The sequence below is a fragment of the Chrysoperla carnea genome, chromosome 2, assembly GCF_905475395.1.
Source record: "Chrysoperla carnea chromosome 2, inChrCarn1.1, whole genome shotgun sequence".
Classification (NCBI taxonomy): domain Eukaryota; kingdom Metazoa; phylum Arthropoda; class Insecta; order Neuroptera; family Chrysopidae; genus Chrysoperla; species Chrysoperla carnea.
This window is the reverse complement of record NC_058338.1, coordinates 16,529,010-16,592,040: the sequence shown is the minus strand read 5'-3', so window position 1 is coordinate 16,592,040 and position 63,031 is coordinate 16,529,010. Positions and strand designations below refer to the sequence as shown.

The 63,031-nt window shown below is 29.3% G+C and overlaps 4 protein-coding genes across 4 annotated transcripts in view; 2 read left to right on the top strand and 2 right to left on the bottom strand.

Moving 5' to 3' along the window:
• The first annotated feature begins 4,988 nt into the window (after positions 1-4,988).
• Positions 4,989-12,474, top strand: LOC123292509 (multiple coagulation factor deficiency protein 2 homolog). The gene is made up of 5 exons (XM_044873222.1): positions 4,989-5,012; positions 5,084-5,155; positions 10,464-10,707; positions 11,316-11,551; positions 12,344-12,474. The coding sequence occupies exons 3-5, from the start codon at positions 10,499-10,501 to the stop codon at positions 12,472-12,474; spliced, it is 576 nt and encodes a 191-aa protein (XP_044729157.1). The 5' UTR covers positions 4,989-5,012; positions 5,084-5,155; positions 10,464-10,498.
• A 1,470-nt stretch (positions 12,475-13,944) lies between these two features.
• On the top strand, positions 13,945-15,865 carry LOC123291697. The gene is made up of 4 exons (XM_044872072.1): positions 13,945-13,986; positions 15,047-15,191; positions 15,263-15,443; positions 15,748-15,865. Exons 1-4 carry the CDS (start codon positions 13,945-13,947, stop codon positions 15,863-15,865), a joined length of 486 nt encoding a protein of 161 aa, XP_044728007.1.
• Positions 15,866-18,637: 2,772 nt separating this feature from the next.
• On the bottom strand, positions 18,638-39,659 carry LOC123291695. The gene is made up of 3 exons (XM_044872069.1): positions 39,654-39,659; positions 36,074-38,403; positions 18,638-18,781 (listed from the first exon to the last, which is right to left on the bottom strand). Exons 1-3 carry the CDS (start codon positions 39,657-39,659, stop codon positions 18,673-18,675), a joined length of 2,445 nt encoding a protein of 814 aa, XP_044728004.1. The 3' UTR covers positions 18,638-18,672.
• A 21,534-nt stretch (positions 39,660-61,193) lies between these two features.
• The window catches only part of LOC123291694 (pituitary homeobox 1-like), a 3,373-nt gene continuing 1,535 nt past the window's right edge, over positions 61,194-63,031 (bottom strand). The window contains exon 2 of the mRNA XM_044872068.1: positions 61,194-62,316. Coding sequence (XP_044728003.1) covers positions 61,359-62,316 — 958 coding nt within the window. The 3' untranslated portion in view covers positions 61,194-61,358. The remainder of the gene's footprint in view (positions 62,317-63,031) is intronic.

The following is a 63,031-nucleotide window of genomic DNA, read 5'->3' as shown; positions in this document are numbered from 1 at the left end:
TTTTAACCAAGATTCAATAACCTATCCTATCGTTTAAATATTTCCCATTTATAATCAAAAGTAGAATAATATTTTTAGGCTTACAGTACCTACACTGTAAATGTATAATATATACATAATATTCATATATATTGTAAATTTATGTTAATTTAATAATTTAATGACTCCATTTAAGATATTTATTGTTAATGAATTTTGATATGAGATATTTATGTACCAATTATACACGTACTTATTAATATTATCATTACTGATATTTTTTTGTGTGACAAATTATTTCTGGTTTCCTGTTGGTAGTGGTGCCATATCCTTGGTAAGAGCCTAATTCTTGGTAGGTACCTAATTGGTCCCCTTAAAAATTTTTAAGTATCTTAATAGTGGTACATAGCATTTTTAATATTGATCGTTCACATTTTCAAACTGAAAATTTTTATATTATATAAAAATGTTATTATTCTAATTCCATTTCTTGAAAAACTAACCAAGAAAGTTCCTATAAACATGGAACTTAAAAATAGTTCAGGAGGTTTTCGCGTAAGTCAATACTGTGAGACAATTTAATATTTTTTTTAATTTTTTTTTTAATTTTTTTGATTATCAAGGCAGTCACAACAAGTTTGTCCACTTTGCAGAACACGCAGACGTTTTTTTAGTTTAAAGCAATATTCATAGAAATAGTTTTACTGACGTTCGAAGATAGGAAGAAAAATTTCCCATTGGAAAAATATCAACCGTAAAATGTTTGAGGTCATTGAAAGATGTCAATAGGAACAATGGCACGCTTAATCCACTACGAGTTAGCATTGGTTTTGACAAAGATTTTGACGTCAATTACACTTCAAACGTTGAAGAAGAAAAAATCGATGCTGTTGCGTTATTACCTAGTATTAGCATACGAAGATTAGCAATGCGTTTCGACCTATCTTCACCTGCGAATGGAGAATTTTGTGCGAATTATCCATTTCACGTCAACTCTTTGCAAGTTCTGCTAGCTATATCTGGACTTTCAAAAATATCGTTCTTGCATTTTTTGCAAAATGATTTGCAAGATACGGGCAAAAAACATTACCACTCCTCGACAATCGGATAAAAAGGAACTTTGAACAGTAAATTTAAATGTTGTATTGTTTAAACATTTTTGTTTAATTTGGGATCAAGTACACGTCTCTAAAATAGTATTCTGTTTAATAATTTTGAGATAATGCGTTGTGTTATTAATAAATAAACTGAAAAACTAGAAACTATAGACGAATTATACTTTTCGAATATTAAAACAATTCGTATTATGAATTCTAGGAGAACGCTACTTAAATAAATAAGAATTCAATTCAAAATTGAATTGAAGAATTTTTTGTGTTCAAATAAAAAGTCGAATAATTTGTATATGTTTTTTTTTTCTCTCATGTATTTATTTTTTGTAACAGATAGTAAAATATATTAGTGATAGCTCCGACTGTAGAGCTATATAGCTTGTCGTTCGTTAAAACATGTTTTAATGTTTTTATACACTATATGGAGTTGGAAAGCAACTAAAGTATAGTCCAATCATTTGAGGAATTTGTTTAAATATAAAATACAACCTGAGGATGAATGATGTTTTGTAAACTATGTGAAGGAAAATTATAACTTCACTATCTGACTATGATCCTATTAAGCATATACCCAGGGTTGTGAAATCTTTTTATTTTAGATTTAGTGGTAGGTCATGCTTTTTTAATAACGGAAGTGAGTTGTCCTTTTGCTTAATTAACCATTTGAATGTACTTTCTTCAGAGTGATCACAAGCGGGAAAGTTAAGAATTTTCAAGGCATTTCACTGGCCATGAATTATTATGGAAACAAAAATAATCTAAGGAGTATAAAAAATGACTATTGAACATTTTTTTTAAGTAAAATCTGTCTTCAGCAACTGTCATACTGCAAGTATTTAACATTCTAATGAATTTTTGTATTTTTGAGTTTAATTTCATTAGACAGTGATTTTAGTTTAAATACTTTTTTTGATGTTTGGTTTTTGATATTTTGACGGCACGAAATAAGGATTGAATAATTAAAAATTAAAGGCACTGAGCAATTTATTTATATCTGGTTTTGAAATAAAAAGGGTAAAGACGAACCAAAGTCTCCAAATCCAGTTAATTTAACGACAAGATGAGTAGTCAAAATATTGCAATAATTTTATCGATTCCATCTTGAATTTTGTATCTTTTGGATCTTATTCCAAGCTCTGTGAACTTGAAACTAACCAACTGTTTATGTACCCTTTAAGCAAATATACAAAAATTGTGGAAAATTTATTGTCTTAATTTAATAGGATGTTTGATTGGATGTATAGTTCCTGGAATGTCATCTGGAAGAATATCCCAAGAAACTAGAGCAAGTTATTTAATTACTAGATTTCAAAAGTAGAGAGGTCGACCTAGAAATGAACCCTAGTAAAACAAAATTAATGACTAACTCCACAATGGTAGACATAAAAAAGATAATATTAGTTTTAAATATGTTCAGGAGTATGATTATCTAGGACAAATAATTGCTCCCACTGGCATGATATCCAAGGAAGTAGACAAACGAATAGCAAGTGGCTGGAGAAAGTTCTGGTCACTTAAGGAAATAATGAAGAACAACTACAACACTAAGCCGCAGAATCAAAAGAAAAACATTTGACACGTGTATTCTTCCTTGCCTTACGTATGGGTGTGAGTCTTGAGCACTTACTGAAAACCATCGCCTGAAGCTTGTAAGATGCCAACTAGCTATGGAGAGAACTATGTCTGGAGTAAAGCTCAAAGACAAAATCAGACAATCTGAAATACGAAACAAAACAAAATAAACCGATATACTCTACCGCATTGATAATCAAAAATGAGGTTGGACAGGCCATATGCTACAGTGTAATAAAAATAAGTGGAGCAAACAGGCTACTTTATGGTATCCAAGAGACTGCAAAAGAAGGCAGGGTCGCCCAATAAGAAGATGGGAAGACGAAATACGCCTCACTTTGGGGCCTTATTGGACAAGGGTTGGAGCAGACAGAACACAGTGGAAACAGTTGGAATAGGCTTATGCCAGAAGGCACACCGAATTGAGAGATACTACATAAACTTTTAAGAAATGACCTACAATTCGGAAAAGAAAGGCTATTATTACTATTATTATTATTATGCAGGTTTTTTTAGTTTCAGACCTGTGTAATTGGACTATAGGTTCTCGTATAGATAGATTCTCTGTGTATGTTTTATATACATTTATTATGATCAATAAATACAATACGTATACCTCCTAAACTGAACAACTTTTTGATATATATATATATACACATATATAGCTCGGAGCATTGCTTGTTGTGTATATATGTAGCTTTCCATCATAACCAGAATATACTCTCCTAGTTGTTCGTTGCTATGACTACTCATAACATTTGTAGTATTGTACAAATGGAAAAGTCGTAAATAAAATGTGTATATAAATTTTTTTTTTTCAATTTCATGTTTACTGAAAATTTATCATCTACACATCAATATGTGAAAAATCATAAATCTAAAAATAGAAAAATATTTGGAAAAATTTACAAAACAAATAGAAACGAGGTCAAATTATACGAAACAGTCAAAGCAGCATACTAACAGTAAAAGTACTTTAATCAAATAATCTTCGGTGACCAATAAACATATTATTTTGTTTATTGGTTTACTTAAGGTAGGACTATCGGTAATAGACTTTGCATTCAGAATTTAATGAAACCTGGCATAGTTGTCCATTATTATATCATCATTAACCAGTTAAATTTTTAGGGGCCTTCAGAGAACTGAAAAAATATATTTTAAAGATATTTTAACATTGATCTTTATGGGAAATCACAGATTTTATTTAATTTCACAAAACTGGACGTACAGACTTTTAGTTCTCTGAAGGCCCCTAAAAATTTAACTGGTTAATTATGATATAATAATGGACAACTATGCCAAGTTTCATTTAATTCTGAATGCAGTCTATTACCGATAGTACTAGCTTTAAAAATATGACTGTTATAATTTCATCATTTCACAATCCGTTTGTGTTTACTTCAAGAAACTGAGGATGCCTATGAAATAACTAGTCCTAATATAAAAATTTACCTGTGCCTTCACCATATTTATAGTAGAAGTCATATTTATAGTAGTTTATATTTTATATTATATACGTAAATGCTTCTGAATTATCTTGGGAAAAAGGAACAATTTGCATCGTAAATCCATATGATTAAAAATGAAAATAATAATAGGTAGTTGTTGCCAAACTGTCGTCCTCTATAACCCCGAACGACTTTCTTCAAATTGATGATGTTCCGAAAACTCATTAGAAATTTTTTGAAAAAATAATATTTAAAAAAACTTTTCGAAATTATTATAAAAAACCCATGTTCAACACTGAGAGATAAACTTATGTTCTAACAATTTTTAGCTACCATCAAAATCCGACACTAATAAACCTTGAGTTGAAACCCTAATTCATAAATCAAAATTAATCCGATTATCTTAGTCAAAAAATGTGGTCAACGTCAAAATCTGACGAAATAAGCTACATCTTTCGATACCTGTAGTAATTTGCAAAATAATGAAAATTGAAAATTTTGTTTAATTATTCATTTTTCAATATTTCGAAAACCTTGAAGCTTAAAGTTATAACAAAATTCATCAACAAAGTTAATAATAAGGTACAAATAATTTCAACCCTAAATCTAAATCTATTGCTCTCGTACTAATATAAGTGTAAGCATTTATTTAAACCCTGGTAAAGTTACGGTATCTATAAAATACAACTAGTGACACACCTTGTTGAATACATTCAACTACAGGAAAAGTGATGCTGCATACGTTATCTGTATGATGTGAATAAAAGCTTTTCTCTGTTGTATTATTGATTTTATGTGAAAATAAGAAAATATGTTTACATCATAGTATAGTTTACATTTTAGAATAAAATTTTCTTTAGTAAATGTTTAGACAGCTTTTTCAAACAAATACAAATCAGTGAGTAAAAAAATAATTTTCTTTATTTCTACTTAATTAAAAAGTTTTTCTTTTCAAATGATTTTTTTCAGTTCAATGTTCGAGATTATACTGACAGCTGTTCAAGTGTAAATCAAAATTATTGAAATTGCAGGATGTAACAGGTAAATTTTTTTTTATTTATTTATTGTACTGATACTAAATAAACTCAATAATTTGAATTCCTAATTAACATTTTTTTAATTACGCGATTATTGTTCATGGTTACCTATGTAAGCGTATAAATGCGAAGGAAAATTGTTGATAGGAAAAATTTGATTGAGATGTCATGGAAATTATTTTTAAATCAAATATTTTGATTTGTTAACTTCTGAAATACTTGACTAGAGCCAACTTAGTTACTTATGAACTTTAAGTGGTCTAAAATAATCATTGTATTTCACTTGCACGGTGATCTCGCGATTTCTTGCGTTGAATGCGCGTGTCGAGCTACGTTTAAGTCAGTTATGGAAAGTACTTTTCATCTCTTGGGAAGTTGATGGTGTGGAACATAAGCTTCGCACTCACATGATCAATTCTTTTATATTTATATAAGGTATCATGAAAAAACTAAATTACTTATCATGATTTTTTTAAATCTTTTTTCACCTCGTATATCCAAAAAGTATAAATTTAATCAATATGTTCATTTGAACTTTTTTTGCTTGTTTTAATGCCAGAAATTAATACCTGAGGCTTATCAGTGTATTATTAAATCAGTATCGAATTCAATTTACGATAAATGGAAGCCACAAGTTTAATTATCAGAAAAATGACATCACAGTTTTAAGGTGATCCTTACGTTATTTAACAGGAAAATAGATTTTATGCTTAAATAATGATAAAGATACTTTTTTTTGCAACATGCATTTGACTTCAAAAAGTAAAAATCCCAAATATTGCAAGAAAAATCTGACTTCTATGCACGTCCGATTCCAATAAATAATTTTTATCAATAATATTTGATCTGCAATATAATAAAAATTATTTATATTTTATCAGAAATATTATGTATTAAAGTCAAAAAGATTTTAATCAGTTCAAACAAACAACAAATAAGAAATAATATCAATTATAAACATAATATTTATGTTCGATTCATAAAAATATGTATTTTGTATGTTTAATAAATATACAATATTTGTTCGTTTATAAAGCTTAGTACACACGAATATATTCGATACTCCTTCTGCTGCGACCCGACTTGAAGGCGAATACCAAACAACAACGAAACAGGGCGAATAAAAAATGGGTATAATAACATCGTATAATGGGTGTTTTCCGAAATATATATCAGTATACTGGCCAATGATAATGATGCTATAAATTGACGCTATACTAATGATTCGTTCCGAAATACACTGGCCAGTGCCAAATTTTAACTGTAATGTATTTCAAAAGAATAGAAGTGTTTGTTTTTACGCAAATTATTGTGTTATTATTGATACACAATTTAATAAAATTATTGTTTAATTATTATTCCATGTACTGTAATGCATACACGCTCGGCTAAATATGATGGCATACCAATACCAATATGGCGCCTGATTCATGACGTCATTACTACCGGTAAGTATAGTGATGTTGATTTCGGAAAACACCGGTAGTTTTCGCTTTTTTGATGTTATACATAGTGTCCTTCAAATTACTCGTGCCACCGCTTTTATAAAGATTTTATCTAATAGTCTTCTCATAGCAACTCCCTGTTCTTATCGGAATAGGTAGTTTCAGTTTCTTACTCCATTTTTTTCTAATAAAATGGTGCTTTGAAAATTGCATTTAATAAAGAAATTGCATTTTTATTAAAAATATAGGACTTATGTTGTTTACTGTAAAATAATCCTTATTTTTAGAAATAAATAAAGGATAAAAAGCATGAAATAAAAGAGAAATTTGATCTTAGGAGTAGAGCTTTTTCAATTATCTTACACATGTTTTTTTTTCAATTATCTTACTACAAAATAAATACACGAAAATTCTAAAAAGAGTTCTTACTTTTTTTTTTAATATGATTTCAATGTTAATCGTGTAATAATAGCTTTATAATAAATATATTTTATAGTCCATAATAAACATCCCTTAAATATAAAATATTTTTATATATAAACTCACCCCTTATTATAAATTGTAATACAACTATTAATAGATAATTATGTAAAATGTATACTTCTTTGTATATCAAATAATAATCCCTTTAGGTACCGTCCGAATTGATATTAAAGGACTTGTACATTAAAATAAATATATAGGGGTGAGTTTTATTATAATATAACATTGTCCTTTAAAACAAGGAACAACTATATTTCTATATACATGTATATTGCATGTAGACAGTCTGGGTTCATCACACAAATAGGATATTCGGATTTGCTTTTAGTAATGTGATTCTGTGTAATGACAATTGTTGTACCCTCTAGCGGGTAATTATAGACTTTATACGTTGAAAGTTGTTACCTTATTGTGTATAATACTAACATCATCACTTTGTGACTATATATGTGTACGAGTTTTACCAAAAAACATCCCTTAGATAATATATATGTCTGATATCAACATGACTGGTTCAAACAAAAATAATGTTTACTAGGTATGAAATAAATATTAAAAATTGTTAATTAATGAATATGAGTTTTGAAATCTACAATTTTCAATATGAACAAATTTCTTTTCAATATATAAGAATGGAAGCTGACTGATCGATCAACGCTGAAACCGCTGGGTCAGAGTTTCTGAGATATCGCAATATTTAGGTCGCTTTTCGTCCGTATCTCAAAAACTATTCAACCAGTCATCAAATGTATGGGATTTTTGTATTTTTTGGGTCAAAATTACCTTAAATACTGAGTTTTATCGAAATTGGAGATAACAAAAATTTTCGATTTTTTGCAATTTTTTTAAGGGGTACCCCTTTGAAAAAATCGAGAAAAACGCAAAAAAAATTTTTGTTTTGGAATTTGATGAAACTCGGTAGATGGGGTAATTTTGATCCAAAAAGTATAAAAATCAGGCTAATTTAATGATTGGATGCATAGTTCCTGAGATATCACAATATTTGGATCGATTTTAGTCCATATCTCAAAAACTGTTCTACCAGCCATCAAATGAATGGGATTTTTGTATTTTTTGGGTCAAAATTACCTTATATACTGAGTTTTATCGAAATTGGAGATAACAAAAATTTTTCGATTTTTTGCAATTTTTTTAAGGGGTACCCCTTTGATAAAATCGAGAAAATCGCAAAAAAAAATTTTGTTTTGGAATTTGATGAAACTCGGTGGATGGGGTAATTTTGATCCAAAAAGTACAAAAATCAAGTTAATTTAACGATTGGATGCACAGTTTCTGAGATATCGCAATATTTGGATCGATTTTTGCCCGTATCTCAAAAACTATTCGATCAGTCGTCATATACACCCGATTTTTGTAATTTTTGGGTCAAAATTACCTTAAATACTGAGTTTTATCGAAATTGGAGATAACAAAAATTTTCGATTTTTTGCAATTTTTTTAAGGGGTACCCCTTTGAAAAAATCGAGAAAAACGCAAAAAAAATTTTTGTTTTGGAATTTGATGAAACCCGGTGGATGGGGTAAATTTGACCCAAAAAGTATAAAAATCAGGTTAATTTAATGATTGGATGCAGATTTTCTGAGATATCTCAATATTTCGATCGATTTTAGTTCATATCTCAAAAACTATTCGACCAGTCATCAAATGTATGAGATTTTTGTATTTTTTGGGTCAAAATTACCTTATATACTGAGTTTTATCGAAATTGGAGATAACAAAAATTTTTCGATTTTTTGCAATTTTTTAAGGGGTACCCCTTTGAAAAAATCGAGAAAAACGCCAAAAAAATATTTGTTTTGGAATTTGATGAAACTCGGTGGATGGGGTAATTTTGATCCAAAAAGTATAAAAATCAGGTTAATTTAATGATTGAATGCAGAGTTTCTGAGATATCACAATATTTGGATCGATTTTAGTCCATATCTCAAAAACTATTCGACCAGCCATCAAATGAATGGGATTTTTGTATTTTTTGGGTCAAAATTACCTTATATACTCAGTTTTATCGAAATTGGAGATAACAAAAAATTTTCGATTTTTTGCAATTTTTTTAAGGGGTACCCTTTTGAAAAAATCGAGAAAAACGCAAAAAAAATTTTTTTTTGGACGAGTACTTCTATATCCATATTACAGATAACTTTTGTCTAGCCAACCTAGTTTTATAAAAGTATACTTTGAATATGAATACCAGTAATCCCCTTGGCCACATATGCACTTGTGCTCAACACTTCATATGTCAAATCAAGTGTATTATAATAAATTGTATAATAGAAAGTTGTATATATATATAGGGCATTGCATTTTATTTGAAGGGATGAAATATCTATCAAATCGAATGGGTCGTTACTATCATCTAAAATACTATATGAGCATATAGGTGAAGAAAATCTCTCTTACTGTGATCATTCATTCATACAGACGTGGCGGGTAACTAGAGAACTTGATGAATATGTATGTTTAAAAAAATTATGTCAAAGAATTGAAACCCTTGAATTTAACACATGTACTTTAACCATATGTCCATATGTCATTTTATAGTATTACTTCAAAATTTGTCAAAAGACTAATGACAGCATTGCGCATTGTCTTTTATATTGTAATTTATATATAGAGCAAAACACGCTTTTGTAACTAGTTGAGCTAAAAAGAATATAATAATTTCCAGAAATTAAAAAAAAACAAAAAAATAAAGTGATTAAAAAAAAATCATTTTATCGAGAAAAAAAAGCGTGGAGTGCTAATAAAAAAAGGGAAGTACCTTGTGAGAGTAAAAGCTAAAAAATGCAGTGGGTGGATTCTAGGCAAGGGTCGTTCGTCAAAATATAGACCATAAGCTTATAGGTTGTGGGGTCATACTTACAAAAACTATGTAATTTTGTTTGTACACAGCGTCTTTGTCTCTGTATATCAGTGTTCTTAACCCGTAAGCACTCGCAATCACGCTCGATTTACAATATATATAATTTGTATTTTGCAAAGAATAATTAAAGAATATTTAACGAGCGAAATGTTTGACTTTAATCTCTCACCCCGCGACTTAAGATTATCAAACGGTTGACGTGAGGGCAGACGGGTTAATGTGCCCTGTTCTTTTCATAAGAATGTATTGGTTTTTTCTAATTACTTGGGCAAGTTGATTAATTTTAAAAACAAAAGACAATATCAAATCGTACTATGCAATTTAATTGATTTTAATCTATAGTTTTGCTTACTATACCGATCGCGTCGATAAAAATAAGAAAAAGTCGCGTCGATGCAAATAAATTGAACCATGTAATGGACAAACTACTCTTAGCTTTATGTACCTATATCTATTATTTTATTATACTCATTGAGAAATAATTTTTTTTGTGTTTCTTTCAGAGTTCAACTTTGATAATTAATCAAAAGATTTAATAATGAAAAAATTATTTTTGGTATTGCTATATTTCATATGCTTAAATTTATTGCCGATTGTTAAATGTCGTGGTCCTCATCATCCACGGGGACAAAAAATTGTCCATCAGCATACCCATTATCGACCTAGGCGTGATAGTGGAGATGCTTCAACAGAAAATGAAAATCCACCGAAAATAACTCAAGATGAACAACTTCTACATGATAAAGAGTAAGATAAAAAATGGATTAATTCAAGCATCTAAGTACTCCTCGAAAAAAACGTCTTGCAAATTGTTACGAAAACCAAGTCTCAATATTCTTGAATAATTATTTGTTCAAGACATGTGGCAAAACTAACTATTCTAGCCAGGGAAGTTATTGAATTTTGGATAACACCACAGAGATGGGATATTCATAAATATCTTAAAATTTCGGAACCCATAGCCAGTTAACGAATCATTATAAAAACTGCTCGACTGCATGGTTAAAACTGACTTAAAGTTGAAAAACAAAATTTTTGCGATTTTGTCCAGAGGGTGGGAGCTACCACATACACAGACCCGTTGATAGCATTAGATACAGAACCCACGCTGGCTTAATCCGGCACTGAGTAAGCAATATCTTTAAAATTCCTAAAAATAAGCAAATATAGGGGCATAGGACATAAAATGAAGGTTTCATTGGCTATAATTCGCTCTTTTAAACTAAAATTTGTATTCAACGACTGAAACGATTAACGTCCCGCGACTAATATCGTGCATCGATTGAATCGGTTTCAATGATTTTAAGCAAATCATAAAATATACCCCGAATTTTTTTTCATGAGTTTGTTTTTAGGCACATACGTGAAGATCTAGAAGAAGCCAACAATAATCATATTGACTTAGAATCAATGACAGACGAAGAATTGGAATTCCATTATTTTCAATTGCATGATTTCGACAATAACACAAAATTGGATGGTTTGGAAATATTACAAGCAATACAACATACAGCACATGCACATGACGAAAATACTGAAGATAATACTGATGTTGAAAATTCAAATGAAAATGATTTGAACTATTTTATTGGTAAGGAACATTGGAATTATAAAATTTCTGTAAAAAACTTAAAACATTAATAAAATGTTTTAAAATAGATTGGAGGACATCTGTTGACAATTGTTTCGATATCATTTGATTCGAACTATTAAAATGATTTGTTTTTTATTGCAATAATTACAGATTTTACTGAATAATGCAAAAAAAAAACTACTTGTTCGAGTTGTTGATTTGCTTATTACTAACTTTCACTCATATCATACTAAATCTATTTGAGCTAACAGAGATTGGCTTGTTTATCGGAGGATAAATTTGTCACTTACTTCTAGTCCGAAATCAAAGTCCGAGGGCCACATGTATAGAATTTTATTATGCCCACTAGATACTTCTGTTAATTTTTCCTTTAAATATTAAGAGAGTTTGGCAATATTTTCAGCTTTGAGCCATCTATTTCCGTGAATATTTGTAGACTTGAGTGTTGTATCAAAAATGATTATTACTCATAATAATATTTCTAATCATGGATTATTGCTTTTTATTGCATTATTTTTAATATTTAAATAGTAATAAAGTTCATAAAATGACAGTGAATTTTGGAAAGAATTAGATTTATTTTATGTCAACAACTTTATCCAAAGCTTCTTTTCGAGACCGATTTATAATTTCCTTATAAACCCAAAAGAGCCGTGTTTATCCCTCAACAATATTTTTGTTTATGTTTCAAATAGAATTAATCAGAAAATAAGTTTACAATAATCCGATTCCCCTTATTGGATCTAACCTGAACTTGTGAAAACTTTAAACATGAATAAAACATTTCAGAATTGATTGATCGAGTACTAGCTGAAGATGATATGGATCACGATGGTTACTTAAGTTATCCAGAATATGTGATTGGTCGAATGAAAGATGGTGAAAGTCAAATTAAATATTCAACAAAACCAAATTCGTAGTAAAATTTGTAGAAAAAACTGTTTGTTACGTTTTTGCAATAAAATTTATATGAGTAAAAATTTGTTTTTGAAGTTTTCACTAAACTTCCACATATTTCTTTTATTTGAGTATATTAAGTGTAACAACACTCAACGCATCAACGCATAGGAAAAATCAGAAGTCATAGAAAGAAGATAGTTTCTCTACTTTTCCTCCTGAACACCCGAAATGAATTAGAAATCTATCGGAAGGCTGCTGTAAAGTAAAAACAAATTGAACAAAAAAAATCAATACCATTGATAACAGAAAAACTGCAGGATAAAAACTTAATATAGAAAAATTTTTTACGGATATTTAACTACCCGGCAAATCATCAGGAAATCAATTGGAAATTAGATTGATTTGATTGGAGTCTAAAACAAATTTGAATCATAACAAAAACTTGATTGATAACGGAAATATTGAATCATTACCCTAAAGCGTATAAGCGAAAAGCGATGTTTTTTTTTGATTCTTTACAAGTCCCGTGAATTTGATTTTAACAAATTTTAGGATTATAAACAGAAAAAATTATAAGACAATAAAATTATTCTACCCTAGAAAATTTGAAAAGTTATTCCCTTTTGGAGATTTTTCTGGATAAAATACTTTCTCAACAACTTTCACGTTCAGATAGAATAGAAGTACCTACAAAGAATAAAATGATAAGTGGAATGGTCTCAGCAAGATTTTTGAGTCGATCCACTATTACAGAAGTTATAAAAATGTCAAATTTGTTTGAGCTATAGAATAAGAGAGAGCATTGTTAATATAGCGTTCACAATGAGACACCCAATACAAAGTTTTTATACCAAATTTAAATAAATAGACATCATTTTAGTTAATGTGAAAATGACCTATTGAATTCATTGAAAATTACAAAATTTCTTTAATTAATTTGATTACAAAAATTAGAGAGATTTGTGTATTATGACTTTGAAAATGCCTGGTACGAAAATTAAACAATACTTTTTTCAATTTTATTTCTTTACATTTTTTCTGTAAAATTGTTATATTAATTTGATTCAGTAACTAAATAAGAACAATAGAATTCATCTATTTATAAAAATTATATAAATTTCACAAAAAAAAAAATCATGTTTGAATTACGTTTGTAGATCTATTATTTTAATTATATTATTATTTTGAACAGAAGAAAATGATAAAGTGGGAATAAAAAATTTTATTTGGGGTAAAAAATTCTATAAATATAAATTTTGCAATCAATTTGAGTTCATTTTTTGTGCAATATTATCATAAATACAGTTACAAATTGTTAGTGTTCGAAAAAGAAAATTTACAAAATGTTTTCCGAAAATATTAATTTTTGTTTAGTTTTAACAATATTTATATTGCAATTTTATGTTATTGAATCGAAAATTGAAAATACGGAAAACAAAACAGATCTACCAGAGGATAAATATTCGAATACTAGGTCGTTGTTAGCAAATATGGCACAAGATTTTCTCTCACGTTCCGGAACTAATAGTCAGGTATGTTTATAGAATAAAAATCGGGTATTACTGGCGCTACAAAAGCATTAATTGTGTTATTTTGTGATGAAATTCAAAAAATGCAGAGCGTACTTTGAGTGATGGGGATATCACGAAAGATGAGAGCAAAAACGCGTGACGTAGAAGCTCAGCAAGCAATTTGGACATTCAAATCTGGATTTTCCATTGAAATTCGAAAGAAAAAAGGATAGTAATCTTTACATCTCTGTAGATTTTCAATATATCAAAATTTATTATCTACAAAACTATACTTTATTATCAACCAACCAGGGATAATAATTATTGAAGTGAAAACTTATTTTGGCACGTTGAGCACTTTCTCCTTTAGACTATCACATTATAGTCTTCACTTATCCATCCTTTTGTTCACAATTTTATGGTTTTTAATTTTTTTGGTGGGGAACTCTATAACGTTTTTGAAAATTATGTTTTGCCTATGATACTCGCTGACATTGTAATTTTCAAAGGTCTAATCATTAAATTAACCTAATTTTTACACTTTTTAGACCAAGATTACCCCATCCACTGAGTTTCATCAAATTTCAAAACAAAAATTTTTTTTCCATTTTCTCGATTTTATCAAAGGGGTACCCCTTAAAAAAATTGCAAAAAATCGAGAAATTTTTTTATCTTCAATTTCGATAAAACTCAGTATATAAGGTAATTTTGACCCAAAAAGTACAAAAATCGGGTTCATTTGATAACTGGCCCAATAGTTCTTGAGATACGGACTAAACTCTATCCCAATATTGCGATATCTCAGAAACTCTGCATCCAATCATTAAATTAAATTAACCTGATTTTTATACTTTTTTTACAAGCTGCACTACTGAAGGCTACAGTCAAACCGAAGGCCAGTTATTCCAAAGTTTTAAATTTTCACTAACGTTGACAATCCCAATGACTCACTTTTTTTAAATAGTATTTTTCCCAGAAATTCTCTGTGAAAAACAGCAAAAATAATACGTGTAGAGATAATAGAAATTTTACAAATCGGCACATAAAGAAAATTAAATCAATTTTAATCATCTTTCTTTAGGTTGTGAGTTTAAATTTAACAAATCTATTTATATTAGTATTGCTAAAAGCATTAATATATGCAGCTGGAACTTTAGGAGCAGGTGCCTTCCATGGACATGGTCATGGTCATGGGTATAGTTTTGGTAAAGGACGTAATATGGAGGGTAAGAATTAAGACTTTCCACTTTAATTTTGACTAAGTTATCTGTTATTTTATTTAAATTTTTATTTTTAGAAAATACCATTTTACCTCAAATTTCTGAAACTGAATTATTATTATACATGGGATATTTGACTGGCGAACCAGGACATTATGAATGCTTACATCAAGTTATGTGCAAACAACCTGAATTGGCGAAAAGCTATTATAATGCAGCAAACTTAATGTACAACACAATTACTACATTCGATAAAGAGTACGTTATATATTAATACAGTTATTTCCAAAGTATTGATCGATAAAAATTTACCAACGAGCTTTGGATTAGTTTGCAAAACGGGATTTTTGATATTACTCAGTTTTTAAAATGATTTTATACAAAAAATCGAGCGCGATTAACAGTAGAACACGAAATTAGAGTAGTTATTTTATTATTTTTTATTGGAACAATTTTATACGTATTTATCACTTGAAAAAAAAATCAAACTTATAAAATCGCTTGAATATTTAGGTTAAAATATTACGAAAATTATTATTAAATTTTAAATTTAAATTTTCAGAGCCGTTTCCCAACAATCAAAATATCAGCAATTGTTAAATACAACAAAAGAAGCTGTTGAATTTGGCGAACATGGTGGACCATGCGAAATGCGATATCCTTGTAATAAACCCAAATAGATAATTAAAAATGTAATTTACGTACTCTTTATTGTAAAAAAATATTTAATTTATTGTTGATTAAAAATAAACTTGACTGAAATATTTTTAGTTTTTTTATTAACTCCAAATTTATTACCAGTTTCTTGACTTCGCTATGGACTCGTCCTTGAATGAAAGCTTCCGGAATCACAGATTTATGGAGAAGTAATCACGGTAGTATTTTATCATATTACTCCAATCAAACAGGTACTGATTCTGCAGGAACTTAGGAGCACATAGCCCCAGAAAGACAAAAAAGACCCGGAAAAATAGCAACCAGTTTTGAACGTAAGGGCTAAAACTTCAGAACCCAACCAACTTCTCTATAATCGGCATACTAAACCCAACTAACTCGTAATTTATAACAATACAGTTATACGTCGTTATTTTTTCCATTATTTGAAAAATTTGTTCCTCTAAAAATAGTGGTGTAGGTAGGTGCTGAAATGTTAAAAAAAAAAAATAAAACTCACAAAAATTCGGTTTTATAAACAAAATTTTATTAGAACTTAACAATAAAAAATTATTATGCTATTAAATATATACAACTGCGCTCACATAAATTAATTATAATCAGAAACTGAACTTAAAATATAGTGAACTTCAAAGTATTTCAAAAATACTTCAATTATACTTGGAATTACTTATTTTGTAAAAAAACAATAAACCTTGTTCTTAACAAATTAAAGGTAAATTAAGGTATGATAATAATTGGTAAAATTATATGTTTATATAATTTTATTTCAATTTATAATTTTAATTGATTTCAAATCTAATCCTTTTTGAATTTTCTTATTGACCCAAATTGTGTCAATTTCGTCTAACCAATTTTTTAGGAATGCATTCACATGTTGTGCCCGCTCGATCTAGAATTTTGATACATAATCGTTACCACTCCTTTTAGTTACAACATTTTGTAACTAAAATGAGTGTCAAAATTGTGACATTTCGTCTGAATTATTATTTTGTATATATAAAGACGACACAAACCATCGTGGTTTTTTCAGACGATTTTTTGGATGTCCCCAAACTTTTCACTTAGTGCAAAAAAAATTTCCATCTTGCAACCAGTTATTTAAATAGCATTACAAAAGTTGTAAATTCTAGTTACGAAATTATTTGTATCCTTCTGGCATTAGTACTCTTTTTTCGGTGCGTGCTAAAAGTACATCTTGAAAGTAGATATTGGTTTTATAGAAAGAACTGGTTTACGCAGATTGTGTCAAGCGGATTGTGTCATTTTACGTTCTTCTCAAATAATATCATTGCACTAAATCAATTAATAAATTAACCGTAAAGTATTTTAGCTACCGATTAAAAATTTACTTTAATTTTTATCAATGAGAATTCGAATGGTAATTTCCAAAATTTCGATTCACACAAAAATTTCTTAGCGCTTAGGTACGGTTGCAACAACATTTTTTTGAGAACAATCAAAATTATAAAATTAAAATAAAATATTTTTCTAATTATATAAATATTATATTTGTATAAAAAATTGATTGGAGCTAGAACACACCTTAAACTAAAATTAATTTAATATAAAAATATTTTCCTAAATTAGGTAGTATTATATGGCTTATTAATTAGGAATTCAATTATTTTTCATTTATATTTACATACAATTAACAATACATTCATAATTTTTTTAAATTCATTACATAAATAAAAAATTTGGAAACATTATATAAAAATTATAAAAGTGTATCAAAATTTGGAAAAAAATTAATTGAGCCTGATCTACTCAAGTAAAAAAAGTTGTATATTTTATGACTTCTTATCCATTAATATTTTTGGAACACGAAAGGCAGACAAATCTTTTGGAAATAAGAGCAAATTAGTTTCCGTTTCTATCAATACATAGAAAGAAAACCTATATATTTTGACAGTACTTAAGTTCATTAATATTTTTGAGAATAAAAGATGATTCTATGACATTTTTGTTTGGAAAATAACATCATTCAAAAAGCAGCGGCTCATTTTTCAAGCTAAATAGTTTTTGCCAAAATCAATCCAGTCATATACATTTATAAGTTCAAGCAAAATAGGACTTAAAAACAATATTCAACATGAAATGAAGACCATTGAACTGGTGATGTTAATTTCCTTACATAATTGACAAAAACCATATTTTATTTTCTATAGGCATCATACAATTGACATTTTTTCTCATAAAAAGTATCCATTTTATGTCTAGTTCTAAATCTTCATAACAGATAACCCATTCTTCATAACATTAACGCCTTTTGCCTGGTTCACTAAGTACTAGTTTTCCACACTTTTCGTGTAAACAGGGATACTTTTGGAGTAATGTAAGGTTACAATTTCGCCAATAACATGTCAATTTTCATATAAAACGATATTTTGAAAAAAATTTTGTTCCCACACTTCGATTTTATAAATCCTGTTACATTAATCAAATAACTTTAAGCTACGTTAAAATTATTGTATGCCTACTCAATGTGCGCCATCTAATCAACTTTTGGCTGTGCCTACATGTGACATGTTATCAAGCTTTTATTAACAAAAATTTTTTGTCAGGTTCTAAACATTTGACAATTTTTAAGTTTCCAAATTTTTTATTTTCATATAATTTACGAAAACCTTCTTTCCTTAAATCACGACTCTAAGCATTTTAAAACTAAAAACGGTTCCTTAAACGATAAATGTTAATAAATAAATCTTTTTTTTTAAATTAAAATAAAAATTTGGTAAAAAAACAAACTATGTATTAAAAAATAGTTAGTAAATTTGTTGTTAGTAATTTTTTGTAAAAATTAAATTAGTTAATATGACCGCTCTGTGCATACAAACTGTGAACAATCGTGTCGTTTAACTGCATTCATGACATCGTGTAAATGGTATGACACACTTTCGGCAACAATTGGATGTACCCTGAAACAAACAAAAATATAAAAGAATTATAATATTTTTAATCTCAACCAGGATTAAATACCAGGAATTTGTTTAATTAAACTATAGGCAATGCGATGTTAATTAAGAATTCAATGTAAGAATATTATCGCAGAAATAAAGATTAAAGTTAATATACTCTCGAGATAAATTCTGATCTCGATTCTAGCATCGGTACTCTTTTTTCGATGCGTGCTAAAAGTAAATCTTGCAAAATGAATGGACAATAAGCTACCAGTTTTTATTCGAAAATTCATGCCCAGAGAGAGGACAAAATCGGAATTCTACATAAAGATAGATATAGATTCTATAGAAAGAACTATAGTTTACGCAGGTCATGCGGATTGTGTCATTTACCTTTCTTCTAAAATAATATCATTGCAATATACCAATTAAAAAATCATGCGTAAAGTATTTTAGCTCCCGATTAAAATTTAACTTCAATTTTTATTCATTAGAAATCGAATAGTAATTTCCAAAATTTCGATTCGAACAACAATTTCTTAGCGCTTAAATTCAAATTTTATTAGTTTGAATCGTAATTAGAATACGTTGACTATAAAGTATTGAAATAAAATCTGCAAGTCTAGTTAGTAAAACACGTTTTTTTATGAGTTATTTTTGGGAAGATCATTTATTTTACATAAATATAAAAAATGTATATAGGAAATTCTTTTAATTTTTTTTTTACCGTTGTCCGATTTCAAAAATTTGATATTGGAATTGAAAATTTGATTGAGAATTTTTCTTGCACTAAATTACAGGAGTTATTTTCTCTAAAAATAGATTTATTAACACGTACTGAATATGAATGCACAAAATCCCTACAATTTTTGAGGGCGGAAGTGTCGCCATTTTGAGAAAAGCTGTTACGGCCAATAACTCCGTAACCGTGTATATATGTTCTTTATGCTTTTATAAACCATCCTACTTTGCTAAAATCTTTCAGTTTCGGTGAAGACTGATCCACACATTTACTATTTTCATTTTGATTAATAGAGAATATTTTACACCTCAATGCTCAAAACTATCGACTACCTAAGCTTACATTTCCCTCTACTATAACTATCTGTAATATGTAAGAATGATGATATTGTATTTTCTTTGAATAAAATTTCTTCCTGGTTTGCTGTAATTTTAATTAGATAATTTAAATAATAATAAAATAAAAGTATAGGCTTGGTTTCATCTTCTCTATAAAACATAAATTACATACAATTTATGAGAAAATTATATAAAAATTAAATCTGTGGAAACACTACATTATAATTAAAATACGGAAAAAATGTCATACGTGATAATAGAGTTATTATTGTAAGAAAACAAGTGATGATTATTTATTATTATTTAAATTTGTATTTACACGTTTGTCAGAAGCGTATTTACAGGTGATTTTATGTATGTACATCAACGACCAAGCTATGAGCAGTGATAAATTATAGAAATGATTTAGTCAAATTATACATTAAAAGGGTATGAACCTTGTCAAGTCAGATATTTTCATTTTTTTTTTTTTGTTGTTGTTTACAACGTAAAGTCAATGTTAAATCTAAGTTTTCGACCACGGTAAAACGTCAGGATAATGCCGTAAAATAAGAAAAAACCGCGAAAATTTTGAGTTATTTCAGTTTTTGCCGATTTTGATCCAGGAGAATTGGTTTTTCACAAGATATACAGTTTTCTTAATAAATAGTCATAAGTGAACACTTGCCAAGAAATTGCTTCCGGTTATAAAGGAAGAAATTGTTATAACACAAAAAACCATCCCTAACGTCCTGGAGGAAACGTACTCGGATTGAATATCAAAGAAAATGGAAATCTTAAACTACTTCAGAGGATTGAACGACCATGAGAACAAAACTCAGTAACCATTTAATTTTCTAGCGTAAGAAAATAATTAATTAACTACAATGGCATGCAGTTTTCCAAGTAAATTTTTAAGAAGAGTTGAGAGTAAATAATAAATTATCACGAGCTTTGAAATGCTTCGGCAGAAATGATGAGAAAAGATACAGTTGCCTTAAAATTAAGGAAGGCCAACTGATCAAAGCCTTCAAACTTCCTGTTTTCCACTGGCCCTATGCTATGAGGCTCCCCATGCTACTACCATGAACTCATAAAAAGTCAAGATATTCTATACCAATGTCTTGAGCTGTTGTACTTGAGATATTTTTGGACATTATCTAAAATTTCCAAAGTTGCTTTAATATTTCCAGTTGTGTTTTCGGTTAAATTCATCGTAATACATGTAACTATACTGCCCATAATTTTATACAATAATCGCATGTTAATAAAAAAACATTAAATTTAAGTAAAAGAAAGAAGTATATACTCAAGAAACAATCATTGTTTACCTAAATTACCGCAATTATTAGGTGAGAACATTGAGAAAGCGTGAAATATTATATTTTTGTTATTCTTCATAAATTAAAAACATGAATTAAAAAATAATAATAAATAATATTTATTCATTTTTAAAAGACAATAAATTACTTCTTTATTTTTTTATGAATAAAATAATGGATAATCTTAATTAGCAAATTACGTATATCTATAATTACATTTAATTAAAAGTATCTCATACACAGAAAAAATTTTCTTTGATTAGAAATATTATATAAAAAACAAAATTTTCTTTTGACAATAAATCTGGCTCAAAATCCTGTGTGATCGATTCGTTCCTCGTATATGAAAATCCAAAACAGATTAACGGATTTTGATTTTTTTTTTTAAAGATAATTCGATCGATAGTGTTTTTAGCTATTATTTAAGAAAACCAGCGCAGCCGTTTTAATATCATCACCTCGTTCCTAATTGAAACATATCTAAGAATTCATCGATCAAATTACCTTTCAAAAAACAAACAAGATTGGTTCATCCGTTTAAGAGCTACGATGACACACAACTTTGATGATTTCCAAAACATTTTTGATTTTTTTCATGGTCAGATTATTCTAAACAATAAAACAAGATACTTAGGTATAAAAATATAGAAATTTACTAAAAAATATCGAAGTAATTATTTAGAAGAACTAAATATTTTTTTTGAAAACACGTTACTACACATCAGGTAATAAAACAAAATGAAATGCGACAGTAATAATTTTATCTTCTTAAATTTTAATGAAGACACTAAATACTAAAATTAATTATGAATTACAACTATAAACACTAAATTAATTAAGATATTCTTAACTTAAAAACACAGAAACTTTTTTTAATTTTATAAAATCGCCTACAATCTTTAAGTAATTAAAATTTTTATGTTAAAACTATAATCTTCATAAATTAATAAATTAAGATAATAAAATACGCGTGCATATTGACATTTTATATTAAACTGATTTTTAAAAGATGCTTAAAAAAATTTTAATGTTTTGTTTACAACTTAAATTTGTCAATATGTAGGTTGAACAAATTAGACACTTATAAAAGAAGTGAGAACTCTATACATGGAAATCATCATGTCAATAATTCCAATACCTAATAAAATATATTTTGAAGAGAAAATTTTACGAGTTTTTAAAACTGTCATTCAATTTTTTATTCACAAAACATCAGTGACGGTTTAGTCATATATTAAGATGTAGCAAATACTACAGTCCTCGCGCATTTGAGTATCCCGTGCAAGAGACCTCTCGGTGAGGTACCAGTTAGATTTACGAAAACTAAAGGCAAAATGGATAAATAGAAAAAAAGTGAAAAGAATTGAGCAAAAGGCCTCCGCCTTTTGGGCGGAAATTTTCGGGCAAAAGGCCTCCGCCGGACCTGCGCTGGGTTAATCCGACACTGTAAAAGATTATACGAATGCATACACACCAGAAAACAACTACAGGATAAATGCCTTATTATTCGACTCTGCCATACAGGCGGCTAAAAACTATATTGTTTTTAAAATTAATGAACAAAAATGCGTTTCGCTGTTTTTTTCATGTAAAAAATTCTTTTTTTCGTTTTTTGTTTTTTTTTTAAACAGATTTTGTCACTTTTGAGCTATCTGAACTAATTCTATGATAAAACTTATAATTTGAAGATGGGAAACATGAAGCCTATATGTGGAAAAAAAATTGATATAAGATCCGATTTTCTGACGATGCAGCGCAAATACCTGAGTTTAGAGGCGTGCTCTATCAATTGAAAGTATGAAAGCGGAGATTCACAATATTAGCGTAAATTCTGCAAATAGTCAACTAAGACAATGAAAAACGGAATATAATTTTTTGCTGTGGAGCAGAAACCACGACAATTTGCTTTCATTTTAAGATTACTCTCACATATACTCTACGATTAAAATTTTAAAAGAACGATATTTTTAACAACTCAATAATCTTGAAAAGATTTAGAGAGAAATTAAAGCTCGAAATATCTGATCTCATGGACAACCAAATTTAATTTATAATAATATATCGACATGGTTGCTTCTTTAGATTCACAGTAAAGGAGGGACTGTAATCGTGAAAAACTTAATTTTAAGTTTAAACCGTTGAAGTTTTGGTGAAGACCCTGAACCTTAACTAAAAATAATGTTCTATAAATTTTTTTTTAATGTTATTTAAAGTCTGTGTAGACGTCGTGTGGTGTAAACATCAGCAACATCAAACCATCAGATTTTTTTTTATAATTAAAATAATAAAATAAAACTTTCTCCTTTGTCTTTTTTTATCACTGAAATTTATCGTTTAAGCCATATACACAAAACATAAATACATACTTAACTCATTTTAAATTGGTATCTTAACCAATGGCAATTAGTTATGGAGCTAACTTTAAATATAAATAATGTAATAGTTATACAGTCTGTCTTTGTAGTTATTAAGTTATAAAGTACATATTATTATCTTATAATAATAATGCAGATGACAGTGAAAATCGTGACCAGTGTGCTTTGTGCATCACCGTAGGTACTACCTATTCTAATTTTTTGCCAGCCACTATTAAAAAGTGTTATTAAATGTAATTAATAATGACCGTATTATATCCCTTTTTCTACACGCTACGAAGTATTTTGTGGATATCTTGGTCAGAACCGGTGTCAACGTCATGCCGATTCTACCATTGAGAGAATAGAAATGGCGGTTGAGTCAATGCAGTATGGACGTCAGGCTCATACTGGTTGGCGATACCCACAATACTTCTGGTGGATAGCCTTATCCAATACTGTTATATTACTTATGTTCACATAGATACTTAATAGTATCTGTCTCTATACCATACCAGCATTGTAGTAAACGCCATACATTTCTTTTTGTTTACAATATGTATTTTTTATTTTCAATGTTAATTTATAAATTATTCGATGGAAAGAGTGACCAATATTAAAATGTACTAACACAAAGCATTGCCAACATTATGATATTAAACAAGTTAATTCGCTATTCGTGCATTAAATTTCCAAATTAATATCAGCAAAGGTTATATGCCGATTTATTAAATATATATCTAAATATATTTACACTATCTTTAAGTTTTATGTACTCTGAGACCGAAACATTAGCCCTCAAAGTTTTGTAATTAACAAAAAAAAAATCCTGCCCTATCACCGCAATTTACAGAATTTTACATTTTTAGAATTAGACATGCAAATATACATATAACAACAAATGCAGACGACTGTTGGGAATGGGATGAAGATAAAGTTGCTAGATAACTAGTTTTCCACTCTTTAATAGTAACAAGAAGTGTGTCCCCACTTCTTAATTCTTAATAGTAATCTGAAAATGAAATTTTCGTCTAATACTTGTCAATTAACTCTTAACATAAAAAATTTTTGAAGACAAATAATTTTAAAAACACAATGGTATGATGACATGACTGTAGTGATTTAATATTTAAAAAATAAATTTTGAATTGGAAATTTTTATATCAAATATTGGTTAAGAACCGGAACTTAATGGCTTTATATCATCAGCCACTTAAAAAGTCATTATCATTGAAAAAAGTGATTTTAACTCTTAAGACGTATACGAGGTGCGAGTGAAATACTGAAATAGTTCTCTCTTCTCTCATTTTACTTCAAGTACATGTTTGAAATATTACAATTTAATTAACGACAGGAGATAACATTTTAGTGAGTGGGTCTTTGTTTCGTAAATTGGTTTGGAGTTTCGATATTTATTTTTCAGGGGAAGGAAGGACGTGTTGAATGAAAAATCGCATACATTTAGCACGTCTTCATCAGAGGAAAGACCTATATGGCCACCCCTCCTCTAAAATTTTTAAAAATGATTTAGACTAACTTCATATAAAAAAAAAATCAAGCTTTTTATTTAAAATGGTATTGGCGCTTCTACATCCTTAAATTATTAAAATATCACTATAAAGAGATATTTTTATAAACATCTTTGTAATTTAAGTATAATTCCAATCACTTGATCACCCATTCAGTAATAATTTTGTTCATAAAGTGATGAAGGTCTGACTGACCTAGACACCTGTAAATGTAATCAAACATAAGTATCACATGCCTCGCATAGCATTCATATAACTTATGTTAAGTTATTTTCATTTTGATGTTTTTGAGTTCATTTACAAGAGTCGTCAAAAGTACACTTACGTAAACATATTTATTACTTTATTTATTTAACAGATAAGATATTTTAGTCACCTCTTTTATAAACCTACGCAACAAAGTCTATTTTTCTGAAAATATCTTGAAAGTTTTTAAGGTTTGTGGCCCTTGAGCATTTTTTATGTAGTACATAAACAAATGTTTACCTTTTTTTGAGATTTTGTTAAATTTTTCAAATGGTTAGAGATTTTTGCGATTCTTTTAAATGAGTAAGACAATTATAGAAAATCTTTTTTGTTCATGTTTCGGAAAAAAATTATATTATAGCTTTTTTTGATCCATGGAATTCGGACCCGACTATTAGACCACGTATAAAATTATTAATTACTAACACAAACGCTTACGAAATGTTTATATTACTCCTATAAAAATTTTTCAGCATCCTCGGTTAACTTACGATGAATCGCAAGTACAGGAAACGACTCCAGAGTATAGCAGGATTCTTACTTTTAAAATACATTGCTAGCTAAATATAGATCTTTCAATCTTTTCATACATAAAACTTATTGATTACAAATTGAAGTTATTCTGTTTGACAAATAATCGATCACTAAATTTTTTATTTAATCAATTTTGGTTTGAAATTAAATGTTACCAGATAGTAAGGGAGAGTGTAGTACCTGAAATCTAAATTTTAATTTATATTATATGTGTACATTATTTCGCTACACTAAATATTTTTCATGTCAAAAATTGCATTTATTACTTAAAAGAACAGCATTATAGACTGTGGCTTTATTGAAAAGTTGAAATCATTTCAAGTAAGTAAGTTTCTGTTACGGGCATCCTATCTGAGTTTTCGATTTCAGATTCAGCACTCTATAAGGAGGAAATAATTGTTAAATTTATCGCGTAACTAATAATTATGAAAATTCATCAGTGGTACAGTACGTTTGATTAATTTTTTCAAAATTAGAATCCTTACAACAACTTACGCTATGATTTCAACAGAAATCATACCTACCTAACAGAAAGCTGTGATTTCATATGTGACCTAAAAGACAAAACACAATGGTAAACCTGCGAATAAATGATCAAAAATCATAAAGCAAAATTGTTTATATTTTTTACTAACAAATTTAATAATTTGTAAATCTATTTCATTTGTAAACAAATTCGTATGGACAATAATCGTCTTTTTACTAACAAATTTAATAATTTGTAAATCTATTTCATTTGTAAACAAATTCGTATGGACAATAATCGTCTTTTTACTAACAAATTTAATAATTTGTAAATCTATTTCATTTGTAAACAAATTCGTATGGACAATAATCGTCTTTTTACTAACAAATTTAATAATTTGTAAATCTATTTCATTTGTAAACAAATTCGTATGGACAATAATCGTCTTTGGTTGCTTGTCTTTTGATAAATAAACTTTGTCTTCATTTACTTAGTGGCTATATCGAACATAGCAAGAAACTGAAAATGATTTAAGGTTAAAAACCAAGGTACAAAACTCTACCCTAATATAAATATTACTTTCATATGTATAGATAGCTACACGAACATATTTATAAATTCCATTCACACAATCATGGATATATTTTTGTGGAGAAAGTAAAATATATTTATTATTATTTGTACTTGTTTAAAACTATTTTAAAACGAAATATTTTTTGTTCATATAATATTTTGTTTACTTTCTTATCTCCAAGTTCAATGATTTTTTAAAAATTTCTATTGAATTAATCTATATTTATAATATTTATTAAAGGTACAGCACAAGGCATCATATTATACTTTCTTATTTCAGATACACATTGATTAAAATATAACATGCTATTAATTTTAAAGTTCGATCTGTGGTGTCCAAAATCAATTAAAATTTTCATTAAGTTTTTTATCGATTTCCATAAAAAATTGTTTGGAAGGGTCTAATATCTCTTCTATATTTCTTACTACGATTTCTTAAAATAACCAAAGGCTGTTATCCGTCCGCTCCACTGGATTGCTCATCTACTTAATAGGCATTTAACAAACAATTTTCCACTATGCCCATTCTCTTATCTCTTTAGCGTGACTACCTTAGCTTTATCCCCTTTTCCCAGACCTTTGCTTAATTCCTCTTGTCTAACTTTGTTTTTTGTTTCTAAAGCTTGGTTTTCTAAACCAATAGTATTACAGACTGATGTAGGTGCTTAAATTTCGGATGCACTTAATAGAATATAGTGTATGAGCACTGATATGATCAGAGGCGTTGTAGAATTGCACTATGCAAAAATTTAGTTTTATTTTTCGAAATAAACTGATTTAACATCATCAAAGCTGCAAATCCCAGCATTTTTACAATAAAATTTATTACAATATAAATAATTACAACAGCATAATTATAATATTATCCTTGTAATAAAATATTGAAGATCTGATGAGTCAGTCAAATATATGTAAATGAATGAAGAACAAGCCTTTGTAAATAATATGATTTTTTAAAAATGATGTAATAACTACAATATTTACAATAAATAAATAAATAAATAAATAAACAATAAGCTATCAATATTTATAATTGTTGATATCCATACCAGTATTCACTTTAAAAATTTTTAAATAATTCTTTAATCCTACACATTCAGTTTAATGAGGATATACATATACAAATCGCACTCAAGACCATTTTTATTCTTTTAATTGCGCAATTTATATTACTAGCAGTGACTAGTGTAAGAAATGATGAGAGAAAAGGGTTTAAGATTTAAACCAACATTTTGTATTCAAATTTGAACTTCGGTATAGGAAGTTTTCGTAATTATCGTGGGAACTGTTTTCGCTAATTTACATCACATTCAACAAGTATCACACTATAATATTTTTCTCACCTCCGTGCAGAAAGTATCCACTTTCTGCCCATTGTGCAAACCGAAGTTGCAGCTTCCCTCCTCCATGGGGGGGGGGTGGTGAATTCGACCGTACGACTATGACGAAAAGAAAGTAGGTGGTGGGTCATGATCGTTAGCAGTCCAAGAGTAAGGAGGTAGACCTAAGTGTTTTTTCTCGCACCTAAGACACCAATTGGAAACATCCACTGACCCGGTATATTACAAACCTTGGTTTGTGAATACCTGGTGAGCCACCACAGTGGATAAATGACCTTTTCATTTTGGTTCATTGTTCGTGTGAATGTGGAAGTATATATGCAGCCACCTCCCATCCGTTGATTGGCGACTTTGTCTTAGGAAAAGTCTTCAATCGGGGATGGGAGGGTTTTATCAAATATTATACCTTTAATTAATAGATGCCTGTCTACTGATTTAGGTAGAGCAGTTTGTGGACCGCTAAACGACCGTAGCCCCTTCAAGCGCTTTTCAGGAACGCGCTGTTGCTCTAATTCTATGTTTCATTATTTTTCATTATTAATTTTCATCGGTACTAAGTAACTTCTATCACTCTATGTGTTATAACCAATGTGATAAAATGAATAACAAATATCTTCTATCTTAGTCCTACTTATTGCTGTCAGTACGAAAAAATTTTTAGTAGAAACTCGAAAGTTTTACTGTAAAATAACAATAAAGTTAAAAAAAATGAAATCGCATGACCATGATTTTATAGAAAGTTTTAGATATTGAAAAATTCTATTTGCCATCTGCTTCATTTCCGAGTAGGTTTCCATTAATATATAGTCACCTCATTCAGAATAATAAATGGATTTTTTGACTCATCCCGAATATAAACCGCACGGGTAATAGACAGAGTGAATAGATTTTTCAACATGTTTTATATCTTGTAAGTATTTCAATTATTTACAGAAATAATATACAATTATGGGTGTGAATTTAAACATTTTCAATTATACGAACACGTAGTATAAGAAATAAGTTATTTCAAATAATATTTATTTCACAATTATTTTTATACCATGTATATGTAATATTAAAGGTATACTAAGTTTAGTCCCAAGTTTGTAACGCTTAAAATATTGATGCTATGAACAAAATTTTGGCATAGGTGTTCATAAAATCACCTAATTAGTCCATTTCCAGTTGTCTGTCTGTCTGTCGTCTGTCATCTGTCGTCTTTCGTCTGCCGTCTGCCGTCTGTTGACTGTCCGTCTGTCATCACGATTACTCAAAAACGAAAAGAGGTATCAAGCTGAAATTTTTATAGCTTGCTGAGATTGTAAAAAGTGAGGTCAAGTTCGTAAATGAGCAACATAAGTCAATTGGATCTTGGGTCCGTAAGACCAATCTTGTAAACCGTTAGAGATAGAACAAAATTTTACATGTAAAAAATATTCCTTATAAAAAGATAAACATCTTTTGTTTGAAACATTTTTTCGTTAACATGACTGTTCACCCGTGAGAGCGCATATTATACGCAAATTGTAGTATTATATAGGTATATCAGTTATATGTGTGTCTCATGTATGCATGTGTAATATGACAGAGTAATCAACACTGCCTTTACATGGTATTTGAACAATTAACTCAGTCAATTGTTTGTTTTCACTTGTTAATACCTTTAGTAAGTATTTTAATTTCAAAAAATTGAAATCAACATTTATTATAAATACATAAATAAAAAAACCATTATCATCAATACATGACCTATATTTTTTAATTTTCATAATCAATTATGTTCACTAAAATTTTAATATCGGAGAATCATTAATAAATATTTCTAAATAAAACTAATTATGTAATTTTTGTATGTTCATGTGACTGGAATATAAATTTTCTAACGCAAAACTTTCATCATCAACTCATCTTCGTAAATTACTGAGTCTATTCATGTTTGAATTTTTTAGAAATACTTAATTGATTTTGACATAAAATATTAATGTATACATAAGCAAACTGAGCAACGCTATCAAAATTGATAGAAAAATGTGTCAGGTTCCTATTTGAATGGCGTCGCTGTACTAAACTAAACTTTTTTATAATGCATTTTATATTGTCATTTAAATTCAATTTTCCTTGAAATCCTATTAATATTATTTCCGAATTGGAAATATTTCTTTTTGGGAATTTCACAACAGATATAAGAACCAAATCCCAGTTTAAGAAAAGATTAATTTTTGGACCATGGTTTTAGGAACGAATTTGTTAGATTTTCGAAAAGAGTTTAAAAGTTGTATTTTTATTGAGTATTGTAAATATTTCTGTTTGTAAGAATAAAAAAGAACAAAGGTTAAAGAAACAAGTTTCTCATAAAAATACCAAGCTTCTGTTGATCCAAAGATGGTCGTGGCCAGAGTCATATTCTTAGTAAAATATGACTATAATCACGAGCATTTTTTCTTGTATCGATTTACCAAACTGCTCCTTTGTTTATTGGCTATTTGGTGGTAATAACTTGTAAATTTTAATCAAATATTATGAAAAGGACAGAATTTTCGTTAAAATTCAATCTCACACTTAACGATTTTTTCATTAATTAGACTGCTGCTTGTGTAGAAACAACCAAGCGGAATGTTAAGTTATAACTTATAATAATGGCATGAAGTCAATAAACTTAAACAAATATATATGTAAGTGGACTTGTGAAACAATTATCACTGGGAATATTGAAAATAATTAATTAATAATAAATTCATTCAAACATTAAGGTTAAATTATAAATGTGAAATTATACAATTGTGCTTATTATTTAAAAAAAAACATAATTTCTAAAATCTGCAGCCCTTTTTACTAAAATTTGCATTCATAAATCATATTCACAACTTTCTATTCAATATAAACACATAAAAAAAAAATGTCATTCTATATAATTAATAAAATTGCATACAATTATTAGTTATAAATAAATTATACTTATTTGAAGAAAAAAACATCATTTATTTAAACTAACTCATTATAATTGTTTTGAATAGTGCGGACGCAACCGGAAGCTAGGACGGAAGTTAAATAATATTTCTTTTGGATCATTGAATTGCATACCTATAAGTTTTTCCCTCAATTCAAAGACGTACTTTAAATATTTACGTTTTTTTCTGCTGCTGGTGCGTATTCTAGAAGCTAGTAGTACGTAGGACATCTCTGTCAGCAGTTTCCAGTGTGTGTATATCATATTTCCATTATCAGCTTCAGCCAACGCCTGTACTATTCTAATGACTGTCATTAAATCAATCATGAGAATAAATAATGTATTTGCTTTGTACTTTTTACTTCACTTTAAAAAGAGGTTAAAAAATTAATTCTAAATTTTTTTATTTGTCATCGTCAAAAATTTTTATTATTTATTGCTTTATCACCTAACTTATTGATCTGTTCGCGGCTAAATAAAAAATATATTTTTATTATGCAAAATAATCATAAATATTAAAGCGGATATTCAATTAAAAATTTTTAAATCAATACCAAAAGCAGGGTTTGGACTTAAAAGATTAAAATCTTTGAAAGTGTAAATAATAAATAATAAAAGTGAATACCACTAACTAAATTATGAAGATTGTAAAAATTGCAAACTAGTCATTTTTTTAGCATACAGTTTCGCGTGCAGCTAGTGAAAGGAAAAAATGCACAAAACATTTTCCAATTTTACGAAAAAGTAAGAAATTGGATAGCAAAGGAATCTCTACTTAGTCGTTTTTTCATACAGAGTTTTGTTAAAAATGGCGAAACAAATGAATGGGAATCTGGTATGGGTACCAGGAGAGTTTGATCAGGCCAATCATAAATGGAGGCAGTGACGCACTTAAAGTACTCCCGGAGATCTTATATCACTTCAAAGAGCTTCTATAATCAAATCGTTGGTGTTGCAGGGTACTTGCTAGACGACAGACACGTTGAACGACTGGGCCTACTAATGCCGCACAATTATTACAAGAACAATCACAGGGGAGGGAGAGAAAACGCTGTCCCAACTTTTCTACCACTGCCCAGATTTTCAAATGAGGAAATGGACTCAATGGAGCCAGCATTTCTTGGACGATCTCTCCGAATTTCCGTTTACGTTAAGCACTGCTGCTATTCTTAAACAGCTCCAATTGATTCGTGGAGTAATAGCCGGGAATGGATCAATTTTGTTATTAAATGAGCCAATCCTTTTGTCAGTAACAACGGTCCCTACGGTCTAAGCGTGTCCCTCCCCGGCCAAGACTGTTTCTTTAACCTAACCTAATCTAACTTCGTTTCAAAAACGAAATGCTTCAACATCCAAATCTTTAACTTTACGAAGATGGTTAAGTAAATTTAAAGCGCATTACTATTTAATATACCAGGAAGTTTTTTTTATTAAATTCACCATTGTATAACAAATAATAACCAGCATTTAACGAAACAATTTTCAATGAAAATTTTTTTTTTAGGTGGAAACTTTCACTAAGTGTGTTATGAATCAATGTGTCACTAGAAAGTAACATTTTTAAAACATCCGATAATTTTTTTAAATATTCTAACAAGGAAACTTTCAATTTTTTACTTCCGGTACAAAAAAGTAATATAAGGTATATTCAAAAAAGGATGCATTACTTCCATTTGTTTTCATTAATTGAATTATAATTAATGATTTGTTTGATACGGAATATTGTATATATTTTAAATATTGAATAATCATGGAAGAATCCGGTGTTAATTTCCGATAAATTTAATATATATTTTCCTATTTCTAAATATATATTATAAAGCTAGTTCATAGAAGTATCATTGAGCGATTGTGGAGACATTTTGGACATTTTTGGGTCTTTATTACCCTTAATAATCTATAAATACGCAAATCTAATGTTAATTTTATGATTAAAAGACAAATTTCAGCCCCAGGAATCGCTACAGTATCGCCTAAGCGAGTTTTAAGATATTAACATCTTAAATTCTATACGAAAGCATTTATTTCTATCATTGGATGTTTTCGCCTTGATTTCTTAACTGCTCTTACAAAACTTTCGGTTTCTTATTAGACCATTTTAAAAGAATAAAAACCGGTTAAGGATGATTGGAAAAATATGATTTTTATTGGAATTGGAGACAAGAAAATTGAGAAATATTCTAAGCTATGTTTCAAGTGTGAGTTGAAGAGTTTTCCGTACAACTAAAAATCAGGCATGATCTTCAAAATTGGTGGAGTTTTGAGATGGCTATAAGGAAAAAGATACTTTAATGAATAGTGTTATTAGCTAGGATCCAAGTGCGGGGTTATTTTCACTTCTGCAAGGTATTTGTAAAGTACTTGAAATACACACACACACACACACACACACACACACATAGATTTTTCCGAGCAATCTAAAAATTTTAGTAAATTTCAACATTTATATTGAAAGAATTCATTGTGGTCGGCGTGCAGAGATATAAATGATTATATTTGCATATTTATTTCAAATTCATTGACAGTAAATTGATTTGATTAGTAATAATTTTATAATTTACAGTATACAGATTGATATCATTACATATGGAAGCAAGAAGCGCTCAAAGATCAATGGTAGTAGGTATAAGTAGGTACTAACTAGTAACTAGATACAGCGACTACATAAAAGATTACTTTGAATAAGTAAGTAACAATAATAGACCGTGAGCTCATTATGAACCAAAAATTTTCCTGGATTTGATCGATCTATTTTGAAATTAATACAGGGAAATTTGGTAATATATAATTAATGAAATAATTTATATAGAATAGATTTTCGATGGTTACCCTTTTTTTACAGTATTTTTATTTTTGGTTGACGCATATGTTAAAAAACAAAAGAGAATACGAGAAAAAAATAGAAAAAAAATTTGCAAACACATCGAATGGGATGAAATAAGGTGAAAATTCCATTTATTCCATTTCCAAACCTTTCAACATTTTCAAACGGGAATCTTGTTTCCACGAATTTTATAGTCAATAAATTGAAATAGTAGATTGAAAAAAAGCGAGAGTGGTTGGGACACCTGGTACGAACTATGTTAAAAAAATTGTTGAAGAGGATGGATTTCGGCGTATCGGTCCTTGATAAGTGTGCGAAGTTTCAATCCAATCTGAATTAGGTGAAAGTCACGTTCGATGATTCCGTTACATAGATACATAGATACATTCCAAGCTTATAAAAGCGTGCTAAAAAGTGCCGGTCGGTGATGTCGGCCGATGGAGACTTCTTTAGTTTAGCCCTCACCTGCTTAACGTGCGATAAGGAACATAGTTTAAAAAAACTTTCGCCGAAAAATTAGAAAGTCGAAAAACTCAAATATTTCTTTATTACCAAACTTATCTTTATTAATTCTTAAAAGGCAGACTAACAAAATAATTTCACTTCAATATGAGCTCATGGTCTGAAAGTAATAATAATGATCAAGATATTTAAAGTAACAACTTTACAATATTTATGTGGAGAATTCAACAGCTTTCTCTAAGCAAGTTCGACAACATATTAAATCAATATCACTGGTTCAAGAAAGAATAACAAATTTATTTAACAGGTTCAATAATATTTATTATACATAAAGATCTTCATAATACATACAGGCTGTTTTAAAATACTATTATCTCGGTTTTGGTATCGACGAGGCTAAGCAGCCGAGCGAGTAGTCAAGCGGGCGCAAGGCGGCTGTAACTATTTGTCTACTTAGATTAGAATTGCGGGTGAGCAAGTTTTTTATAAGGAACATTTTTACATTAAATTTTTGTTCTATCTCTAACGCTTTACAAAACCCAATTGACCTATGTTGCTCATTTACGTACTCAAACCCACTTTTTACGTCCTGAGCACGCTTTAAAATTTTCAGCATTACATTTCTTTTCATTTTTGAGTTTTCGCGTTTACGAACGGATAAACGAGCAGGCGTATGGACAACTGGAAATGGGCTAAATAGGTGATTTTTTAACACCTATCAATTTTGTTCGTATCTACAGGATATAAAAATACAGGATATAAAAATGCAATCATATTTTTATATTTTTATCTAATATTCCCGAAAAAAAATATTTTAGCTGTCGAAAACAAAGAAGACTTTCTATACAAATTTTTCAAAATTTGTTGTACTTTTAAAAGACCCTCCACCTAGAGTTTGCCGACTAGCAGTAATTTACGGATTAATTGGAATTATACAAAAATTTCTCTTTGACCAACTTATGACAAAATAATCGTTTACCTCTCAACAATTCTACGACCCTGCGTTGTTTATGACGCAACAAAAATGTAGGAATTTAATGATACGATTGCCTGGCAACCTTTTTTAGAGTTGGTTTTAAGACGCCTGAATTTCGGGGACATAAAAATACAAAATATTTATATTATAGTTATTATAATAGAATCTGGTGTGGTGTTAGTGGCGACCAAACACTTTATTGAGCAGTTATCCCCACGTATACAATCAAACTACAAAAAGATTTCAATGCGTGGATATATAACAGTCCTACATCTTTTTAGATCAATCTTATTATTGACATATTAATAAGCTTAAGCCAGTTTCTAATAATACTTAAATGACTTTCCTATGTCTTCATTTAATATCTCTCAATCAAATATTTTAATTATACCTTTGATGTTATTAACATGTTCTACGTTTCTATTCTAATTGTAAGAATCGAATTAACATTGAAATCTATGTTATAATAGAGGTGAAATTTCATGTATGGAAAAGGTTATTTCAAAAACTTTTAAAGATATTAGAAAACAGTATTTTGATTTAATGCTGTGTAATGATTAGTTAATAATCTAAATTAGTTCTGAATTCTTGAATATATTTTTCTAAGATTCGATGAAATTTTATTTTTTTAAAGGAACAGAATTTAAACGAACGGAATATAATATATACTTAAATGTTTTCAAAAATTTTACTTACAATGATAAAAATGAGTCCATTTTCTTTTCCATGAGCAATACTTGATCGGATTTTTGTCGTAACATCACATCACAAAATAAACGTTTTGCACACGGTGTATCAGTCCATTGCGCTGCTTGCGTTAAATGCTGTAAATCAGCACTATATGTACCATCACCATTCTTTAAGTCTTGTGCCAATTCTTGTAATACAAACACTTCACTATTTTCATCATTCACAGCACGTTTATTACGACGAATTGTTTGACTTTGCGGTGCTTGCGCGGATGTAATTTGATCATCCATTATCACGTATATATCACTCGTTGTTCTTGGATCATTATTATAAGCTTGATATGTATTTAATGCGCGTTTATGTTGCATTTCTAATTCATTTAAATAATTATCAGCATCTTGATTACTTCGCATTAATCCAATATCCATAAATCGTCCAACAGCAGCGGCACCTAAACCAAGAGCAGCTCCTCCGGCAACTAAGCCTAATGCTGGTAAAATTATTGACCCACTTGCAGCACCAATGACTGGAGCCGTTCCAATTTTATCTTGTGCCACTTGTTGTTGTTGATGTTGTGGAGAAAATCCCAAATTTTGTGAAATTTTATGAGTGGCTTCGACAAGTGGTTCAAATACTGGACGAGTAAATTGTTGCATCCGCTCCACTCCAGTTTGAATATTATCTTTTATCGACTCTGTAATTTTATACCAGAAAGGTTGCTCGTATGTATGTTTGATTGTATAATATCCATTATTGTATGGATAATTTTGATAATATCCACCTGAAGTTTGTTGGGTGTTATCGTAATATTTTGTTTGTCGGCCAGCATCCGTGCCATAATAGTTATTTTTATTGTTTGGAGTTTCTCCTTTCAAATAATAGGTACGTTCACTATTTTGATTGGGTTTGTAAGTAGTTGTTGCAGGTGATACAGCTTTCTGTTGATCTTCTTCACTTGGAACTTTTACCGGTTGCACACCTAACTCCGGATGTGCATACTGTAAAACTGGCGTACGAACACCATCCACAAAATTAACTGGACTTAGTTTTGTTGTGGAACTTGATGATGGACTATAAACTTTGGATGTTGGATAATTTACATTTCCAGGGTACTGTAACATTCTCCGTTGAATTTGTGTAGTGTCTGTTTGTGGAAAACGTATACTACTTTGATCATCCGAATCATAATCAATATTCTTACGAATGCGACCCGAAAAATAATCTCGTTTTAATTCTTGTGCATTAATTTCTTTAATGTAATCGATCAGTTTCGAATTCGCTAAACGTGAATTGTCAGCTTTTGTAAACGGTCCAAAACTAGTGTCCGAGTTGAATCGGATATAGTTATTTTTGTTACCAATGTATTCCTCATAATTTTGCTCGTTTCGATTTAGCATGTTGTCTCTAACAGTGAATGGACCAATATTACCTTTTGATTCGGATGCTGCAAAATTATCCAACTTAGTGAAGGGTCCAATACCTTTAGTGTTTTTGTCATTCAATGGTACTTTACTGGCGAATACTAACTCACCAATAGGTATTGCTGGTTGTGGCTTGTAGCCTTTTTCATATGGAACTAATTCACCATTGATAACGCGAGCATTTCGCCAAGTTTTAAATTTATCTTCCTCATCATCTGGGACACGAACTCCTTGAATTACAGGAATGACTGCAGGGCTTCCTTGATTTTCATTAACTGTAGTTAATGGCACAATAGCCCGACCTCTTTTGGCCTCCTCATTCTTAACATAAATATTATCGGAGCGTATGTTAACGGGTTCTGGTAGGGCTCTGTAAATATTTTCTTTATCCATATTAAAACTTGACGATGTAATATAAACGTTTTTTGGCTGTGTTCCTTCTGAATTATGCGCCCTTGATGTTTCTTCCAAAGTGAATAAAGTTGGATTTAATGTTACAATTGAAATCGGTGACCAATTTCCATATTCAGCTTGGACTTGTCCATCATATTTATTACGATTTGGTGTTACAATATACTTGGGTTCATATTTTTCTGTAACTTTTTCCGTGGGAATTGGTGTTGTGGACGTTACAAGTTTATCATTTTGTTTTGTCGATGTTGAACTATCTACAATTGGGCTAGTTGATAATTTTTGATTTTCATTTGATGATTTTGAATCACGACGTTTTACAATTAATTTAGCAATTGATCCAGTTTTTGTAACAACATTTAATGTCTGAACTTTATCTGGATCTAAACTTTTGGCCACACGTAGTTCTGTTCGCGTAACAGATACTGGTGTCCGTTTATTTGTATTTTCTTCAGAAAATCCATATGGTAATATTAATGTTGTGAAAAACAACACTGCGATTATCTGAAAATTAAACAACAAACAACAAATTAAAATCTAATTTTTGAAATAACGCTTTTTTAGATTATAGAACTTACATACTAAGAGCGCTAACTTCTAAATACTTAAATAACTAACTTACAAATTGTTAACCAAATTTTGCATTTTATCAAGTTTATAATTTTTTCACCCTTTCAACGTCCTTTACTTGCCAGACTTAAAAACCAAACGATTGCGTAATCAACACTGTCTTTATATGGTATTTCTACAATTAAGTCAGTAAATTGTTTGTTTTCACTTGTTTTTTATAATATTGTGTAAAAAGGAAATATTTTAGCAATACGTAGGTAAATCATGTGAACAATTGAGCTGTTTAGTGAGGTATTTTTCGGGTTGCATGGTGTAGCTTGTATACAGAAGGGACAATTATATCGGTAACGATAGAATTCCGCAGCTCATTATCCTTAATGAACGGATTTTCTGCAGTAAAAATTGTTTAACGGGGAAAAACTAAAATGTTTCCTGCAAAATTCATGAACCATTTAAATACATGTGCTAATAAATATTAATGATATTGAATACAAAAAGTATCAAAAGTATGTCACTAAAATCCATATTTTACTAATAAAAAATAATAGTTATTAAAAAAAGTAAATAAATAAAATAATATAAAAACCATTTGTATGATCTAAATATAGTGATTAAATTTCTCCCACTATACGCACCACTTAATTATTTTATTTTTCAAAATAATTACATATATAAGAAAAAATTACGACTTTGTGTTGTATGGATGTATATAAAAATTTATACACGGATATATTAAATGTATTTAATTAATAGTTAAAATAAAAATTGCGTGCATTTAATAAAATCGAGACTACACAAGAAACATATTTTGTACCTAAATGATATGCTTTACGATTTTAGGTTAGTAAGTAAATGTGAATTATTTTTATTTATTATATTTTTTATACTATTTACCAAGTGACTTCGATCATATATTTTTTTTTACAAAAAATCTAGGATATTTGCAAAAAAATAGAATTAATGAGCGAAAATAACTTGAGAACGTAGCCCATAGTCAATGAGACGGATTGTCGTTTTATTAATCTGTAGGCATCATTTCACCAGAGGACTGAGACACCTATATAAGTGGGAATGTTTCATGTCCTAAAGAGGGATGGACCCCACGAGGGGTCCCATCAAACTTGAGGAGAATCATTTCGCATTAAATAAATAAATCAGACAGTTTTGATTTTTTTGATATTTACCGTCATAGCTACGAAAAACTTTCGAAAATTAAACTTCTTTTTATTTACAATTCAAAGAATTTTCAGAATTACAAATGATATTTAACGAAGCTTTATGCTGTACAATTGACACAGGAGTATTTTGCTTAAAATTTTATTCTCTACATCATTCTGCTCTTCTAATACGATAGTTTTAGGACCCTATATATCCTTCAATTGTAACTTCAAATAAAAAAGGTCTGGACATGTGTCTGAAATCGGGAGACTTGAAGTGCAAAATTCGTCAATTAAAAATGAAGATACCACTTTGATTCAAAATTGAATACATTCAACAATTGTAGGACAATTTTTTTAAAGTCAATTTAGAGAAAATAATTGGAGGAAAAAAGAATATTTTTATCAGTTTTTATGGACTTTAAAAACAATTAAGTTTAAAGAGAAATTTTTAATCTTAATATAGACTTTTGCAAATAAATATTAAAAAGAACGATTAATTTCTTATTAAAACCATAAATTATAATTCACTTAAAAACTTCACACAAAAAATCCATAAATATTATTTTGTATGATATATAATTAACATTTTATATTAGTCATTAATAATTTGAAAATTTATGCGCGGATATCAATTCAATTATAAATTCATTAATTTCTGTTTTTTTATAACTCTTAACTTTCTGACCAAATGTTAAAAGTTCAATGCTATAAATCTATGTTTTGATGTACTCAAAGGAGAAGTTATAATTTAATTGCTTCGATATTTTAAAAACAGTTTTATAAAGAGAAGCGAGAATTTACAACCGAAAACTAAACGATTAATTCATTTTTAACTTCTCAGAGGAAGTTAATGTAAGGGGGCCAATTTGGAAAATCTACGGTTTTACATATTTCCACGGTTTCAAGGCCTTAATATCCGAATCGAACTTTTTCAGTGTGATGTCTGTGTGTGTGTGTGTGTGTGTGTCTACGTATGTGCGTATGTTCGTTCGGATTTTTTCGATTATTTCGCGAACCACTCATGACATTAACACATGACTGGTCTTATTCGACAGGTAATTGCGTATTTAAGAACTGGAAGAGTTTTCAGTAGAATTAGTTGAGCCGGTTTTTAATGGGAATAAAAAAATTGGAAATACTGAATAAATAGAATCTGAAAAGTGGATAAAACACATCTATGGAGATAATGATCGTTCCAGCATAAGCTGCAGTACACGTTCGAAGAATAATCTATGAAGGCAAACAAGACCTTTTTTTAATGTTTTTTCCCCCTCTGGGAAGTTAGTCGTGTGTACTACAGGGTTCGCACTCACACGACTAATAAACTCTAGAGGGATTTGTTAACACTTATGTTTCTATTATGGCTTATACTGTGCTGAATCAACGAAGTGAGGAAAAATATGCATCTCCCCAGAAATATCGCGTGAATCAATCAGGTACATTACCAAAGGCAATCCGTTTGGGCAATTCCTCAAACTTGGAAAAACTTGGAAACTTGGATTATTATTTGTAACCAAAATTTTTTTTTTCTATGAAAACTATGATAGTTTAATATATGTATTCTAGGTCATTAATTCATTCTGTGTACTTTACTATTGATTTCAAAAAAAAAAAAATTATAAGCAAACTTGAATAGATGGAAATTGAAAAATAAATGTTGTTTTTTTTTTTTTATAAATGAATTTTTTCTGTTTAAAAAACTTTTACAAGACATCTAAATATGGACAATTTTTTTTTAAAGAAATAAATTGACTAAGCGTACATGATATTGACATTACATAGAAACTTTTATAATTTCTTGTTATAAACTTTCTAATTAAATTATTTATCTGTTAAAAAAGAAAAATTTACAAATATATATATATATATATATATAAATCTAGTTATACTTATTTCTATAAATAAGCCATAATAAAAAATGGTTCAGTAAGAAACTTTGACAAATAGTGTCAAATTGATAACAGTTATTTACGATACCAGTGGGTAACAGTATTAGTTACGCACGCATGCGAAGTTTACATAATGAGTACGTAGCACGTGTTAGGCAATCACAGAAATATTATTTTTAATATTTTAAATATAGCGCTTCAAGCTTTTATTAATAGTCAGGTATGAGTAACTTCTACTGTTTAATATAATTGTGCATTTTTAAGTGCGCTTCTTCAAATTTCTCCTTTCCAAAGCTTTTGTTTCCAGTCATCGGTAAAATTGTTGCATTTGAATTTATTTTCCTTTAACAATAATTTTTTTTATAAATTATTATTTCAATGAAACAGGTGACCAGTGAAACACTGAGTTACATTAAATATGACTTTAAAAATTTCTTTTTAATAATAATAAATCTAGTAACTCAAACAGTTGTGAGTAAAACATAATAATTGATTTTCATAAATAAATTATAAATTTATGTTAATTTATTTAATATAATCCATGTAACTTCATAATGTCGATCATAAATTGTACGACGACATTTGGTGAAGTAGTTCACTTTACATTGTATATCTCATATGTACAGAGTTAAACACGGTACTCAAATTGTAAGCAATATATTCTGTACTCAAAATGTAAGTAGAAAAAAATACTGATACTACAGCGAAATCATCTTTCTCAATTACATTCAGTGTAGATAGTGTGTGTCATACAAAAAAGACCATTCCTTATATATTCTAGAACATGTCTAAGAATATTTTTTAACACTAACAAAAATTTGAAAATATTTTACCGTCTCGTTCAAGAATTTCACACTGTTTGATCGCATTGGAAAGATTTCACCGTATCAATATTCCAATAAAATAAAACAATTTTTAAAATATTCCACAAAAAACGTTTTAGGATGAAATCGTAGGACTAACGTAGTTTTACAAAAGTGTTACTAATAAGTTAAGAAAATTTGAAAGATCTCTACTTTTCTTTAAAATTAAAATACCTGAAGCCGATAAACTTGAGGCAAATGAGACAAATTTTTGTGAATATATAAGAAATAAGAGGCAATGAATAATCTCGGCCGAGGTACTGAAATGACTAAACCCTGGCCTGCGTGGTAGAAATGTCATTGTGTTAATGAATAGAAATAAATAATATACAAAAAAATAAATAAATAAGTTTTATTTATTTGTTAAGAACAAACATAATGTATAGTTTGTTATAAACCAATAATATTACCTACTTTCTCCGCTTAATGTTTTTTTTATCGATATTTATTAACGTTTTTTTTTTTAGAAATTCTTTTCGAATCATTGATAAGCTGTGAATCTTTCTAACTTTCTTAACAAACTGTTATCTTTAAATGTATACTTATTATACCAACAAAATCAATAATTATTTGGACACGAGCGTACCCAAGCTTTTAAGCCAAGGGGAGGCAAAACAGGAATTTTCAGTCAACAGTATTTTAGTTCAGGAATTGGTCCAGAAACAAATCAATTTTACCAAATGTTTAAAATTTTCTTAATGGGTATAAAATGTTTTTGCTTCGGAACCAACTTGATGAAACTTGAAAAAATCGCGTTCACACCCAATCAAACTTGGCTGCCAATGAATTTTTTTTTTGAATAAATGAAAAAGTATCTAACGATAAAAAATGTTGATATTGTTTTCTAATATAGGTACTCATCTTGATCAAATATTTCAAGGTTTGTGACAAAAAAAAATAATTGTATCGTATATCAAAACATATAAATACCTTGAACTTAACTTTCAAATAGTTTTAAAATAAATTAAATTTATATTAAAAAATAATTGAAATATATATTTGAAGTTCAATCAGTATTACGGTTAGTTAGGCACTAACCGGAAAGTAAACTATCTACATGAATTTTATTCGATAAGAAACATAAAAATGATCATTAAACAAGTGAAAACAAACACTTGACTGAGTAAATTGTTGAAATACCATGCATAGACAGTGTTGTTTACTCTATCAGATTATACATACATACATGACACACATACGTAACTGATATCCCCATATACAATATATTATACAATTTACGCCTAATTTACACCCTCACGGGTAAACAGTGATGTTTACGACAAAAATGTTTCAATCAAAAGTTGTTTATTTTTTGATAAGGAAGATTTTTTATGTTTAAACTTTTCTTCTATTTCTAACGATTTACAAGATGGGTCCTGTAGGTCAAGACCCACTTGACCTATGTTGCTCATTTACGAACTTGACCTCACTTTTTACATCCTGAGTACGCTGTAAAAACTTCAGCTTGATATCTTTTTTGATTTTTGAGTTATCGTGTTGGCAGACAGGCGGACAGACAACCGAAAATGAACTAATTAGGTGATTTTATAAACACCAAATAAATAAAAAATATTTTTAAGCGGACTAAACTTAGTATACCTTGCATATGACATCTATTAGGTAGGATCGATGAAAATTTCAAGAAAATTTTTCGAAATTGCATCTTGTTAGATGTTACCTATATTATTAAATTAAGTCACTTGAAATGTTTCTTGCTATAAATATGATTGAAATGAGTTTTATTAAAATCTAGAAATTCTTAAATAACATTTTAATTAATTTAAATCGGAAAAAGTATAATTTATATTTTCCGTATATTCAACGGAAATACTTATAGTTCTGTTCAACTTAGTGTTTAAAATTAGTCTTAGATCTGTGTATATAAATAATTATTTGCTTTCTTTAAAATTTCTTTAGAAGATAATTATAATTAATTAACACTTTTAACAGCTATCTCTTCAAACATATTCATTATGAAATAATTGGCATATTTAAAGAATTAAATACTTTTTGAAAATTAAATTATTTAAAATTAATTTAATAATTTTAACAAAAAATATACTAAGAAATTAGAAACGAACTTTTTGGATAGTTTCGAATAATATCCAGTAAATTTTATATTATTACAGAATAAGCTAATTTTGTCCAATTTTAAGCCATTTATAAAACGGTGTCGGCTTTTGACAAGGTCTCTTCGGGTAAACAAAATATTTAAACAAATATATTTTCATAATATATTAAATTATTGGTTTGAATATGTATATATAATTCGCTCTTGAAAGTTGAAGAATATTTTCAAAAGTTCAAAACTTTTTAAAACGCTATCCTCAATTTCTTTGCTTCTCAGTTATATTCAATGTCTTTCAAATATTCTGAAGACTTTTGAAGATTTTCATTAGGAAATAATCGGTTGAAGAAGAAAAACTTTGACAAAAATGAAAGTATGAAATTAAAATATGAAATTAAAAACCATAACCATATCTTAAAATGAAAGTAAAAATAAATAGCCCATATATCCATCTTATATCTTGGCTTAGAATGGGCAATTCGAATTTTTGTAAATCATCCTCTAAGAGTCTAAAATGGCGGTTGAATGTAAAAAAATGGTATATGAGCTCATGGTTCAGAAAAAAAGTTTACTGTTTGACTATTTTCAAAAAATTCATTCTTCGCGAAGGTAAATTAGGCATTGCAAATTTATAGTTTAAGCCATTTTTGGAGTTAGAAATGTCATAATTGATGTGTGTACCTACTCATGATTTGTGACAAAATTTTAGAGTCTGATGATGGCCACCACGCGGACTAAGTCATGTGCAACCGCTACTTAATTATAAGAATTCCCCTAATAGGATCTAAATTCTTTTTAAATTGCATTACTATTAATTTATTCCAAAAATAAAGAACTTTCGATTTTATTGACTAGATAGATACGAGCTACGCATACACAAATAATAATAATAAAAAAAAAAGTTAAATTCCGTACATAAATTGTGATATTAATAAAACAATTTCCGTTACACTTGAATTCATTAACCAACAAACTTATACCTATGTAAAATACCATACATAAATTATATATAAAATTATTGTACTGCAATTAACAAAATCAAATAAAATTAATTATTATTTGAGTGAAATTAAAATTTTTTTATATAATTTTATTTTATTATAGCAAATTTCTCTTCTTTAATTGTTTCAATATCGAGTGATGAGTTTTAATTAATTACTTTTAACATTGATCAATGTAGATTATTAAAAAGCCAAACTAAGTCAAATAAATCAAAGATTTTCCATTAAGAATGTCCGAACATTAAACTTAAATTACCTATCTTATGCCGGTACGGAACCCTAAACTCGAACTTGAAACATAGCTAAAATCCCTCCATTAATTTACCTTTTAAACGAAACAAAAAAAAATCAAAATCGATTCATTCGTTTAGGTGCTACGAAGCCACAGGCAGACAGACACATAGTTTGACATATAGCGTTCAAACTTATAACACCCCTTTTTTGGCTCGGAGGTGAAAAACTTGTGTTATTGAAGTTTAAAGTTTGAACACTTTTAATGACCGTCTTGCAAGGAATTCGATTCTTTATTATTCTTTCAAATTCGATTACGGTTCTGTATTCCTGGTACAGACCAAAAGCAACAAGAGTCCAAATAAATGGTGACGGTCACATTACTTAACTGCATTCCTTTCAAAGTAACGGCGGTTTCAATTGATAGGTTTTATTACAACCCCGTAAGCTATTGGAAAACTTTCGGAAACAAAACTGAAAATCAATATTTTAAAGCATATAAACCCGCTTAAAGCTATTAGCTCACTTGGTTAAGGCGTAACCAATTCCGTCCGCGGTATGCTTAGGATAGCGGTATGCTTATAATACTTCTGATGAACTGGTGCAGTGCATGGTATATGCATGAAGGAGGTGCACTCAGCCTCTGAAATTGAGGAGCTGATAAATGAAATTATCAGCGGAAAAGTGGTAAAACACATTAATGGTATCACAATGGGCTCTACAGCCTTAGTGTTTCCTTCGTGAATAGCCAATATAACCTAACTTACCAAATTTTAAATATTACATTTTTACAGGGTATGTTCGACAAATTGGAATTTATAAATCGGTAATACTTTTTACAAAAATACACCCAAAACTTTACTAGTATATATCGATAAACTTCCCTTTTGGATATTGTTAAAGTTACTAAATGTGTAAAAGTAAGTTTCACATAATCATCCTGCATTTAAGTATGCATTCAACAAACGTAATTAGTAATTAAAAAGTCGTTTATTATATTAATACTAATTTTAATGTTTTTTTTGAAAACTTTTACTGTCTATTTTAAGATCTTAAATTAAACGTACTTAATTGTTCTTCAAACTACTTAGCGTATTACAGTATTTTTTTAACAATATTATCTACTTCTAATAGTAAGTAATAACATTAAAACTCTCTCTAAGTACGATTTTTACTTTTACTAACTAGCTCCAATATCATGCAAGCTGTTAATAGTTGTTACCAACAAGAAGAATAAAATAATATGACAGTTGTATAAGAATTTATTGCAAATTTAATTGAACTTGTTTAGAAATTTTATATTTTATTGTGACAATACAATCAATCGGCCTCTTTTTTAAATGATCAATATCATTCATACACGTATATTAATAATTACTCGAAATGATGCATCAAAAAAGATGAGGTGATAATCAACAAGAGTTGTCCTGAGGCATTCTCATTCAAGAAAAGAAAAACGTGTATAAGTTTATACTTAAGTAAATTATAGTAGAATCTGTGGGAAGAAAAAATAAAAAATGCTGAGAGGATTACAGTCTGGTCCAAAAATCAGAGACCCATTTTGTTTTGGAATTTGATGAACTCGGTAGATGGGGTAATTTTGACCCAAAAAGTATAAAAATCGGATTAATTTAAAGATTGGATGCAGATTTTCTGAGATATCGCAATATTTGGATCGATTTTAGTCCGTATCTCAAAAACTATTAGCCCAGTCATCAAATGCACCCGATTTTTGAATTTTTTGGGTCAAAATTACCTTATATACTAAGTTTTATCAAAATTGGAGATACCCAAAATTTTTCGATTTTTTGCAATTTTTTTAAGGGGTACCCCTTTGATAAAATCGAAAAAATCGCAAAAAAAATTTTTGCTTTGGAATTTGATGAAACTCGGTGGATGGGGTAATTTTGACCCAAAAAGTATAAAAATCGGGTTAATTTAAAGATTGGATGCAGATTTTCTGAGATATCGCAATATTTGGATCGATTTCAGTCCGTATCTCAAAAACTATTACACCAGTCATCAAATGCACCCGATTTTTGAACTTTTTGGGTCAAAATTACCTTATATACTAAGTTTTGTCAAAATTGGAGATACCAAAAATTTTTCGAATTTTTTGCAATTTTTTTAAGGGGTACCCCTTTGATAAAATCGAGAAAATCGCAAAAAAAATTTTTGCTTTGGAATTTGATGAAACTCGGTGGATGGGGTAATTTTGACCCAAAAAGTATAAAAATCGGGTTAATTTAAAGATTGGATGCAGATTTTCTGAGATATCGCAATATTTGGATCGATTTTAGTCCGTATCTCAAAAACTATTAGCCCAGTCATCAAATGCACCCGATTTTTGAACTTTTTGGGTCAAAATTACCTTATATACTAAGTTATATCAAAATTGGAGATACCAAAAATTTTTCGATTTTTTGCAATTTTTCTAAGGGGTACCCCTTTGATAAAATCGAGAAAATCGCAAAAAAAATTTTTGCTTTGGAATTTGATGAAACTCGGTGGGTGGGGTAATTTTGACGCAAAAAGTATAAAAATTAGGTTAATTTAATGATTAGCCTATAGAAAGTTACAAAGTTACTCGCTGACTTCAGGAGCAGAACTTAACTTTCAAAAAAGTTAGAGTTCCTCACCAAAAAATTAAAATCCATTAAAATTGTGAACAAAAGGGAGGATAAGTGAAACCCATAACGTTATAGTCTTTGTTTTTAAAGGAGAAATTGTCCAACAAAGCGGGCGGATATCTGCTAGTTAAACTTATATACTTTAAATTTCAATGTTCTTATTATTATCAATTTATCAAGTCAAATATTAAAGGAATAAGTAATTAAGAATGAATTTTTCTTACAAATAAAGTACTTATAACATAAACAAACTCTCCATAATACAATTCTCGAAACAACTTCCCCTAATAACAGAAGTACCAACTTATATCTAAAAATTTCAAATGGAAGAAAAATCTTGTCTAAGGGCCAAAGCAACACTTCGTCTAGGTATTACAGACAAATATTCAATAAATACTTTTTTACTGCAGTTACAAAAGTCGATCCATTTTTCTTCATTAGATATAAAATTAATTGTTTTGCAATTTATTATACAGGCAAAACAGGCAAACTGCCTGGTTTCGAGGTCCTACATCGACACATTTCTATAACTTAACACGTTAAGTGATTACAATAATTTGATCCTTTGGACCGATCAATCAATTAACTACCGAACACTCAAGGTAGGTGTTAAGGTAGTACTATCGGTAATAGACTTTGCATTCTGAATTTAATGAAACTTGGCATAGTTGTCTATTATTATATCATAATTAATCAATTAAATTTTTCGGGGCCTTCAGAGAACTGAAAATCTGAACGTTTTGTGAAATAAAATAAAATCAGTGATTTCCCATAAGGATCAATGTTAAAATATCTTTAAAGTATCTTTTTTCAGTTCTCTGAAGACCCCTTAAAATTTAACTGGTTAATTATGATATAATAATGGACAACTATGCCAAGTTTCATTAAATTCTGAACGCAAAGTCTATTATCGATAGTACTACCTTAAATAAAATTTGATAAATAAACTGAAAATCTTACCTTCATTTTCGGAAAATTCATTTGCGAAACAAATCCAAAAATTAATAAAATATCCCAAATCAGATTACACTACACAATTTTGTTTAAAAGCACACATAAGTCCACACTAATCCTTATCCAATCCTTTTTATTGGAATTTAAAACCCAAATCACTTTGATAGAAAATCGTCACCAAAATTTCAATGTTAAATAAATGCGTTATAATGGCTGGAAGAACAATGCAAGGTTACTTTAATTGTTTTATGTACTTAAGCAAGTGTTAAGATTTCTCTTAAGACTTTTAAATAAAAACTGAATCAGTATTGAATCTTTCATGTGTACGAGCAGAAGTAAATAGTAATTGTGAATCACCTGTGTTTTTTTTTCCAGTGGTGATATTTCCGTATAATACAATCAACAACAGTCGGTTAGTCAATCGGTGGGTCTCACCATCAGTGGATCATGATGTTGATGATGATGGTAGTAAAGTCTTATGTTGATTGTCGTGTGGGGTGACCTACTTATTCAATAAACCAACCAAAACAATTTAATTTGTTTTTTACCATTCATCCTCGTATTTTAATAGTATTTTGTACTTTAACTAAGTACATTGCATGCATTGCTGACAAACACAGCATGGTTTTACTTCTTTAGTCTGATAGAGAGTGAGTGGAGTATGCGACTTCATTCATTGATCATATGCTTCGTTATTCTTTGGAGTCAAGTTTGATTTTGATGGGTCTTAAGTACTTGTTATCAGTTTCTGTTGGTACATAGATTATAAAAAAAAGTCAATATCATCTTCAATTTCTATTTTGATATTTATTAAACGTACCACGTAATATTACTTCCAAAATTGTCTATAAGAAATATGTATATGTGTACGCAGCATGTAGTATGTGTGTATTTCTTTATTGTCTTTTATTTTCCAAACCGCTCAATTTTGATAAGCAGGTATGTAATCCTACAAAATTTGGGTCACATTTTTCAAATTTGTGATCAAAATTAACCTAGCTCTAATAGGTTTCAAGAATGTGGAGTCCTGGTCCCGGAATCAAGCACATAAATTATAGCTAGGGAAAAACTAACATGACAGCTGAAAAGAATGACCTAAAATTAGTGGGTTGAAAAAATTCCAATAAGATCGGATCAAATTTGCCGATGTTATCACAAAAATCGAAATTTTGAACTTTATGACGTCATCAGAATCCAAAAAATTTTATTTTGCTCTATCACATCCAAATTTTATCCAATTTTGTTAAACCAAGTATGTAATCCTACTAAATTTGGGTCATATTTTTCAAATTTGTGATCAAAATTAACCTAGCTCTAATAGGTTTCAAGAATGTGGAGTCCTGGTCACGGAATTTATATACCGAAATTATTTATTTTTTAACTGTTGGGTTGGGTTATGTTGGGATGGGTTATGTTGGGTTGGGTTTAAAACAAAAAATTTAATTTTGCTCTATCCTTTCCAAATTTTATCCAATTTTGATAAACTAAGTATGTAATTCTACTAAATTTGGGTCATACTTTTCAAATTTGTCATCAAAATTAACCTAGCTCTAATAAGTTTCAAGAATGTGGAGTCTCGGTCCCGGAATTAAGAACATAAGTGATAGCTAACGAAAAACTGACAACACAGCTGAAAAGAGTGGCCCAAAATTAGTGGATTTCAAAAAAAATTCCAATAAGATTGGATCAAATTTGTCTGTGTTATCAAAAAAATCGAATTTTTTAACTTAATGACATCAGAATCCAAAATATTTAATTTTGTTCTATCACATCCAAATTTTATCCAATTCTGATAAACCAAGTATAAAATCCTACTAAATTTGAGTCATACTTTTCAAATTTGTGATCAAAATTAACCTAGCTCTAATAGATTTCAAGAATGTGGAGTCCTGGTCTCGGAATTAAGCACATGAGTGGTAGCTAGCGAAAAATTGACATCACAATTTGAAAAGAATGGCCCAAAATTAAAAGGTTTGTACTAAAAATATGTTGCTAAGGAAGATGATCAACCATGTCTAAAAAGGTATTCAGGAATCAATGTCAGCACCATGCTGCAGCAGGTACAGCTATCCATTTTTTAAAAGTAAAAACAAACTTAACATTACCTACCATTCAATCAAACTGAACTGAAAAAAAAAATGTTTTAATAAAAATGATTAAAGAAGAATATTAACCTAATTTTAGATTGATTTAATAATAAAAATAAATTTGTAGACACAATTTATTAAATTATTTACTCATTAAAATTCCATTTCGTGATTTATGATTGACAATTTAATAATTTTTGACGAATCTTTTTTTTTACTGATGGTGTGTGTAGGTAGAATCATCAGGTCATGAAATTTTATATAAAATTTTAAATGTTTTAGCCTTAGCCGTGAACCGATGGATCGGTTCACTAAAATTTATTACTTACTTACTATTTTTAACCCTAAATTCAAAAAGAGGGGTGTTATAAGTCTGACCGCTATGTGTTTGACCGCTGTTTGTTTATGGCATCATAGTTTCTAAACGGATGAACCGATTTTGATTTTTTTGTTTGAAAGGTAATTTAATGGAGAGAGTTCTTAGCTATTTTTCAAGGGCAAATTATTTCTGTTCCCTTCGTTCTTCTGGAATGAGAAGGGAAAGCTTATGAATTCGTATTGGGGAGAGTAATTCTTAGTGAGGAATTCTTAATGAGGACGTGCTCTTGTGATTATAAGACTGCGCCTCATGCGGAAGGTCGCCAGGTCGAGACTCATCATGGCCTACAAAGTTTTTTTTGACTAATTTTAACTTTTTAATACATAATTTGTAACTAATGGAATAAAGTTCGTACCAGTTGGCATATGACACCTCTCGCTCGCTTAATTAATGGTCTACCTATATGGATGTAACCGAATAATACAAGCTACCCACTCACAATATCTGGGCATGTTTTTTTTTCTTCTTCGCGGACGAGTCCATTTTTATTAAAAATATCTAGTTTGATCATTTAATTCAATATACATTTAACACAATTATGACATACAATATAAAACAATTTTTGTATAAACATTGTCTTACAATTAGATTAATGGACGTTTGTGGCACGCAATTCACTTGTCTTAGCGCGCCCAGATATTACGGTCTATAGCTCAAACAGAGCAGCCGTGTTTCAAAATATTAATAAGAATAATTCAACTTTTTTTAATGAATCAAATTTAATTTTTTTGTTTTTGCCATTTTCTAAGACCTATTTCAAGAAATAATTGAGGTGCCTATACTAATTCCATGTTGTAATGTGCTACCAATATTTTAAGCCGGAATTTGGCAAAAAAAAATCATCAAATTATAAAATTCACAATTAAGAAAGTTATGTACTAGAGTTAAATATTATAAATATTTCCATCAATATAATCTTCTAAACGACCCTTTCACTTTTATATACAAAAACCATAAACTTATGAGAGAATCTTTTCTTATCCACTTAACCTCTGTATAGATACTGAATTCAATGAGATATTGTGGGCAAAATTTAATAGAAAATTTTACAACTTCATTTAATATTTGCATTGCTCTGAGGAGAAAAGTTATTTGAAGATTTTTTAAATGTAAAGCCCTACTCCACGGTACCACAAACAATATCTTACAAGGTGGTTCAAATCACATATTATTATATACCCACTTTCCATTTTTTGCTATCTGCGCAAATGATCCTCGCTGTTCAAAGCGCAGTGAATATAAAAGAAAAAAATATGATCCAAGTATATCATCAAAATTTCATTAAATGGCAGATTAGGATAGAATAATGAAAATTTTTCAATTTATTTTTTGTTTTTTGTGCCTTGTCTAGATATAGTGTTACAATTTTAGAAAAACAAGGTCTTATTGTGAAAACGGTTAACATTACTCGGGAAAATTATGGTAATATTCTATAAGAGATGTTTAATCGTTTGTCGATTACATGTAGCATGCTACAAGCCGTACCGATCCATTCACAGTTGGAGAGACGAAGACACTGTTCAACACGTGTACTTATAGAATGCGGCAAGGAGACATATTTTGAGTCACTTTATCTTCCCTCTATGGAAAGACAGTGTGTAGTCTCCGTCAAATCCGCCTACGACATGTTGCCTCAAAGTTGCCTCTGTGAAATTGTACCTAAGGGAAACTCATGTCACGCGACATATCCTGCTTCACCATAGAATCTTTTGATCCTCATTTCCGCGTCTCATATTGCGAAAGGAATTTAGAAATCCTTAAAGATGTTTTGGGTATGGGAAAATATCTGGTAGTGTATATATGGAGGTACAAATTGATGTATTATCACTTTATAAAATTTAATTTTTTGCATTTTTATAATAAAAAAAAAATAAAATAAATTTCATTACAAAATATGAAAGTATTTTTATTATGTTGCGATTTGTGTGTTGTTCGTCACCTCTTTTCTTCAATATCCACACAATCAAACGAAGCAACGATGAATATCAAGTCTCAGTCAATAACACCTGTTACAATACAAAAGGTTAAAGTATCCTACATACATTTATACAACGATTTATTATTATTTTATTTGACCATCACGATACAAGATACAAATATTTCAGATATCTACATCCGTATACAGTCTTGTAGATATCAATACAAAGTGTAATAGGTATAAGTAGGGGAACGTGGGGTAATTGGCACCATCTAAGGAATATTGTTAATAAAACTCATAATTTCAATAATTTAAATTTTTATTTGGCATGAACGTAAGCTGAACTAACCTGGTTACCATAAAATCATGGAAAAGTCTAAAGCCAAAGCCACATTTGTGGGAAAATTAAAAAAATTCTGGATTGTGCCTTTTAATTACCCGAACGTTCGGGAAATAGGAGCCAATAAATGTCCCGTTAGTCGAATGGAGCCATTAAAATTTAAGTTATTCTAGAGTAAGTAGTCTCATCTTTGATATCAGTGAGTCTCAAATAAATCTAATTTTATTAATCAAAGAATTAAATAACAAAAGGGACATTCGGTGTCAAAATGGTCTCGTATGTACAACCATTATGGCATCAAGTGCAGCTAGCTCCCGGTGGTCCATCTTTTTCTAGCTGAGGCGAGTGGCGTTGGAGTGGAAAACTAAAAAGAAGTGGGATGAAAATTCCTGGAGCACTCATGGCACGTATTACGGTAATATTTTTTCCTATTTGCCACGAAACTTAAAATTATTAAAGGTACGAAGAATAAAAATTCTGCGATGGGATTGAGAGCCATACTGCTCTCATTGCCTGGATTAACCTTCAATCGAACAAGTAAAATTTCAAAATTACGTCTCCTAAACTATCAAAATTTCAATAGTCATACCTTCAATTATATAGATTTAGAGATATAATTTACGTAAATACAATATTAAACGTATCTATTTTAATGCTGACCTGAAGCAAAAGCACATCATATCCCTACCCTACAAATTTGTATAATAGCAGTTTTTGTCATGCTTTAAGTAAATTCGATACAGACTTTCTGTTACATTATGTATGTTTGTATGCGATTAAAATATATTGATACTTGAATGAATACCAACCACTTTTCAATTGGTAGTACGCTAATATTATGCATTTCTTCTTATACAGCCAATTTGACCTACAGACCATTACAGACAGGCAGACTATGGTGCTTCACTTTCTTTAAATTTATTATGACTACATTTCACAAAATGACATTGGAATTTATTGTAATGTATACAATTATTTTGCAAAATTAAGGGAGGTGATGAAAATGGTACAAAAGGAACGAGACGTGTCGTGAACACCCGGTAGGATGATTGTTGTGGCTAAGGATACATTTTGCACCAGTGAATTAAACAATTTTAAATATAATATTTATTTATTTGAGGTAAAAAATACAACTGGTAAAAAATAACATTAACAATATTTTTACTTTTTTAAATATATGCGTTCGATGTTAATTTGTTCACTTTCAACTAAGTTTTCGAAGTTGTAACAAAGTTACACGGCAATTCGTCACATTTATTGCCTTTTATTGCATAAAACAATTTCATGAATTCTTTCGGGCCTCTTGTTTCCTCATATGATCTAAAATTAAATAAATTTCAAGCATAAGCTAAGATATTCGAATAAGACAAATAGCAAAAATAGCATTTTAGAAAAATCAGTACTTACTGACTGGCAATCAGCCATAAAGATTTTTGTAAATTTGTTGCACCAGGATCACGTCCTTTAGATGCTGCTTCACATAACAACCTTGTTTGATGACACCCGGATGTGTCTTCAGATCGACCTTCCAGTAGTTCGATGAGAGTATTGTCTACATCTAGTAATCTTGTTGTTCTAAAAAAAAAGTCATTAATGTCTAATAACCGTATACACATCAAAGAAAACAAATTTCATTTTTGAGGGATATAGCTTGGAGTTGGTCAGTGATTTCAAAAAAAGATTTATTTGATATTAATCAAATGAATTTATAGAAAACCCACTTTTCGACAAAATTTTACGATTTATTTTTCACAGGCTAAGAAGAAAATTTATTTAAGTCGAAAAGTAGGTTTCACAATAGTTTAAGCAATAGAACTACTTTAATAATGTTTTAGTCTTCTAGATGAAAGTATTAATTTCCAAATTCACTTGAATACGACAGAATCGAGGCTCATAATAATTTCGCAGTCTCTGACAATTTGTTTAATAGAAAAGAACTGAATTTCTCTGGCAGCAGTGGCAGGCATGTAAATCATCTTTTATTTTCTAATCTATGAGATAAGTTTACTTTTAAATACTAACTTCAAATTCGTCGATTCATTATTCAAATTACCAGGTTGCACAGTCAAAATTGTCGGTGTTAACGCTGTCAAAAACAATCCAATTGGTAATAGAGTTGTAATAAAAGTTATGACTTTCTTCCACGGTGAAATTCCATGATGTTCATGTTCTTTATGAGCACTCGGAGGTAAATAACTGGAGTGCGATGGTTTACCAAAACTTGGTCTTTCTAAATCCAAACTACCATGTCCACTTATATGAAATGGATACGGTTGATCCTTAACCAAAACTGGATTTCTTGATTCTGGTATCCCAACAGAACTAAACCATGTTCCCACTCCTCCTGAATATGGTTTTTTGGCAGAGGTACTTCCACCGAATGATGTAGGAGGTAAATACTCACCTGAGTATGGTTTTTTTGCCGGTATACTTCCACCAGATGATGTAGGAGGTAAATACTCACCTGAGTATGGTTTTTTTGCCGGGATACTTCCACCGGATGATGTAGGAGGTAAATACTCACTACTTCTAGGTGTGGAATATGTCATTGGAACAGGAACAGGGGCTGGTGGTAAATATGGTCTTAGATTATTTGTATGAAATAATTCGGAATGTACATGTTTTGCTTCAGGATATGCCGGAAGAACAGGATATGTATTATATTCAAATACTTGTGGACTTGGATTAAATGAATTATTTTTTTCGGGAGTACTAATTACTGATGACGGAGTTGAAGCTGATGAAGTAAAATTTGTACGATCATCATCATGAATTGATTCGCGATAATAATTGGGTATTGTTATTCGTGATGTTTCTTTAATTTGGATTTCTGGAGGCGATGCCAATGACGCATTTATGTCAATACGTGTATTTTCTGGATTATGATCAAAATCTTGTGGATCATCAGTTGTTGTTATACCATTCTCTTCAACATCTTCTTTCACTTCGATTGAAGTGACTGGGATGGTAATTACAAGAAGATTTATTAAAATTATATGACATAATTTATTCTGCAACAAAAATTCATTTTATGTGAATATATAATTTTTGGTTTTGAATTGTTCTTAGCTGTTGCAATCGAAATATCGATATTTAAGGAAAACTAACTGGTTACAGCCTTTGGAAAAAAACCCATTCTTGGTCCTTACTGCGAAAACTTAAATTTTTCACAATATTCGGTATGTTTCTATAGTTTTCAAACAATTTTAGCAAACTATTCATGTTTAAAAAACGCAATATTAACATTAAAAAAAATCATTAAAAAAACACTTACACAAAGCACAATACGTTTTAAAAACTTAAACATTTTTTCTTAAAAATGTTTTAAACTGATGATCTCTGTTTACTGTTAACAAGTACATTGATTGTAATTTTAAATAAAAATAACGTAAGCAGTTCAATTCAGATTGAATTTATAAACATTTTCAGTATAATTTCAGTGAAAAACATCCATAAAGTAGGGAATTCAAATTAAATAATTCACTTTAAGTTGCATATTATTTTATTGTACAGTAATCGTAAAAATATTATGATACATACCTAAATTTTATTTCTGTGAATAAGTATAAAATCTATTTTTTCATCATAAAAATATTCTACAAATTAATAATGTGTGTTGAGCAACAAATTATTTTCAAAATAAAATCTAAGATATTCAATTAATCCTTATATAAATTTTATTTTTTATATATCCCCGATAAGTATAGAATGTCTATTCTTGATTACAATAATCGGGTAATAGGAGATTGTGTAGGCTCCTATTGGCAAATGTCCATTGAGCAGTATTGCATAACCCAAAAAACTAAAAAACAACAGCCCACCAATAAAAAAACAGGAAAAAACAGTAGATAAAGAGAAGAAAAGCAAATTTCATACTTTCCGCATATAATTGAAACAATTACCTACTTTTATTAGGTAGCACGACATTGTTATACTATATAATAAAAAACCAAAATCAAAGTAAATTATTTTCCACTTTCATCCTCATACTCTTCGGATTTAGTGTATAACTTTTTTACGCAAACAGATGTCCATCAGGACACAAAGAACCCATAAACAAGTAAGTTTTCTGGGCATTAGCTTACGACCTATAACGGACCTCTTAAAAAATTATACGTGTTGAGTAACCCTTCTAAAGCGTGTTAGTAATACTCTAAGTTTTCATTTTCTCTAGCAACTGCGTTCGTGTAATATATTTTCTTCATTATAAAGTATAATAATATTTTTATAATCACTGTATAATATACATAAGTACTATGATGTACTTAGCATACGTATTGTTTAAAAAAATAACAATAAAATAGCGTTAAATTATGTCACAAGCGTGAATTTTGAAAGTAAAATAATTTGATCTAATCAAATCATCTCTACTTTGAAAATTATTATTTATTTATGTATTCATTGTTAACTGTATAATTGTCATCAACAATGATAGCAAATTTTACTAACTATTTTTATGATGAAACAATAATAGAACATTAAGAACAAATAAAAGAATTATGACAAGAAGATTTAATCAACTTCTTTTCAATAATAACAATAGTATTTTCCATTAGGTTTCCAGAATCGTGACGACGAATTCAGAATGACGATGCCCCTTGGACACCTTGTATTTTATTTTGAATACAGTGTTTTGAATTTTCTATTATATTTTTATTTGCAGTAAATTTAAAAAGGACTAAATAAAATTAATATATTTAATTTAGTGTCCCGGCGCTAAAAAACCCTTTTTACAATACTTAATTAAAACTTTTTAAACCAATTTAGTTAAAAAGTTTAATAGATGTATGTAGTATATTCTACTTGTAAAGCTTTCTTGTAACAAAATTGCCTATAATGGAAATGTAAACCATTTTTGTTGACGTGATTACTCACCTATTGGAGAAGCAGTGAACTATTAAAAATTGTATTTTACTAATATGGATAGTTCATATATTGGCCGATAGATGTCTTTATAAGATTACATATTGTCTAGTCCTCATTTAAACATTACAGAGTATGGCTTCATCGCTACAATGTAAATTAGAAATGTGCCGACTTGGAAAAATACTATTTCTAAATCGTGTGAGAAGAGTCGAAAAATATTAGCAAGAGACCTACGTTTTCTATCTTTGGGCGTGTTTCAATTTTCAATTTAACGAGAATTTTCTGAGCTACCGTCGGTATATATGTTATCATATCATCAAAGAGACCTTGTATTTTTAGTCAAAATTTTACTAGAAACTATTGCATCAAAATCAGTAAAACAAATTCTCCTGTTACACTTTTTTAAAATTTTCTTTGAGGAAAATGAGTGAAATCTCAAAAAACTGAAAAAAGAAAACAAAACGCTGTCTGCGTTTAATCAAATCCGAAAAAAAAGAAACATGCCCAGTAGTTTACATAATGACTTTAACAGTCAGTCGGGGCCTATTAAAATCTAGAACTCAAAACGTAATAACTGTTAAAGTTGCTTTGTGAACTACTGGACTTGTTTCTTTCTTTTCTCTTTCTGCCTCTTTAAAATACTGAGGGCTATGAAGTAGGGTAATTAGATAATGAAGATAAATAAGTAGATAAATGTACTAATAAAAAGGCACTTATTTTATTCTAAATTTGTTTACAATTTTAAAACGTAAGTATTATAATTTGTAATGATTAAAAAAAAAACTTAACACTTTTATATTTTCCTTATTATTTACTATTTAAAAGTTAATAGCACTTCATTCAAATTAATTATTACTATCCCCAGAGAAATAAGCCTTAATTATCGACTTGATTGCAAAAATTAGATACCCAAAATCCTTGCGGCATTTTATTGTACTGTAAGTACTCGTAGCGCAAGCTTATAATTTTTTATATAAAAGCTTATAAGCATTTAAGATCAGTTGGCATTGCAACTTTTGCTCCGAGATAACTTTATTTCTTTTCTCAAGTATTTCCTAAATTAAAAAATTATTTTTATATTTATTTTCCTTAAATGTCTATCAATGTTTACCTTCGATGTTCCCGGTAAACATTTATAATTTTACATTAAAATATAGAAAAAAATCATTTAAGAAGTCGCAACGCAGCGAGCGCTAGTGAGTGCTTGAATTACAATAAGTAGCTCAAAATTTACCAAACAAGTTGCATATTTTTCTTGGCGTTTTCTCTCAGGCTATATTCACAAATAACATAAGATATCACACAAACATTTTGGAGAAACGGTTACAATAGAATTGGCTAATTTTTTTTTATGATTTCATAGACAGAAAATTAAAATTATTCAATTTTTATACCGAAACTATTTTTTGTAAAGCTTGTGCGAGATCCTTCTTTAAATATTTCAATTTTCTATAGAACAAATTTGAATTTGTAAAATAAAAGGTATTTGTTCCTGAAAATATTGACTTTTGTCGCTCTCAAATAACAGCAAACATGCAAATGAATTTAGTTCAATTCTGAAAAAAAGTTATTCGATAAAAATTCGATAAATTGAACACTAAATATAAATTCTAATTTTTAATTAAAGTTTTTTAAAAAATCGACGTTGAACGGAAATGTTTTATCTATAATAGTTATTTAAATTTATAGATGTCTACACCAAGTCTAGATCGCTAACAATAATTGAAAGTACGATATTTCATTTCATTCTGAACTGTAAATAAATGAATATACAATTATTTTTTCTCGAGCTTTTTAATTTCCTCTTTTTACAACTTTAACTCTTAACCAGCACTGCACCCTCAATCATTTTTGTCTATCGTTTTAGCTAGTTTCGTCACAAGGCTGACGATCTAACTATGCGATCAAGCTGTAAAGACATTTATAATAAATTGGTACATTTATTTACAAAAATAATTCGAATATTTAGCCGATTATTTTCTCGGTTCTCACTGATTAAGAATTACCAATAATCACTACCGCGAAAAATCGGGAAAATAATCCAAATGTGTGTTATTAAAATTATTAGAATGATACTACATAGAAATTAGAATTGATTATAATTCTGTATGGTAACCACATTTTCTGAATTGTCTTAAAAAAAAGTAATCATCCGAAACTGTTCCATTTAATTTTTTATATGAAATCCAAATACAAGGTATTGAGAATTATTCTCGATTTTATAGGATTCTATTTTCATATTTATTTCAATCGGCAGTTAAGCTTCTATGTTAAAACTTATTTTTGCTCAGATTTTGAGAATTTTATAAAAACTAGTGCACTTGGCACATTAGCTAATGATATAGAGTTTCTTTTCTTGATTTTTTTTTACGTGATAGTTATTCCAAATAATTAAAATAATCAGGAGCAATTGCTGTGGTATCGATATGCAACAATTGATGACCATTGATCTTCGTTGAACTATAATCAACATTAAAAACATTTTTATATCGTATCATTCTAGTTAATTCAAAAAAGGGGGCAAAGTCACGTAATTTTGTTGATTTGAAACGGGACTACTAGTACTGTTCGAAGTTGGTTCACTTTTAATTTGATCTTTTGCACCTTGTTGTCCTTGCAATCGAGATCCATTTGGGGATCCCAAATTTTGATAATGATGTTGTTGATCATTAGCCGCTGAACTTCCACCTACATCATTATAGCGCGTATCTTGTGATGGTGACGCGGACATATTTGGATATTTATCGATAACGTAATCACATGTGATTAATTTTCCATTATCACCGCCACTGCCACTGGGTGAGTGTGCTTGAAGCATTGAATATTCACGTACTGAGGATGATGTGGGTGGACTGTGTGTTGATATATACGATGACGTGTCATGTGGGGTACTACGTATACTCGAGAATAGTTGCGAATTAACACCACCAATATCGTGGGGATTCAACATTGTTGTATATGAAGAATACGGTGATGGACTTTGTCCTACAGAACCACCAAATACATTTTGTGTTGTGTATGGACTGGTGGCATTTGAGGACGATGGACTTAACAAATTTAAGTGATGTGGACTTAAATCATACGCAGATTGGTAGCTCCATGTATCAATCATGTTTGGAGCCATAACCGCTGCCGATCCACTATTCTGATGTAGTCCTTGTGATTGGGTACTAAATGGGTTAAGCGTAAAACTAGAACTCGTTGGTGAACTAGATCCGATATTTATACCACCTCCACCAATTACCGAATTAGCGTTTGCTGTGGCACTACCAATGTAACCAGTTTTCCGTGGTGGTTCACGTTTTCGCCATTTAGCACGTCGATTTTGAAACCATACTTGCACACGTGATTCACTTAAATTTAATTTACCAGCTAATTCTTCTCGTGCGAATACATCTGGATATGGAGCACGTTCAAAAGCTCGTTCTAATTCTTCTAGCTGGTATGCCGTAAATGTGGTTCTGTAACAATGAAATAAATTTTAAGATTAAATAACTCTTGAGAAATTTGAGGTTTCTTTTCGTTTTCCATAGATTGACTTATTTCTAATGACTAAAAATTGATGCCTTTGGGTATACAAAGGACGGAAATTGTCCAAGACCCAAGATTTACAGCTATGGGTAATTACCGAGGTATGAGAAGTAGTTAGCTTTCCTAATCCTCACAGGGAAAAAGTATAGGACAATATTCATGAAACTAGACCATAGAGCATAGGCCAGGAAGTTGTGCGAAAGTTGAAATCATGGGCGAAGTCGCAGATTTAGCTACAAACAAAGTATGAGTTTGCTTTACCATGAAGAGAATATTTTTCCTAGATCACCCAAGGTATATTTATTTCATAGAGTTCAAAAAATTGGTTTTTCAATAACTTCAGTTTTATCATAATTTTTTATTCTTAAAATAAATAAATGTACCCTTAAAAATTCATCCCACATTTAAAACAACTGACATTAAAATTTAACTTTTCAACAATAAGTTTTTTTACCTTCTGCACACACAATAGTCAATGCCTTTTATCCCCTTCTGTTTGTTAAATACCCTTACATGGGATAGTAATACAATATATATTACACGTACACATATCGACTTAAATAAGGGTATTTAATTAATAATAAAATATATGGTTATACCATGACTTAAGTGTAAATTTAACCATATGGGTCCTATATGCTTATG

Coding starts and splice junctions, on each gene's coding strand:
- LOC123292509 (XM_044873222.1), top strand. CDS start 10,499: ATGAAAAAATTATTTTTGGTATTGCTATATTTCATATGCTTAAATTTA. Junction 10,708..11,315: donor CAACTTCTACATGATAAAGA/GTAAGATAAAAA, acceptor GTTTGTTTTTAG/GCACATACGTGAAGATCTAG. Junction 11,552..12,343: donor TGATTTGAACTATTTTATTG/GTAAGGAACATT, acceptor AAAACATTTCAG/AATTGATTGATCGAGTACTA.
- LOC123291697 (XM_044872072.1), top strand. CDS start 13,945: ATGGCACAAGATTTTCTCTCACGTTCCGGAACTAATAGTCAG. Junction 13,987..15,046: donor GTTCCGGAACTAATAGTCAG/GTATGTTTATAG, acceptor ATCTTTCTTTAG/GTTGTGAGTTTAAATTTAAC. Junction 15,192..15,262: donor TAAAGGACGTAATATGGAGG/GTAAGAATTAAG, acceptor TTTTATTTTTAG/AAAATACCATTTTACCTCAA.
- LOC123291695 (XM_044872069.1), bottom strand. Junction 18,782..36,073: donor ATGGACTCATTTTTATCATT/GTAAGTAAAATT, acceptor TGTTTGTTTCAG/GGTACATCCAATTGTTGCCG.